The 72,089-nt window shown below is 38.0% G+C and overlaps 1 protein-coding gene across 1 annotated transcript; it reads right to left on the bottom strand.

Moving 5' to 3' along the window:
* Positions 1-34,275: 34,275 nt before the first annotated feature.
* On the bottom strand, positions 34,276-70,042 carry TPC2 (two-pore calcium channel 2). Its single transcript, NM_001144976.1, is given in 24 exon segments — positions 34,276-34,357; positions 35,589-35,692; positions 36,730-36,811; positions 37,732-37,814; positions 38,889-38,955; positions 42,073-42,155; positions 43,141-43,212; positions 45,120-45,213; positions 45,752-45,798; positions 46,953-47,039; positions 48,258-48,356; positions 49,457-49,576; positions 50,634-50,723; positions 53,562-53,643; positions 55,079-55,179; positions 55,854-55,918; positions 57,999-58,064; positions 58,819-58,921; positions 60,817-60,882; positions 61,609-61,690; positions 62,358-62,581; positions 63,552-63,735; positions 68,356-68,482; positions 69,862-70,042. Coding segments are annotated over 24 exon segments (2,391 nt in total).
* Between the last annotated feature and the right edge of the window lie 2,047 nt (positions 70,043-72,089).

Genomic DNA, 72,089 nt, shown 5'->3' with positions numbered 1-72,089 from the left:
TAGTAACAATAATAATAGTAATAGTACTAATAATGGTAATAATGATAACAATAATAATAGTAATAATGATAATAATATAAGTAATGACAATAATAATGATAATGATAATGATAATGATAATGATGATGATAATAATAGTAACAATAATAGTATTAATAATAATAATTTGTTTAAATAACAAAAATAACAACAACAATAACAGCAACAACAGTGGGTTCTTGTATATTGCTAATGAAATGTACGTCTCTCACACCCAACACTCCTGGCGAACCAAATTTATAACCCGAGCTCTAGCATGGCTGCCTTTACCTTGCTCTAGCATTGTAAGGAATTACTTCCTGCCAAGTACCCATTCATTTTTCACCCGAGGATTGAGTGTGGCAAATGTATACATTAATGTAGTGCGGCAGGGATTTGAACCCTGTACCTTGTGGTCCACAGTCCAGAGACTTATCCACTAGGACCACAGCACCTCTTCATGGGCATAAAAACCGAGAAAGCTCTCAAACTGTTCGTCACCTCTCCTAGAACTTGACCTTTTATTGACCCTCGACCGACCTTCTTCAAACATTTAAGTTGTCTGTACAATTATTATTTCATTGCTAGGGTATCGATCTAATCAAACAGAAATATATCTCAAAGAGGAAATGGGATTTTGTCATCATTATCTGCAAGAGTAAGTAAATACGAAGAAGGGAGGTCAGTTTGCATATCGCAGGAAAATATGCCCTGGTGAGCAAATTTGTGTCCTTTAAAGGTAAAGACCAGTATTGGAAATGCCCCAATTTCAAAAAATGAAATGGAAGCTCTCATTACCAATCATGTGAAAGAATATGTTTTGACTAATACATGATGATAAAAAAATTGCCGGGAAACCGCCTACTAATTCATATATTTGGTAAATTTGTTTCTCTCATGGTCTGTGAGAAATATAGGGTAGTCCCATATACATCTTTCTGTGTATAGTGCTTGTAACTTTACAAAGAATGGGCCAAATTTCTTATCATTTTGATGATTCCAGAACCTTGCAGATGCTAGATGCTAGATGATCAACCTTTTCTGATCGATTCCACAACGTTTCTTTCACAATGCAATCGCATGACCATAACTAGTCTTTACCTTTAAAGATAAAATTTAGTTTATTAAAGCTATAGAAGGGCATTAACTCTGTGTTAAAGTATATGAGTTAATGCCCTTCTGGCTCCAAACAGATAATGTATGGGATCAGTCGGGAAAAAGGGGGGGGGGGGATATTTTATTGTGAGGATCATTTTAAACAAGCCATTTATGTGTTTTTCATGATTCTCCCACTTCAGATATCTCATTCATATATGTTTGTCTTTCAAACATTGTTTTTATCTTGACGTGTTAATAAATAAACAAAATTAAATAAAATATATATGGTGCTTATAAGATAACATACATGACAGGGCAAGACACTGACAAACAGTGGGGTCCAAAATGTAGGTCGGAACCTCCCCCCCCCCCCCCCCCCCCACACAAAAAAAATCAGGACCCCTAAATAAAGAGTTAGTGTGGAGCCTTGATGTATCATAATAATATTTCATTCAACAAGGAGCATTTTCTTTGTTCATACCTATATGAAAATTGTCTGGAGCAGAAAAGGCATTTACTTAACCTAGAGATAATGCCCTTTTAGCTCTCTCTCTCTCTCTCTCTCCCTTATCTACCTACCCTTTCTCCCTAACCCTCCCTCTCCCATCCATCTTTCTTTACCTTCCCCGACCTCTTCCAACTCCCCCTCCCTCTATCTCCCCCTCCCCCTTCTCTCTCTCTCTCTCTCTCTCTCTCTCTCTCTCTCTCCCATGTCCAGAAGGTCTTCCTACTTTCAATAGACCATTAGCAATGGTCGGTTCAAGGTGAAAAAGGAGAAAAGTCAAATTCCTGACCAAAATATTTATCCATATCTTATTCCAAAAAAATAGTTTTCAAAATTTTGTTCTTGCTTGCTCTCTGTCTGTAACCGACTTCAATCCACTGGGAAAAATATGCATTGAGTGATTTCAAGTTGGGCGTTAGTGTTAGTGTTAGGAGCAGTCTTAAATTTGCTGATGAAATTAAGAGCCTGATAATACCGATATCAATATCGATAGCTTAACACTAACACCTTACTGGAAATCAACATTTGCTTAATCCTTAGGGGCTAGCATTAGTGAATAGGACATTTGTACGTAAAACATTAACACCAGCCACAAAGGTCGGTTCAGCAGACGACAATTTTGCAAAATTGATAACACTAGCTACCGGAAGTTGACGATACACCAGCTGATTTCTATTTTTGTGTTTAGGGCTAGTGTTAGTGTTTATTAAACACTAACAGCCCTAAAAACCCAACTTGAAATCACTCATTTTCTACACTCTCCACCATAAACGGATGTATGTACAAGATTCTTGGTTTGAATCCAAACCATGCACTGATGTCCTTTGACCAGACCTTAATCTAAATCTGCCACTCTCCACCCAGGTGTAGTACATTAGCGGCTCGGCTATCACCAGAGTAAAGATGTCTCAATATCATGAGCTGTACAGGATGACAGATTTCAGCATAATATAAGAAGCCATATCTCCCATAATATCCGATTGTGCCTTTAACATATATTGGGGGACACTTATTTTGGGTCAGGGGCATCAATCGGCTTAGGAATGAAAATATTGGGGGGTCAGAAATGGGCTTGGTATCCTATGAGAAACTAAATATTGGTTGAAAGACAGGACCGCCTTCTATTAGCTCTAGACTGCATCTCAGACCTGAGTATTCAAATATTTCTGTCCGTCTGTCTGACTGATGGCCGTCCGTCCATCTGTCTGACGGAGTCTGACGGAAATCTAATAATGGAAAAAATCCAGGGTTGCCTTTTACTAGTCCTAGGGTACAGCTCAGACCTCCACATTCAAATCTCTTTTGACAAATTTGCTCTCAGCCAATCAGATGCCATGATTTCAGAAGCTTATAACAGTTACTGCCTGTGTAACTTGGTATTGATAAGATGTTTTATGAAACAGGGCCTGATGATCAAGACTACTCAGGCCAAAGTGGGCGGCCGAAGGGGACTGACCGCAACCACCTAAAAGTACAGGGGAAGATCAAGATCCAGGCCTTACAGGTTCCTGACAAGTCCTTTGCAGGTCCAGCAGTGCGGCAGATGAGAAGTCTGATAATCGCAAGGAATGCCGAAACAGGGAGACGTTCACACTTGCCCTAGCACTTTGAACGCTTTGGTGGTAACCGGGAGGTCCTGGGTTTGAAACCAAGACGATGCTAGTGCCCTTTGGTAGAGCATTAATCCTCTATATCAAGTCTATCGGAGAGGACTTAAAGCCGTTGGTCCCCTGGTTGCATTAATTACAAGCAGACTTAGAAGTCAGCAAACGAAGAAAGCTAGGACTTTGCCAAATAAGAGAATCTAATATTTATATCTAAAACCAGGCGCACACTACACAATCCGACTTAAAGGGATCGTTTAACAATGTTAAATCTGAGATACAAGGCCCTACGTGTTATCAGTGTCTGTGATATGGTGTAATATTGAAGCCCTAAAAAAAATTGCGCTTTAAAATGATCAAAAAGTGCCTCAAAAAAGTAAAAATCTTTGAGTGACAGGTTTTACCATACTCGTTTTCCCCAATAGACTGAAGTGTTATGAAAAGCGTATGAATTGAATTTGTAATTCCAATCATAAATATCTTGATAATCAGACAGGCGATCGGCTTGTAAAAATCATGGGGTTCCTAACTGACCTAAAGGTTTGTAATTATGATTGCAGCATGAGCTAAATCCAGAATTTTGTTTCAGAATCTGAGACAAAGTTACCAGATCCCTTTAAATCAGATTTTTGAAGAAATGGCAATTCTATTAGTTATGGAAATTATTCAAACAAAGCACTCCTTGCTGATTTAGGTTGTAAATAAACAGAAGAATACAAACATCCAGAATTTTAGTGCCTGTAAGCCTTCTAGTCACAATAAATGCTAAATTGACTTCAATTCGTAGACCATCGTGTTACTGGTCTAAGTTCACAACGATTCTGAGCCGATTTAGCTTTTCCTCCTTCAAGGAAACCTGAAATCCCATTTAAAACAAAATTATTAATCACAAGACTAATAACATCCTCATAATTCTTTATACAATATTCGGACTAGAAAATGGTACTATACTTGTCAGAAAGCTTTATGATTCTTGTAAAGTTAAACGGTGAATTCTGGTAATCTCAATACAGGTTTTGCCTTTAGTGAGTGTGAATGCACCCAAAGTTTGGATAATGGTGATGAAACGTGAAAAATGTACTAAAACCACAGTCTACAACATCACACAGTTCTCAAGGGAGACTAATGGAGGGGATGGTCATCTTGAGGAGAGCCACTGGAATTTAAGATTTGGTTTCCTGGCATATAGTTTAATAGGTAAGAGGTGTCATGTGGGGGTATGGGGAGGGGGGGGGGGGTGTTACCCCTTGAATGTGTATTTAATGTAGGACAAGAAACTTTCTCAAATTCTTTTCAATAGCCATTTGGCAGGCAATGGAACTCATGGGATTACCTTTAAGTTCAATGCAAATTCATTTTGCAGATTCGATGGCATAGTTGTCCGAAGTCATGAACTTTGAGGACACTCATTTCAATGTTTTTTTTTAAATCACTCAGTATGGCTATATTTGCCTCCCTCCACCCAGGTGATATAAATGGGTACCTGGCATCTTCTTCAACATGCTAGAGCCCCGATAAAGCATCCATGCTAAAACTGGGGTAATAATTGTGGAGCACCAAAAGTGACGATTCTGACAGACATGAGCACTATACGAGATCCCAATACTATCATTATTATTATCTATCTCCACCTCCATCGTAAAACCACACCCAACACAACCTTTTTCATTAAAATCTTCATTTTTCCTTTCAGCTCAATTTCTGTTCTTGTTTGCATCGCACAAGTAATCTATGCACTCCATCTTTGCAGCAAGAAACAAGACTTTTCCTTTGAGGGGCTCCCAGCTGATTCCATGGGTTTATTGGTCATATCCAGTGACCATTACAGAAGGTTTAGGATTAGGGTAAATAAGGACATCCACCCCTGACCCCAAACAAACTTGAACTTTTTTTTCTGACCACTCCATCATATTGTTTCATCAGTTGACTTGACTTATGAAATCTTTGTTTCATCTACACTAACTACATTTTTTCATACATCGGGTGTGCTCTTTTTTCAACCCCACTCCCTCCCCCATATCTCCCCCTTACCCCCTCCTCTCCTTATGTTGCTTGTTCTTTCCCTTGTCATCTCTCTACAGATCATTCTGTTCTACAGCTTTCTCTCTCCTCGATGTCTTCAAATTCTACCCCATCCTCTCCCTCTCTCTCTCTCTCTCTCTCTCTACCTCCCCTCTCTCCCTAACCTCCATCCATCTTTCCCAACCCCTTCCCCCCCCTCCCCTCCCTCTAGCTTGCCCTCCTAACTCTCTCTAGGCGCATTTATACTGTCAAATACCTCATTTTGAAAAGTCGCGATGTTTCGTGCACCCGGTTACACTTGTGCTGAAACATCACCGACGGAGCTGTTCAGCGATGTTTTGGCGTGTTTCGGTTGGTAATGCGCATGTGCAGTCTTCCCGACCTTTGACCCCGGCCTGCTATAAGATTTTTAGCGCGCGCAATTTCCAGCTAGCGCTATAGCTAGCTAAATAGCGATACATCCCATGCGCATGCATGCGATATGTTTTGTTTATCTCGCGTGTAGTATTTGAGGCAAGAGTGGATAAGTTACGAAGTACGGACTACGGCTGCTGATTCAGTTTTCCCAAATTCAATCGAAATCTAGTAGTAAAAACGATATGGGAAGGTTAAGAAAATCATCGTTGTTAATTGGAATTATGAGAATTCGCCGACGTCGTAGGGAAAGTGATCGTCGTGCTCGTTTTTTTAGGTACTTTATGAGGCGACAGCAAGAGCTCATGATCTCCCTGCCTCCCGGCCCCCCCCACTCAGGTTTCAAAATGACCGCATGCGTGTTGCCAAAATGTCCTTTTCGTAACAAAAGAAAAAGGTCGAGCCGTATTGACTTTACACACCGGACTTTTGCTGAAAAGGGGGGGTGCGGAAAAAGGCTCGTATACAAAAGAAAAAGGTCGAGCCGTATTGACTTTACACACCGGACTTTTGCTGAAAAGGGGGGGGGGGGGGGTCGGTTGGAACACGCATATGCGTACCCTAAATAACACTGAGTGGGGGGGCCGGGCCCTGCCTCCACATCGAAATCAAGAACTTCATCTCATCATCAGTCCAATGGGAATTGTTCACTTCCATATTAATTAATCTAACAAAACACTCAAATACTACTACTAGACAGATATGGCCAGACGGGAATAACGAAGATTGAATAAAGGATGAGTTAACGGAATTGGAACAAACGGAGCTGAATGAACGGATAACACGCGCGACGATGGAAATGCTATAAATATCACACGGGAAGAACGTGGTTTAAAAGAGCGCGGGTAACAATCCGGAAGTGCCGGAAGTCACGTGCCTAACATCGCGATGTTACAACTGCGAGCGGTTATACTTGCCAAACACGCCAAAACACGCCAAAACACGCCAAAAGATCACACTTCGTTTTGGAATGTTTGGGGCTTGGCATGTCTGCCGGTAAAGCGTAGTTGCCCGTGGTAACATCGCGGCCAGGCTCCGGTTTGGCATTTTTTGGCGTGTTTGGATGACAGTGTAACTGCCCCTTCTCTCTCTCTCTCTCTCTCTCTCTCTTTCTCCATGTCCAGAAGGTCTTCCTACTTTCAATGGGCCATTAGCAATGGATGGTTCATGGTCAGTGAAAAAGGAGAAAAGACAAATTCCTGACCTAAACATCATTTCTTTCTTTCATCTTTCTTTTAAATCTGTACAGTTAGAATAGAGGGAGAAAAGAATATTCGGGAAGTAGAAGTAGTTGTAGCAGCAGGGCATTTTTTGTCGGTATATTGCAATCCATTGTCATCTCTTTCTACTTATTTGTTTAATGAAGATTTTAATGAACTGATGATCCTTCCCAGAACAGCGCGTGGCAATAAGCCATTACATCTATCTGTTTTGTACACTGTCGCTCATATAGTTGGTATAGTATTTTTTACCCCAATTTATGGAATAATTTTGACAATGAATTATTCCTAATAGATCTAGATAATAGTATACATTCTCAGATTTTATTGAATAATAATTTGCCTGTGTTTGTTTTGCATGACTGCTAAAATGTAGGGGACCGACGCCCCACAGGATTAATGCCCCACAAAAGGGCACTAATATAACACATCGACACGGTTTTGATCCTGGGGCCTCACAATTACGAGGCCATTGCTTTGTCACTGAACCATGACTGTACGCAGCGGGGGCTAGGGTAGGGGGCAGTTTCCATAAATAAAATAAAACAAAGAAAATGCAATAAATTTTCAATGATTTATTTCATTTTACCCTGGTCCCCAACATAAACAAAATCCTCTGTGTGCCCATGGATTGAGCCATAATGCTTGGCCGTACAGAGGATTTGTCACACAAAACACACATTGGCAAATTATTATTCAATAAAATCTGAGAATGTAAACTATTATCTAGATCTAATAGGAATAAATTATTTTTTAAATAATTCCATAAATTGGGGTAAAACAAAAATATTCCAACTATATGAGCGACAGTGTATATAGTGAAAACCTGTTTAGAATTCATATCTCAGATTTTGATATGTTGGACAAACCTCTAACAATTCACAAATGATTTCAATTCACGATTATGAGAATTATGAGAAATTCTAAATACAGTAAAGTGGTTTAAAGATAAAGATGCTTAAGAATAATATTTTTAGCAGTGATTTTGAAAAGCACATAGAGAAACAACAAACAAATAGAGGAAATGATGCAAAAATATGATAATATGGCGTAATTGGTGAAGGTCGCCGCAATATGACAGAGAGCTAACTAATAGGAACTGGTACTTATTGGTCTTATTAATGACACAAATATTAATCTCTTACTTCCATCCCCTCCAATCCCTTCCAATCCCCACCTCCCCCTCTCCCCCTCTCTCACTCCATTTATCTTTCTCTCTCTCTCTCTCTCTCTCTCTCTCTCTCTCCATTTCTCTCTCTCTCTCTCTTTCTGTCTCTCTGTGTTTATCTGTCTCCCCATCTCTCCCTCCCTTTACCTTTCTCTGTCTCTCTGTGTCTCTCTGTGTCTCTCTGTGTCTCTCTGTGTCTCCCCATCTCTCCCTCCCTTTACCTTTCTCTATCTATCTGTGTCTCTCTGTGTCTCTCTCTGTCTCTCTGTGTCTCCGCCATCTCTCCCTCCCTTTACCTTTCTCTGTCTCTCTGTGTCTCTCTGTGTCTCTCTGTGTCTCCGCCATCTCTCCCTCCCTTTACCTTTCTCTGTCTCTCTGTGTCTCTCTGTGTCTCTCTGTGTCTCCCCATCTCTCCCTCCCTTTACCTTTCTCTATCTATCTGTGTCTCTCTGTGTCTCTCTGTGTCTCTCTGTGTCTCCCCCATCTCTCCCTCCCTTTACCTTTCTCTGTCTCTCTGTGTCTCTCTGTGTCTCTCTGTGTCTCCCCCATCTCTCCCTCCCTTTACCTTTCTCTGTCTCTCTGTGTCTCTCTGTGTCTCTCTGTGTCTCTCTGTGTCTCCCCCATCTCTCCCTCCCTTTACCTTTCTCTGTCTCTCTGTGTCTCTCTGTGTCTCCCCATCTCTCCCTCCCTTTACCTTTCTCTATCTATCTGTGTCTCTCTGTGTCTCTCTGTGTCTCTCTGTGTCTCTCTGTGTCTCTCTGTGTCTCCGCCATCTCTCCCTCCCTTTACCTTTCTCTGTCTCTCTGTGTCTCTCTGTGTCTCTCTGTGTCTCTCTGTGTCTCCCCCATCTCTCCCTCCCTTTACCTTTCTCTGTCTCTCTGTGTCTCTCTGTGTCTCTCTGTGTCTCTCTGTGTCTCCCTGTGTCTCCCCCATCTCTCCCTCCCTTTACCTTTCTCTATATATCTGTGTCTCCCTCTCTCTCCCTCCCTCTTTCTCTCTCTGTAAGAAATTGTTTCCCTAAAAAGTGACATTTTGAAAAATGAAACATCTGCACAAATTCATAACCTTGAGCATCACTTTGGTTTGAGAGTATGTAAATCTAATTGTAGGTTCATTTATCTAATTTACATCCAATGTACTAAGAAAATGGCTGAAATCCAGCCCCACCCCCTTCTTTCAGACTACCAAAAATCATTGTACAGCTATACAGTATTTATCTTTATAAACTTAAAAGACAAAACATTGTGTAGCATCATGCATGTTTAAACATAACAGTGAACAAAAACTCAATAAAGAAGCAGGGTCCCATTCCCATTTGGATGTCGTACCGTACAACCACCGTATGATTGGATAGGGTTTATGGTGAGCGTGCACAGATGGGTGGTCTGGAATGTGGGTTTTGTAAATGCTGGCAGAAACTCCATCAGTTTTAGCAGTATGAATGCTCATTCTCAAAACACAGGTTTGTTTTTATGGGTTATTCCAGTATTGTATATAGTGGTTTTAATTAAAAAAAAATTAAAAAAAAAGTTTTTTTCAAATCGGTATTTGTGCAATGTAAATGAACCTAATGATTCTTGAAATGACCTTTCTTTATGCAAGTTTTGGAGAAATTTCCTTGAATATGAACGGGGCAATTAATCTGGGATTTTGTCCTCCCCCTTTAGCTCTACTCAAGAGCAGAAATCCAAAGTTCTGATAAGTTTTATCATTATCGAGTCTGGCACACACTAGTGTTATCTGAAAACCACATTATTATCTCAGGAAGTATTTCATTCATAGCTTTAGGAAGTTTTGTTTTCAAATCAAGCAAACTTTTATAGCCCTTATTTCCTGGTTAGACTATAGACTAGTCTGGAAGCACAGACCCCAACTTGACGTACACTTTATCATAATTCCTAAACTCTTAGGCGGAGCCTAGCTCCGACTGTCTCGCTGTGTTGTCTGGAACAGATAAATTACAGAGCCTATGCAGTATGCTGTCAGCTTAGTCTCACTGTGCAGACACTGTTGGATCCCGTTCTCACTCACTTCGTTGGAGCGCTCTGGAGCGCTCTAACTAAGACCCGCTCCTCAGGAGCGGTTCTTAGGTGAGTGAGAACGCTCAAAGTGGTCCAGGAAGCGGACTTCTGGACCGCTCCAGAAGTCCACCTGCCGAGGTGGTCTTGAGGAGCGGGTCTTATTAAGAGCGCTCCAGAGCGCTCTAACGTGCAATGTGAACGGAAAGCGTACTTTGAACGGAAGTGAGCTAGTGACCTTCGGTGTGAAACATGTAGTACGGTACATACGGTTTGGATTCCGTGCGCGAAAAAATTGACCCGCCTACCTGAGCTGCCATAGCAACAAGACCACTTTGACTCGTGGAGCGGTTTGAGCCATAAAAACTGCTCGGAGTGTGAACGCTCGCAAACCGTTCCTCAAGACCCGTTCCTCTGGAGCGGTCTGGACCACTTTCAAAGTGAGTGAGAACGGGGTCTTACACACAGCTAATGACAAAGGTTTGTGCCTGCAAACTAGGATAGACTACAGCAGACCAAAGGACAAACGAGGTACTCCTACAGCCTTTTCACACACAGCTAAAATTCTATAAACATGATTAGTATAAACGTGTTTAAACTAATCACCTGAACATACGACATCATTCACACACAGAAATTTCGGTGCGATCGTTAATCGTTTCGTGATTAACTACTGCTCGTAAAATGCGCAGTAGTGCCACTACTGCGCATTGAAGGTCATGTCACATCAATCAAAGCACACGCTCCATCCAGTTTAAACACGTCTGAAACACGTTTAAACACTAATAACCTTTCACACACAAAATGTCAAGCTCACTAGATACTAGATACGAACTTCGTATCTGCAGCCTGCTTTTTGGGGCGTATGCATCGCCACTTCGTATCTATCCCAACATCATATAAACGATGTTCACACTGGGAAAATTTTCTATAAACATGTTTAAAACTATTAAGTTAAACACGTTTATACTAATCATCTCTGGATACGATGAATTTAGCTGTGTGTGAAAAGGCTGCATGTCTAACATCCAGACCTCTAAATTCTAATGACTACATTTCTGTCTTGTGGCTAGTCCAAAATCTGGGCGGTTTTATTTTATTTCAGGAAGGCGATCTGGCCCATATCCCTACCTGCGCGAAGCCAAAGATGACGTGATCAATGAATCCTGACATCAATGGGACCAGTACCAGTTTCAATGAGAAATGATGTTCAAAGGAAACAATGTTTTTTTAAAATATAAAACAGGTGGTCACAAAAGTATGTTGGTCTAGCTCTGGCACATATTGAACATTTACATTTATTTGTGAAACCTTCACCCTAAGAACTAGCAGGCTATTTAAAATATTGGGCGAATGAATTGAGATGGAATCAATATGTACAGAAAAACTATTTGAATTTGTTGCATCAGTAATAGCACATTATAAATGACTCGGTGGGTGTGGGGGGGGGGGGACTGGGGGAGGGGGCAGAGCAATTTACCAAATTTGAATCCCAAATTATAATAAAAAATTAGCTGCATGCAACCGGTCCGTTCTACTCATGCTCACTATTTGTGTGTGAGAAGATAAATAAATGTGAGGAATTTTCTACTTAAATATGTCATCTGAGAAGAAAAATTGAATCTGTGGTTTGAGCGGAATCGCGGAATGAGTCTCTCTACCGTTTTGCCACCAAGAGCTGGAAAATGACAATAGGCCTGTCTTCATCAGCTCGAGATTGCCAAATTATGACCAGCCATTTTAACTATCTCAATCGCAAATTATCCAGCTAATTTGCGTCTTCATCAGCCCGCAGTTACAATTAGCAGGATATTTGATCGAGATAATCATCCCAAGATATCTTGGGCTAGTTTGCAAAAAATCTCGCTATTTGGCAAAATATTTCGCTCTATGTCCGGTGCGTCTTTACTAGGCCGTAGACTCGCACTATATGCGCGAACGCTGAGCAAAATATCTTGAGCTATTTCTCGAGCTTCAAGTTACGAGGTCGAGTCTCGAGCTGATGAAGACGTGATTTGTAACTTCAGGATTATTTCCCAAATCAGAAATAGTGGGTTATTTGGCAACACTCGAGCTGATGAGGACATACCTTATGACAATGGCTCATTTACATATAGCTTCCACCCATGCACCCACCACCACAGGATTCTTTAGCTGACCATAAAGCAAATCAAGTCACCACCACAGCAAACATGAGATTCAAGATTTTTATCATTTAGGATAACAAACATCCTTCCTCAGGTTTTAGTAGATCGGAACCCCGTAGGTTTCTATACAAATAAATGAATATGAGTAATGATAGAAAACTGGCTAAAAATAAAGTTTGTAATCTGCATGATTTCGGAAAGAGGATATCCTTGTTTTAAGAGTAAAAATAAACAAAGATTCTCTCCTTATCTTGGTCAGGAGATACATTTTCAGTTTAAAGGGATTGATTTGACTTATCCATAATGTTAAAGTATCTAAACAATTTTATCAATATATAGCTTAGAATTCAAGTAAAACAGCCATGAAAGTTCCATACAATCGATCAATGTTTTGTATCAAGAAATGAATGGGCCGCTACCCTTTTTCAAACTGATTTTTCAAAAATCATTTTCAAAAGTGAAATGGTTCGTTTAAAATAGCTGTGCAAAAATTAAAAAAAATAACTTTATTTTCATTATTGCAAAGGTGAAACTTTGATTGGACAATTTTATCAAAATTCAATGCTTGAAAACATTTGAAGTAGTAATTATTATCAATTGCAAAACGCTTATAAAAACAGCCCCGGCATAGCACCTGAAGAGCTCTCCGAACGCTGCTGAGATGTGTAACGTCGCAGGTTGGACATAACTTTGAATGTTTTCAAGCATTGAAATTTGATAAAATTGTCCAATCAAAGTTTCATCTTGGCGATAATGAAAATAAAGTTAGTTTTTAAAATTTTGGCACAGCTACCTTAATAGATTTGATCAAATAATATCACAAACTTGTCTGCGCTGGTTCAAGCTACTATAGAAATGCCCCTATGTACTCTGAACTTGGACCCAAAGTTCAATGGCCTCGCTAATGGGACCCACCACACCCACAAGAATTTCACACAGGAAATCATCAAAGATAAAGGGGTATTAAGCCGACCAATAAGTGAGATAATTAGCTCTAAATCAGACAAACCTCTTCATCTAAGTGGTATTGAAACAGGAGGGATTTTATTCATGACATTCTTGGAAAAGGGGGTGAATGGTTATGCAGGCATTTACTGGTTGCTAAAAGCCATACATTTAACGGGCAATAGCGAGTATGACAAAAATGAAAGCAGGGGGGGGGGGGGGGGTTGCCGATGGTAGTGACATTTTATACACTTACTGAAAACCTGGACCACTCACAAACTTCAAGATTTAAAATTTGATTTACAGTTTATGTAATATTTAATCGATTCACACTAGCACATATTGAAACATATAAGATGGTAGTGACATTTTATACACTAATTACAACAAACCTTGACCACTCAAAAAATCCATGTTTTTTTTATTTGTTTACAGGTATATGTAATCATTAGTTGATTCACACTAGCACATGTTGAGAAAAAAATACATGTGCATCATTATTCAACATTTTATTCGAACAATATAAAGCAACATGATTAAAAGCACCTCTTAAGTGTTGAGAGCCCCAAATTCGCCAAAAATTTGATGGCAAAATTTCACTTAAATTGTATCATAATGTGCAAGAGTATGTCATTTAAGACACACTTCTGCTAAATTCCCCCCCCCAAAAAAAGTGTTTGAAGACAAATATTGATAAAAGAATACATAATTTGGGTTTTCTGTTGTATGCAGAAAACCTAAATTTTGTATTCTTTCATCAATGTTCGATTTCAAACACATTTGTTTTGAAAAATCCTTGCAAAACTGTGTCTTAAATGACATCCTCTTTCACATTATGATACAATTTAATAAGTGAAATTTTGCCATCAAATCTTGGGGGCTCCCGACACTTAGAGGAGAAGGCGGCAGTTTGATGCATTAAAAATCACAAGTACCATTATCATTTGGAAATATGAAAACAAACACCTTTTACTAGATCATGAAGACCCATGGTGCCATGCTTTCTGTATCATTTCTCTGAAATTGCTACTGATATGAGTGCACTGATAAATCATGTTATCAATTAGTTCTCAGAAAATAGTATTTATTCTTCTGGAAACTTGCCCTAAGCTGGTACGTTTAATTAATATCATAAAAGATACCTGTATATGCCTAATAGCCGTAGTGATAGCTGTTTTATCATCTACTGAGGGTCAAGCGGGTTATAAAATCATATAAATTGCGGTAAGTTAATAGGGAGATTTGAGTTCTGGTGAAGAAGAAGAATTACATATACATTTTTTGTAAGAAAACTTCTCAAGTGTTTGTACTGGTTATACAACTTTTGCTTATCTCAGATCAAGTAAAGGGTAAGAACAATGTAACAGAAGTTGCTGAAAAGTAGATAGGAGAGTGGGTTTGATAGCAAAAGGAGGAGAGAGAGAGAGGAAAAGAATAGAGGAGAAGAAGAGAGAAGAAGAGAGAGAGAGAGAGTGAAAGAGAGAGAGAGAGAGAGAAGGGGGAGGGAAAGGGGGGGGGGTGGTGTGCAAATTAGTCTGCATGTAAAAGCAGATGCACATAACCAGTGAAGTAGTGAAAAGATATCCAGGACACTTCCCAATCTACAGCAACAGAGGGAGACATTGCATAAATGTGATGGTTGAAACAACAAAGCTCAATTGATAATGCTAGAGGAAATGTTTTTAAAATCCTTTAGTAGATGAACATTTATTACTCAAATCTTTATGAGTGGTTCCATTATATGCATTTGGTCAACATTAAGTTACAACCCTTTTCTCTCCCTCACTTCTTTTAGGCTACCTGTTAATTTGTATCAAAATTTATAAATTGAAGAACTTAAGCTTCTCCATTTGCTATTAAAAAGAAGATGAAACACCTTTCAAACAAATTACTAAGGTATATATTGCATTATCTTTTTATTTTTCAAAGGGAAATACTTTTAATTCCTCAGTTGAGTTACCTCAAAAATATTTGTTGATTTTAGTCAAATTGTCCTCTATATAATATTGTGCTTAAAGCTGGACAGCATTACTTGTAGCTACTTGCGCCCTCTATATAGCAAACAATGCCTAAGCGGTACCCATTGATCCCCCATGATCCCCTTTTTCTTAGGTTAATTGAGAGCTGATTTGATCAGATAACCACCTGCCAGTGACCATGCAGGGAGGTCCAATCCCTCCTGGCCAAACTAGTGCAGACAGGCTTTAAAAAATCTATGGTGTCTCTTAGTGCTTTACAAATATATTATTGTTAGGTCATCAGAAAGGGCTTGCCTGCACACATTCTCCACTTCCTGGGGAGCGCTCAAGCCAGGTGACATTATACTGATGCTCACAATGCTGAGTTAACTGCAATTAATTTTGCATCCATTTACACACCTGGGTGGAGGGAAGCAATGTAGATAAAATGCCTCACTGAAAGATAAAGTTGAGTTCTGGTCATGTGATTGCATTGTGAAAGAAACAGTGTGGAATCGATCAGAAAAGGTTGATCATGTAGCATATAAGTTTTGGTGCGTACTACAAGGTTCTGGAATCATCAAAATGATAAGAATTTGGCCCAGTCTTGGTAAAAGTTACAAGCACTGTACACAGAAATATATGGGACTACACAAACATGTGGCATACAAATGTGGCCCTCATTGTTAAGCTGTTACATTTGAAGAGCCATGCTTTTCAGGGAACATTTTTTCTCTGATGTTCTTCCATACTTGCATAATAACCATGAAAACGCTCACAGATTATTTCACCTCTCCCCAGGGCTTAACATTCTCTTTAGGGACATAAACTGTACATGAAGGTGCAATGCCGGGGATTGAACCCACGACTTACACATCTCCTGCCAAGTGTTCAAACCACTGGACCCCAACTGGACTTTCGGGTAAAGTACCCACATTCATCTCAAATTATGTTTTCATTCTTTTCATCCTCGTTGACCTGTAATCTTATCAAAGGACATATTGATATACATGCATAAACATGTAAGATAAGGAGGTAACTTCCAAATCCATATCTATACCATCATATTCTAATAATGTACATGTAACAACTCATATCTACGTGATACGGATATGTATATATTTATCACATTTATGAATATACAGTTATGATGATTTTCAAATATGTGTATATTCTACTCTTAACATGTTTTAATCAATGATGTAAATAGTTCCTGATCAAGCCAGTGGCTGCAACAAGGTAATTATAAACCCTTTAATTCAATTTCATCATTATCTTGAGTTTTGGTAAAAGACCTTTACCGGTACATTTGTACCAATTTATGTATGTTTCTCTCAAGAATCATCCGCTCTCTATCTCCCCCAAACTCTCTCTCTCCCTCCCCATCACCTTTCTCTCTCTCTCTCTCCCCTCTCTCTCTATCTCTTTTTTCCCTCTCTCTTTCTCTCTCTCTCTCTCTCCCTTTCCAGTCCTTTTCCATTGTCTTCATAATTCTCACCTCACTCTTTAATTCACCCATCCTTTCTCTCGCGCCTTACCTTAAATCATGCAGAATGTTTTTCATTTATCAATGTCAACGTCACCGTCTTGATCACAAGTACTTGACTGTATAGGGTGTTGGTTCCTGCAATAACTACTGTAGGAACCTGTTATGAAAGAGAATATATGAGTAAGTTAATATATATATATATATATATATAAAGAGAGAACACCAATTATGTATTAATATTGATTTATTTAACCCCCTTCAAGCTCTCATCAAACAATATTGTACACCTTGAGTAGATATCAATGATCAGAGGGGTCGAAATGAATACATGTACATCCAGCTCAATCTAGTCAAAACCAGTATATACCAGCTCATTTCTTACACATATACATGTATTTGGCAGATATCATCAGAAGTGTCCAATGAATCCATTCAAACTAAACCTAATCTGTATCAATAAGATCAGAACCGGCATAACACACATCTAAAGTAGATATCATCAGAAAGGTCATATAAACCATGGACCTACTAGAGTAGGTCCATGTATAAACCCACATAATCTTGTCCAGTCCTGTAAAATCTGGTGAGAACTGGTTCCATTCCATATATCCACCATACAGATTTGCAGTAATTGCCACAGAATCAATCTAAGCGGACCATACTAATCAGGTCAGAACCAGCATATTCCACATCACCGGTGGATATCATTAGAAAAGTCATTTTAATTAACACAATCTTGTCTAATCCAGTTCAATCTGGTCAGAACCAGTTTAAATTACCAACTTCGTTATTCAATAAAAGGGTCCAATATTCTAACCTCATCCATACCAATCAAGTCAGAATCAGTACATTTGAGATTTGAAGTAAATTTAGCAGTCACTTGAGATCAAATGAATCTGGATCTTGTCTGATTCATCATATTCCGCTCTGAACCCGTTCAAACTACTATTTTACTTTCATCTTCAGTAGATAGTAGCTGAAGGGTCCAAATAAACAATTTAGACTGTTCCTCTTTACTCCAGTCTGAACAAACTCAAACAAGCTTGAGTAGATCTCGACAGCAAGATCAAATGATAAAATATTATTTAGCTAGTTCTACTTCAATCCAGACTGAACCAGTTACAAGTTTTTCTTCAGTAGATATCGACAGTAATATATGATCAAATAATTAAAATTTGAATGTCCCACTTTGATCCAGTCTAGCCAGCTCAAACAAGTTTGAGTAGATTTGGACAGCAATATCAAATAGAACAATTTTAGTTAGCCTGTTCTACTTTCATCCAGACTGAACCAGTTTCAAGTTTATCTTCAGTAGATGTCGACAGTAATATCTGATAAAACAATTACATTTTTAATGTCCCACTTTGATCCAGTCTAGCCAGCTCAAACAAGCTTGAGTAAATCTTGACAGCAAGATCAAATGATACACACTTATTTAGCTAGTTCTACTTTAATCCAGACTGAACCAGTTACAAGTTTATCTTCAGTAAATATCAACAGTAACATCCAATAAAACCATTTAATTTTGAATGTCCCACTTTGATCCAGTCTGAACCAGCTCAAATCAGTTTATTTTCATAAGATACCAGAAAAAATAGACAAAGAGTTTGATTTCATCTAGTCTGATCCAGTTTGGTCCACTCCAAGGTCACAGTAACCTCGCACGTCTCTCCTCTATCATATACCTGTAGCTTATCTGGCAAAATACTAATAACTGAGTACATGGTTCCAATCCCTGGGTCGAGAGAGACAGGTATAGAGGAGATGCATGGTATAAGGACACTTAGACTATGTGTACCTTCAATGAATTTTAACCAAGAAATTAAAGTTTATACTACCTAGGGACTGACTTATATTGGAACAGGCTAAATTTAACTATGACATTGCACCTTACAGCTGATATCTAATGAAGATGTGAAACCTGCCAGTTTGAACTGGCTTAGAGTGGACCGAACTGGATCAGAATAGATGAAATCAAACTCTTTGTATATTTTAGAACAAATAATAACAAAAGTAAGTCAGTTACAGTAAAAGTTATAATAACAACAGTAATAATAATACCACTAAACATGAAAACTATTACAATAATAATGATATTACCTTTAACTCAGCATTCATTTTAATATCCACCATTCACTTATTACATTTCTGGTTGGTAGACAGCACAGACCAGGGGGGCAAGGGACCAAAACATTTCCTCTCCTCTCAAAGAAGGGTTAGGAGTACAGCATTTAGGGTAGACTGTGGGTGAGGGGAACCAGTAACCCCCTTCCCCCACATAAACACACAATAAAATGGTGAGGTTAAAACACTAGAGATACAACTACATGTTAATCTTTCCCTTTGTAAAATTTGGTAGGCTTCTGTAAGAATCTAATTTTCAGGCATTACCTCTTTACTCCACCTTTCTTGAAGAAGAACAAAAATAATTTAACTCATCATATACAAGAATGTTTCTATAGTCAGCTTGAAACTGGTTCGACCCTAGACTCAATCCAAGGCACAGACCCTGTTTGACACAAACACAATTCCATACAACCTTGAATGTAGCCTAACTCCATCAGCCTCTGACTGTGTAGCAGCCACATGTACACGACTAATATTACATGGCCTACACAGCACAGTCAACCATGCAGTCTGTGTAGTCTTGCCGTTAATACACTGTTGTGCACTACGACCGACAACTAAGATTTTATGTCCGCAAACTAGTAAAAGCTCTGAATAAGCAACCTCTTGCATAGGATGATAATAATAACAATAATGTATAGGATTCATTATGCGCCAAATCCACTTGAAAATCAAATGCTGAAGGTACACTAGTGCAAAACATGAAAATACATGAACATATTTGTGCAATAATACAATTTAACACAAAAAGGAGAAAAATCAGATCAACTAAAAGCAAATTGGAAAAGATAATTTTAATGTTGCTTGTGAAAGATTCTACTGTAGGACTATCTCCATAATATACCAAATTGTAAAGTAGCATACTAAACACCACATGACGAGGAAAGTCATGAGTTTCCACAGATTCACTGGTACATGTAGACCCGCAGGCTTTTTAAGATCGTAATTTGATATCAAAAGGTCGTAAATAAGATCGCAATCACATGACACTGTTGAATAGAGTGTTCTTAGGTGCACTCCGGGTGTCTCGGTTTACATTCATATGGCCCATCTTACTGCACGCTAGGAATGAACTTTTTTTAACCACTCATCGTTAGGCACGTTTTCATCAGCTCGAGTTTGCCAAATAACCCGCTATTTTTAGACTCTTGATATTATCCCGAAGCTCGATATTGCTTCTTCACCAGACCGATACGCTCATCACAAACTAGCTCGGACGGGCACAAATTTCCCAAATAGCAGGATATTTTGGAAACAAGGGAGAGTTTCTTGACCAAATATCCCGCTGTGGGCTGATGAGGATGCAAATTAACTGGTATCAACTGGTTAACTTGCGATCAGGATAGTTGAAATAGCGGGTTATTTGGCAAACTCGAGCTGATGAGGACAGGCCTATTGAGATTTTTAAAAAACGTTGTATTACATCACCATTCATGCAATCATTAGATCAGTCAATCAATCACTTAACCAATCAAACAACAAACTATTCAATAACAACCCAACCAATCAAGACATACAATCAATCAATTAATAAATCATTCAATACAATTAACCAACCACACGATAGTTCAATCAAATAATCAACCAATCATTAAATCAATCAATGAATCAAAAAACACTGATTAATCAATAAACCAAGCAATGAACCAAGGTGTTGTGGATGAGTGGATAAGTCGCCGGACTGTGGATCACAAGGTCCGTGGTTCAAGTCCCGCCGCAGCACTAATGTCCTTTGGCAAGACATTGATCTACATTTGCCACTCTCCACCCAGGTGTTAAATGGGTACGCGGTAGGATGCGAAAGCTAATGTGGTTAGATTAGCAAGTGTGCGCACGTAAAAATGACGCCTGGCTGGAATGCTCCCCAGGGAGTGGAGAATGTGCATACATTGTGTGCGGGTAAGCCTGAATCCAATGACCGGGGTAATAATATACTTATCTGTAAAGCGCTTTGTAAGGGCCTCCGGTCCTGAAAAGCGCTATATAAGAAAGAGCTATTATTATTATTATTAACTAACTCACACAACAAACCAAATCAATTAGCAAACTAACCAACCAATAGATCAATCAACCAATCATATTTTATATGTTCCATGCATACAATTTCCGATGTTGATTTTCTCAAATTGTAATAATGATACCTAGAAATACACAATCGATACACTTATTAATTACATGTGGCATTTAAATCATTTTAAATGTGTGTATTTCACATGGCAGGCCTTTAATTGTAATAAATGCAATAAAACCTTTATTAAAAATTAAAGAGGATTTCTTTTATTGTTGGAAAGTCATCATTGCTCCTCATGATATAATCTGTGCATCAAAATTTATAATCAATTCCTGATGCACTCTATGTATGAGCAGTAAAAATAGGAAAAATTAACAAGAATGGTCAATACAGCTCTGGGAGTAGACTGGGGGCAAAGGGGACTTATGAACCCCCCCCCCCCCCCCCAAAAAAAAAAAAAAAAAATAAATAAATAAATAAAATAAATAAATAAAATAAATAAATAAATAACAACACACACACACCCTCTTTAAAAGAAAGGTGAGGGTTGCGGGGCAGGGGATGGAACAGGGGGTCAGTAGAGCATATACCCCCCTCCTTTATAGAGAAGGGTAAGGGGTAGAGCACCCAAAGGTAGACCTAGAGGAGGCAAAGAGAAACAATGCCCCCCCCCCTAACACAGATGGGTGAGGGGGACAGCACAGCCCTGGGGGCATGGGGGTGGGGGGGGGGGGGGGAGGGGTGGCTTATGCCCCCTCCCACAGTAAGGAGTAATACAGGGTACTGATGTCCCCTCCTATTTATGAAGAGAGGAGTAAAGCACTGGATGGTAATGGGAAGGGGGGATTGGGAACCAGTGACCCCCTTCATTTATAGAGAAGGATGAGGGGCAGCAGTCGCTGTGTGCAACAGTGTCTGCATCGTGAGACTAGGCTGACAGCGTTCCGCATAGCCTCTGTAATTTAGGTGCTCCGGACACACTCACGAGACTGACAGAGCTAGGCTCTGCTCAAGACTTTAGGAAATATGGTCAAGTGTCAAATCAAGGCTGTGCTTCCAGACTTACTAAAGCCTTTTCCCTCTGAAGAAAAAAAAAATTAGCATAATTAGCATTTATGCAAATGAGCATTATGAACTCAGGGGTGTGACCTAGCTAGTACACTGAAGTGTTGTGTGTTTCCGCTGACATGAGGGTACAATGTATAACGATATAAAAAACAGAAAGGGAATTGAAGTGAGATATTTGAAGTGAGCTCTTGTTCCAAATGATTTCGCCTACGCAACACTCATGAGTCTAGACAATCACTGCTTTAAGTGACTCAGTAGCATTGTGGAAGGTTGATAAACAAACTGCATAATTTGTGTATGAAATGTTACTTATTATATTCCTTTTTCAGTACTATGTACCCTCTCACATCCAAACAATTCTGAAAAAATTCTCAAACCAGAAAGATATTTATGGTTTTCTTGAAGGCGTCACTGTGCAACACCCTCTTACAGTAAATTCTCCTCACCATTTTTGAATTTTCCCAAACATTCTTCCACGAAAATAAGACACAAGACAGGTTTTTGAAAATCTTTCAATACTTAAATGTCTGGAATGGTATATACAGTTGTATGGTCATTTCATAGCTTTGTGAAGATTTACATTCACCTAAAATGTAATTAAATCGTAATGATATAGTTGGGAGAATTAAGGAATCGATCAGATCGGATTCAACTTCTTTCTTATCATTTTTTTTTAAGGTGAATATGAAATGGGATCACTCTAACCTTGCCTTTCCAGCATGCATTTCGAGTGGATGGATTACTCAAAGTGCTACAAACATTTGTCTTCTTCTGAAATTTAAGTGGCCAGAGAGGGGGTAATAGATGAAATACAGATAGTCTAGGCTTGGCATGTTCGCAAGAATACATGTATCTTCTCATTTTTAAATTTTTTGTTGTGTATTGGAATGAGCATACTTCCTCTTCGGGAATGACCTCAGTGTTATAGGTCGGTAGCAAAATTAGGGGGGGGGGGGGAGGCGGTGCAAGTAGCACATTCTCCCTCTTAAAAACTAAATGTAGCATCCTCCTTTAATAATAATAATAATAATAATAATGGTGGCTTCTTATATAGCACACATGTCCGTCATGTTGTGATGCTCCTGGTGCTGCCCCGATTATTACCCTGGCTTCAGCAAGGCGTCAACTGCGGCGCTCTAGCATTTCAAGGAATTAATTCCTGCCAGGTACCCATTTACATCACCTGGGTCGAGTGTGGCAAATGTAGATCAATGTCTTGCCAAAGGACATTAGTGCCGCGGCGGGACTCGAACCGCGGACCTTAAGATCGACAGTCTGTCGACGTATCCACTTGACCATGACGACACCTCTAAACACACAAAAGAGAACTGTGGCCTCTATTGTATTATCGTGCCATCCTCCCCCCTTTCAAATTTCAGACCAACAAGGCACCTGTAGTTAGTAATTTAAATTACCTTTAATTTACTTACAACCATGTACCTGATATGTTAGGTATATTCTGACCTAATGTATGTATCATGTACCAATAGGCGGTGTCACACAGAGGCCAAAAATCTGGATTTTAGTTATCCTCTTAATTGCTGTCTGTCATCAATTATCCCATCAAAAATCATCTAACAAATCAAGAAAATTCTCCCTTGAAAGGATTTTTCAATGGGTTTTTTAAGGGATTTTTCTGTGTGACACCGCCTATTGTACATGTATGTATCATGTACCAATGTATGTATTTTGTCCTCATGTCTTTCCATGTTTTTCATGTCTGATGATAATCCGACCCTGTGGATTTGTTGAATTTAAATTTAAAACATCAAATGACAGACTCTCTTTTTATATGCTTCTAAGAATTTGTTCAGAATGACTCCCCCCCCCCCCCTAACATTTTTTCAAATACTACTGGATCTGCCCTGTTTAAACTAAGAGGGCAATACCCTTTGAATGAAGTCAAGGTTGCACTTTACAAAGGTCACAATTTCAGTCTTCACATTCTTCACATTCTTTCATGTTACAAGTAGCTACGTTCTCATTTCCTTACATTTACAAATTCCTTTGCAAGGTTCCATAAAAGAGAGAGAGAGAGAGGGGGGAGGGGTGGGATTATGGAATCATGATGTTGCACTTCTTTGATATAACAAGTGATCCTGCTTAAAGGGAAAGTCCACCCTGATACTGAGTCGGGTTTAAAAGATAAAGACCAGTTATGGTCATGCGATTGCATTGTGAAAGAGACGTTGTGGAATCGATCAGAAAAGGTTGATCATCTGTACTGATGTGTACTGCAAAGTTCTGGAGTCATCAAAATCATAATAAATTTGGCCCGTCTTGGTAAAGTAACAAGCACTGAACACAGAAAGATGTATATGGGACTACACAAATGGTGTCTGGGCTACCAACCTTGATTTCCTAATCTTTCTATGCTCATTACTCAGCCAGTCTACATTTTCTACCAAAATTGTTTGGCAAATGACATATATTTGTAGTCTTGAACATTCACTGTAAGTTTTGTTTGATTCCGTGAGAATTTTTTAAACCATATATTTGTAGTCTTGAACATTCACTGTAAGTTTTGTTTGATTCCGTGAGAATTTTTCAATATTTTTTAAACCAGAACTCACCTTTATCTTTAATTTAAAGGGGAAGTCCACCCTGATATTGAGTTGGTTTTAATAGAAGTAGAATAATGAATGAAACAGGTGAGCGAAAGTTTGAGAAAAAACAAATTTAAAAATAATAAAGTTTGAGCAATTTCCAATTAAAAATAGAAAAATTATGAATTTTTGAAGGTGTGATCAATCAAACAAAAATTTGAATTTTTGACGTCATCAATAAGAAAGTGAAAGTTCATGAAATTTTCTGTACATGCAGAGCAATTTGGTCTACAACTGGTTTGTCAATATTCATTTGGTCTAATTCCCATATAATTCTAGTCTCCTAAATTAGACCAAATGGCTGTTATCCTAAATGGTCATTAGACCAAATGATTATATGTAGAAGAAATGATTATTAGACCAATTCACCCTTTTGACAAGTGTGAAAGCTCCTTTTACCCCAAGATTATCCTTTATGAAACGTTGCCTTTGTACAAGTATTGCATACAGCGCCTCTTGTGTAAAAAGGCTATAAGGATGAATGTCTAACTATTTGGGGTTCCTTTTCCAAGAATCTTCCACAGTGGCCTCATGTGATAAGGCAGATCTACTGGTAAACATAAAAAAGAATTAGAACATATAAATGAGGCCAAGGATATCAACTTTAAATGCCAATTTTCATTTCACTAGCAATTCAATTCTAGCCTTCATCCAAGGATTTCTGTTTTAAATGATGATGATGATGACAACAATTAAAGGCATCATTTAACAATGTTAAATCTGAGGTGCATGGCCATACGTGTTATCAGGGTCTGTGGCATGGAGTAAAATTGAAGCCCTAACAAAATTGTGCTTACTAAAAATGATCACGAAGTGCCTCAAAAAAGGAAAATCTTTGAGTGACCGGTAATACCATACTCATTTCCCCCAATAGACTGCAGTCATTAAAATGGCTGGGAAATTTTTTTTTTGAAATGACAAATCCCAATCATAAAAGTCCTGGGATTCCTGGCTGAACTAAAGGTTTAGAATTATGATTGCAGCATGAGCTATAATATCCAGGATTTCTTAAGAATCTGAGGCAAAGATACCCAATCCCTTTAAAGACAACAACAACGACAGTGTCGTTTGACCAGGGATGCCTCAAGATCAAAAGATAACGCAAAAACATCACTAAAAGGCAGAATGTCCAATTACTCATCCCTACTGGAACCCCCCCCCCCAAAAAAAAAACAACAACAACACAACAACAACAAACAAACAAAAACCCAGAAATAGATTTTTCCATTTTGCTATGCAACTACACTGTACCATCGATTTTGGTTTCAGCTAATATTACTTTCTTATGGTGTTAAATTCTTGGGCTTGCCAAAATCAAAATGAAATTGAGAAGACATAAGAACACTCACGAACTGACCTCATAAACTCGACGATAATATGAGGTTGCATGTAGGCTATCAGCAGCTCAACTATTACTTACAGACTGAACTAAATTGGCAACAATAAAAATAAAAATCTTTGAAAGCTGAGAAGGAAACTAGTGGAAAAGAACCTGTAGAAATATTTAAGGTCCTTGATTCCTGGAAGATATAAGAGGTTATATTTGACAGCTGAGAGGGAGTTCACTGTCTCTATTAAAGTGGCGTTAAAGATAAAGACCAGTTATGGTCATGCGATTGCATTGTGAAAGCAACGTTGTGGAATCGATCAGAAAAGGTTGATCATCTAGCATATAAGTATTGGTGTGTACTGCAAGGTTCTGGAATCATCAAAATGATAAGAAATTTGGCCCAGTCTTCGTAAAGTTACAAGCACTGCACACAGAAAGATGTATATGGGACTACGCACACGTGCGTTTATTTCTCACAGTCCAATAGATAACCTAATTTACCAAATATATCAATTAGTAGGAGGTTTCCCAGCAAAATTGTTATCATCATGTATTAGTCAAAACATATTCTTTCACATGATTGGTAATAAAGAGCTTCCATTTCATTTTTGAAATTGGGGCGTTTCCAATACTGGTCTTTACCATTAAGGGTAGTACAAGTATTTTTCTAAAACACGTAGCGGTTCAGCTGTTCCTTTCCTTTTTTTGTTTATCCTTTTGATCTAGAATGCAAAAATATTTAGTATTATTTTCATAAACATTTGAATCTTATAATTTGAGGAGGGAAATCTGATTTAGCTGGAACTTAAAAAATCTCAGAACTACAACGGATTAATATTAATAATAATATTTAATAATATTTTTGCTTATATGTAGCGCTTAATACGTTGGGAATGTCTGAGTTTCTAAGCATTTTACATTATACCCCAGTCTTCAGATTCTGGCTTGCCTGCACACAATGTATGCATTTTCTCCACTCCCTGGGGAGCATTCCAACAAGAGCTACTAGGCTCAAATTGCTAAGCATACCAAATTGGTTTCCGCATCCTACTGGGTACCCATTTAACACCTGGGTGGAGGGTGGCAAATGTAGATCAATGTCTTGTCACTTGACCACAATACCTCTAATGGATGCTACATGTAATGAGCATAATTGAACTAAATCTATCTGAAATGTATTTGTAACATTAGATTTTTAAATTGTGAAGTAACAGATTTACTTTAGAATTGGGGGATCATGCGGTCAAATAAGTTGATTATTCAGTGCCATTAAAAAAAAACCGTACCATCAAGTCCAAGTTCGTATTCAGGTCAATGACTATTATTCAGATGAGCTATCTATTACATTGGGCTCTTAAGCAATATTGTATTACCGTATGGTTACAGACTTCTAAATGTTATCAAGGGACGGTGATAGGTCAGGTCATTTCACTTTTCCAAGGTGAAAGTGTTATATGCATAATTAGTTGACAAAGTGCCAGAATATATCCTTTGACAGCAAGGTACCCAAATATCATTACATTACATTACTTTACATCTTTAATATGTTTATATCTACATTGCATTTTTTACTATGCTCGTTCACTTTACTCACTCAGAATATTTAGAAACTGGATGATTCTGGACAAGATGCCCGAATATCCTTATATTTGTGCATCAATCAAAATTCAAAATCTTTATCAGTCGTAACGCGTAGCAGAGTGTCTAGAGTGTAAGACTATGTAGACTGCATCGTCTTCTAAGGGAGCTGCTCCTGACAGAGCCAGAGACTGGCAAATTTAGGCTATGCTCAAGGCTGCATAGTGTTTAAGTGTCAAATACATGTTTCTACCTACAGGTAGATAAGTCAGAATTCATGAAGAGGTTGCCAATATGTAACACACCACTCCCCTCCATTCTTCATGAAGAGGGGGGGGGGGGGGGGGGGGGTTCCACCAAAACATTCTATCAATGGCAAGGCAGAAAATACTCTTGTATTGAGGACAAAAAATGGATGGAGAAATTTGTCAAGGAAAAAATGACTTCAGAAATAAAAATTAACAAGCAAATTAAACAAATGAAGTACATGCATGATCAAAGGCTTTTGTTAGTGCATAAACTTTGAAATTTCAGTAAACAAAGCCAAAAGATTAAACAAATATATTTTAAAGGGATAGTTGAGTTCTGTTGCAGAGGGCGCTACACAAAATATTTTTTTTGTGAGATAATGAAAAACTGAGTGTCAAATTTGAAAGAACATAATATTTAAATGACAAAATCATCTTTGTTTGATCAAAATCGGTTCAGAGACGGCTGAAATGTAACGATTTCTAATACCCGTGTACCGCCACAAATATTAGATATTTTGAAAAATTTGAAAAAACCGTTGAAAAAACGAAATAATGCCTTTTATGTCGTATTTCATCCAATGCCGATGTTGGCTTTTTTGTTGGCATTTTCGTGTTGCTTATATTACGCACCACCAGCCGGCCCATGTATTGTTATTTTTAATTAGATAATTAATTAACAGTCACCGTGTTTTTTTTAAAGTGGAGCTGAATTGGTATGCTCGTATTGGCTAAATTTCACACATTTTGGGGTCTAAAATTACCTTCATGGCACTTTTGGGTTCTAAAAGGGCACTAGAAATGTCATAGATAAGAATAAGAGCAATAACCATGCATTTTGAAGGCATTTGCGGTCTGAAAACAGAACTCAACTATCCCTTTAATTCTGTCCAAGCTGTTTAACCAATAACAGTTTAGTTAATCCTCTTTTAGTGATATTTTATTTTCATCTTGAGATCCAGAAAGCTCTGAATTACTTGAGCAGAAAATGCAAAAATCAAGAGTTGAGTCTATTTCTGTTGCAGTACTTTATTTGCTGTCACGAATAAGAGCAATACAATGAAAAATAATGATTGAAGTCTGTAAATTGGCAGTGCAGAGTTAAATTGTTTAATCACTATTTTTGTGTACAAACTGGCAACTTCTAATTGATTTTTCTACTTCAAAAAATTTATTACAAAAAAAACTGTTGCCAATTTGAAGAGGAAAAGCTGAATCATTTTTTCTGAATCTTTTCCTAATTCCTTTTTTTTTTAAAGGGGGATCTTTTACTTATTTACTATTAATACAACATTATGAAGCACAATATGATTGAACCAGATGGATAAAGCAAAACTCAACAAGCAATTAGTTTATCTCAAATTAAACATAAATACACACAATGTCACAATATTAGTATGTATGGAAAATGTAGATTACGCTTTTAATCAATTTTCTTTGCAATAACTTGCAAGTACACTGAACATTTGAAATACAAAAATAATGAACTCCATTGCATTCAACTGAATTATTCAATGCAAAAAAAAAATTAACAGAATTATTTCAAATTTGACACAAGACCTGTAAATCTGGCATAGTACTATTGAATCACTTCATGTACATGTATTACATATAGATATTAAGTACAGCCTCAAAATTATGTATAAACAAACTGAAAAAATAGAATTCATAAATATATAATATTGTTATTTTCTACAAGAGATAAAATGTAAATATGTAAACATAAATTTGGACAGTCTTGTAAGTAACTCATGATGATAATACAAGACATTGCACAGTCTTTTTCAAAAAACAATTACTGTAGTTTTCAATGTACATTGTAAATACAAAATTAAAGAAATTAGATCAAAACAAATAGTTATCTCCTAATTTGAAGAGTGGAATTACATGGAAACCAAGTTGTTGTTTTTTAATCGCATAATTTTTCTTCAAGTTGTCGCACACATGTAATGAAATAAGTACATCATAAATAACTATTTGGCAATATACATGTAGTACATGATTGTTCATTAGAATGGCAGTTTAATTTAAATCATACATTTAACAACTTACTAAATTATTCATACCCCTTGTGAACCTGATATTTTTTGTGAGTTTTGTAACTCAAGAATGAAAGGTGGACTGGTTGAATTAAGGCCTTTGTTAAATAACTTTACATTCCAAAAGCATAAATTTAGACAAATTTTCACATACTTGGTAAGGGTATGATTTATTTAGTTGTTAAATATATACCACAAATTATGTGTTCCTAGTAAAGAGATTTCATAATTGAGCTATTTAATACTGAGTTCTCTCCTTCCCCTCCCTAAATAGAGGACCCATCGAGTTCCACTAGTTCTGATAAGCAATGTGACTAAATTATCTGGGGCTGTATTCACAACTCCTTGCGAGTCAAAGTGCTTGAGCAATACCAGACTTAGCCTTTTCCTATAAAGTAACATTCTACATTCTACTGGATTTTTTTCCTCAATTTTAATTGGGTTAGGAACATCAAGCTTTAATGAGTTATACTTGTTTATATTCCACATACTAAGAATCTTGCTCTACGATTGGTCAAAAGTAAATCACGTGATGAAAGATAGTGCGCCCATCATTGATTGGAGAAGAAAAAAAAGTTTGTTGCACTGTGTACATAATAGTATTATCTACACAGTGCAATGCACTTTAATTGTATACGTTGCATATTGCTTTCCTCTTTAAGTGTTAGTATGCAAACTATGGTCACACCACCATACTGCATACACTACGTTTCGTACACCGTTTGCTAGCTGTTAATTGATGACTTGTTGCTCTAAAATGACGGAAGAAGTGAAATGTTTCTGATGTGGAACATAAGCAAATAATCATCTTTTGGTTTCAGACGATGGCAAACTATCACTTCCTCGGCGATCTGAATGTATACGCTATCTTTCCTCAGCTTCGCTTTGGAAAGATAGCTACATCCAGATCACCTCGGAAGTGATAGTTTGTCCCATCACCTTCACCAATGGCAATTATTTGCTTAATATCATTTAAAAGCTGATAATCTTACCTTTTAAAATCAGATCTTAACTAAAACATCACAACCTGGAATATTCTGGTTGTTTGGTGGGGCCTAGTCACATATATAATAAAAATCTTTAAGACATATCTTGTGTTTTACTTACTGGTTGTTTAATTAATTCCCTTTTTTTTTGGTCTTTCTTCAAGTTTTTTTTCTTAAATCTTTTTCTATAACAAAAACCAATATCTCAGATATTTGCAATATGAAATTAAATCAAACATTTGTATCAATAATATAACATATTACAGTATAGATAAATACATGTAGTTGATGCAAATAACATTATATAATATATCTACATATTGCTATAAAATTGGAATCTTTCATGATTCGTAAACAATAGCCATTTTAATGGCAAGTAACTTTCACTTCACAAATTGTAAAGATTCCAAGTTTGGTCAATTGTGATTCAATCACGCAGCATAAAACTGTCATGCACACAACAGTTTCTGGTTCTTCATAACTACATGCTCAAGTTGTGAAACCAATTTTTTTTAGACACAACTGGAATAAAATAATAATAATAATCCTTTCTTGTATAGCACATATCACATTATAATGTCCCAATGCGCTTCAAAAGAGCTTTGAAAAGCACAGTGTATTACCCTAGCTTTAGGTCAGGCAGCCATTATCAGCCCATAGTGCATGTCAAGGAATAATCCTGCCAGGTACCCATTTACCTCACCTGGGTCGAGTGTGGCAAATGTAGATTAACGTCTTGCCAAAGGACGTCAGAGCTATGGCAGGGATTTGAACTCTGTACCTTGTGGTTCACAGTCCGGTGAATTGTCCACGGGACCACAACACCTCTAAAATGGGTTAGTATCAAACTCGACCGTTATCGATGGCAGTTCATTTAATGAATATTTGCAAGAAAACTATGGCCGATTTAGTTAGTCCGGAAATTGAAAAAATTGCAAAATATTGAATGTCACATTACTCAATGAATTCAGCAGCATTAAAACAAAACCAGCAACGTTTCATGATATCAACTGTTTGGAGTCATAAGAGTATTAACTCTGTCCAAAGTATCCAAGTTGAAGCCCTTCTGAATTCAAACAGACGATACGTATTTACAAGCAAAAATGGTAAATTCAACAGTGAAATTTTTTATTTTACTATTGCTTTCCTTTTACTGTAGCTGCATAGCATCCCTTGCTTCGAAATTTCAATGCTTTCAAGATTTGATTCAGTAAATTGAAAATATTGAATTTATGTTGAAAAAGCAAATTTTAAAGCATGAAAAAACAAAAATTCAACACCAATAATTATTATTCAACAAATGAAAGCTGAAAAATATGAAATGAAAACAAAAATTCAATGAAAGTTTAAACAAAGCAACTTCCGAAATGAAAGTTTTTTCCAAGTAATCAAAATAACTCAACTATGAAATGGCTTACCATGAACGTCCAAACAAAAATAATAAGATCTTTCAAATCTGAAATTTTCTTCTAAATTTTTCTTAAATCAAAATAAACTCAATTATTGAACAGCTGACAGTGTGCATTCATATAAAAACAATTCTAAAGTGGAATTTCCTTCAGAGAAATGCAAATAAACTCAACTATGAAACAAGTTTGAATCCCACCTGAAGTTTTGTCCCGCCAGCCTTGCGCAAGGAATCTGAAATGCAGTATTCCCTGCTTGAGCCTTGCTTGTTGGAAGCCGTCATCTGTCTCATCGAGTTCTTCTGGACATTCAAAACCTTGATACTTGATGCAGATTGGATCAAGAAATTCAGCACATCTTGTTACCCCTCAGCTGTCTCCTTGCGAAGACAAAATGTCTTTTGCACCCGAGTCTGTGTATGGCACCTGGCTAGAATGCTCCACAGGGAGTGGAGAATGTGTATACATTGTGAGTGGACAAGCCTGAATCCTATGACAACGATAATAATATTTCTATAAAGTAATTAGAGACATCGTGGATGTATGAAGCGCTATATAAATGCAGAACAGTATTGCATTTATCTGTTGACAGAAGACAAATTCTGAGATGTGCATGGTGTTGGGTTCCATTCCATACTTCATAATTTCTTGCCAAAGGAATCTGAAATGCAGCATATCTCATCTGAGCTTGATGCAGGATCTCCCAGAGCGAATAAAACCCCCTTCTGAATCTGTCAACGGAAGACAAGATCTCCCTGAGATGATTGTCGACTGCATCCTTTTTCCTGATTTCCTTGAAAGGCTGTGGCAAGGTTGGCCGTTGCTTGGAAGAGAATTGGACTGTTAGGCATAAAGGCTGTGCTCAAAACTCTGAATCAAGTGACTTCATTTGTGCATTTGGTCATGGGTGTTTGAACCTAGGACCTGCTGCTGCTTCCTGACCCTGGTGAGGTGTTGCTGTGAGTCTGTGAGAGGGAGTCCTACCTAGCAGCACATCTATGCATATATCTCAGTAAAGCATTTCTGGTTCGATGCCGCTCCTTACCCAGGTGACGTATTGCATCAAGGACAGAACAAAGGTTGAGCCTTTGAATTGTAGTTTGTGAGAGGGAGTTCTACCTAGCAGCACATCTATGCGTATATCTCAGTAAAGCATTTCTTGTTCAATGCCACTCCTTACCCTGGGGTACGGGATTTGGGAAGAATCAATTAATCAGTGTAATGTTAAACTATATGATAAGAGTTTTCAAACATTATCAGCATCATCATGTGGACATGGAAGGTCCAAAGAAAGGCACCGATTGTTCGAATATTGCTCCTTATCCTAGGGCAAGGGATCGGGTAGAGTGGTTGAACTATCCATAACAAAGTGTCCAACTGTCGACAGCATATGTACGAGTACTTGGTACTTGGTTGTTGTTCCTCCAAAAGATTCCTAGTGGAATTTAAACTGGAGGTCGTCGTATAAAACAATTCTAATGTGGAATTTCCTTCAGAGAAATGGAATAAACTCAACTATGAAACAAGTTTGAATCCCACCTGAAGTTTTGTCCCGTCAGCCTTGCGCAAGGAATCTGAAATGCAGTATTCCCTGTCTCTTATATAAGTAAGATCAAGATAAAGGCAGTGATTGTTCTTTAATGCTCTTCACCCAGGGAGGGAGTATCTGGAAGGTTGGACTGAACCTGAGACGAGTTAAACCAATGACAGCATCATTTGGACCTACAGGCATGGCTTGCTTCTGAGCTTTCATTTATAATGACTCCCCATACCCGGGATAGGTTATTCATGTGTCAACTAGTCGACAAATTCACACCCACGTAAAGTCACTTGCATGTATGGCCTGTAGCACATGGACTACCTGTACCCCAGGGGGCCATGGAGCATTTGGTTCTTACGAAATGAAAGGGGCATTTGCTGAACAAACGCAAGCTATGATGCATTTTGTAACAAATTTCATGAATATTTCTCCAGGTCTTGTTACGCATCCAGGTCTTGTTAGGGTCTGGTACAAGTAGTTGTCAATCATCAGAACCTCCGGACAAGTAGTGGGACATGATCGAGGAGCATGGATTTTTTATTGTCTTTTCTAGATTCTAGCATCGTCTGACTGTCCAAAACGATTGGCGAGTCTTGTGGCTTCTTCCATCTGCAGTTCTTACATCTTTGGTTAATCGGTTTCCGTAAGGGCTAGAGATGACACTGTTTATGATTATCAAACGCAGAGTCAGGTGGCAAGGGAATTCACATGGTGGTGGCAAGGGATGGTCTTAGAAGCATAGGTTGTGTATGTGGGGATGCTTGTAAATCTCATCCAGGAGTTCGCTCTCTGTCGGCTCCTGAAGATCGTCCCTGAAAGAATGAATGAATGGTAAGATTAAAAATAAAAATAATAATAATAATCTTTTAAAGTCAACTCCAAATTTTATTAAGTTAAACAGAAAATGGAAATTCTTTTTGCCCAATTGATCGTGAGCCCGGCAGCCACTGAGCAGCGCCAGATCGACGTTGCTCTATCCCTTGTTGTTGAACGCCAAACAAGGTAGCAGCAACTCCCGTCTTTTAACGTCTTTTGGTATGACGCGGCTGGGGTTCGAACTCACGACCTCCCGGTTATGAGGCGGATGCTCTACTGACTGAGCCAACACACCGGTTAATAGTGTATGAGTAGGACCTAACACTGGTAGGGGTCCAAAAGCAAATCCTTGGTAATGGATGTAAGGCAAGGCTGATGCACTCTTTTAGAAGTTTAAAGCATAAATTATTTTGATCACTATCTATCCACATGTTTGATACATTTTCCTATATCTTATACAATATTGTAGCGTGATGTTACCATTGTTATATTACTTTTGCATTTTGATGTTTGTATTATAATGTAAATATCTTATTATTTTGTAAAACAGGCAATATCAGCCTTGAGCTGCATCCCATGTTTTTCTTTTCCAATAAACCAATTCAATCAATCAATCTACTAATCAATTTTGAAGTTTCAGCCTTTCTTTGACGGCATCTATACTAAACATTTCAGTCCATATATCATCATAAATTGACAATGATGGCGATAAATCATAGCTTTTCTCTACCATTTTCTCTATCCTCCCATAACAACACTGTGAAAAGAAAAATTTGACCCAAGAATGCATTTGTGTCCTTCCGACAATTCATCCAAAGAATTACAATAACTCTTGTAATTTTTTAACAATTATTTGTTTATCAAAGACACCTTTTAGGTGTCGAGCACGAGAATGTATACAGCGATAGTGCAGTGGTCTCATAATGATTTCTCACTGCCTCCCCACCTCATTCTCTTTCTCTCTCTCTCTCTTTTTCTTGCCCTTCTTTTTTTCTCTTTGTTCCTCCCCCTCCCCCTCTCTCTCTCTCTCTCTAGCCCTTCTCTTTCTCTTTCTCTAACCCATCTCCCTCACCCCCCCCTCTCCCTCTTCCGTATTTCCCTGAACATGGTCTGTATATTTCCCTCTTCCAAAGATCTCTCTCCCTCTCTCTCTCTCTTTTTTTTCTCTCTCTCCCCTCCTCTTTCTTTCTTCCTCCCTCCCTCTCTCTATTCATCTTTCTTTTTTACCTGAACATTGTATGGACAGACATAAGGTAAGCGGTCGGTCTATTTCCCTCTTCCAAAGATTGCCGCTGTCTCTTCTGACTTCGGTCCCAGGATGTGATGAAATTCTGTTTCACAGAAGGAAAACAATCATATATGAATCACAGATATTAAACAGTGATTATCCATCAATTACTGAATCACATGAATGCTATATAAGTATGATTTTATTCTTCAAATTGGCAACACAATACTTGAAGTTTATCGAATGCTATAGATCTTATGATTAAGGAGGGGCGATAGCTCAGTCGGTAGAGCAGTGGTCTCGTAATCCTGTGACCCGGGTTCGAAACCAAGTCGATACGCTAGTCCCCTTTGGTAAGGCGTTAATCCTCATTACCAGGTCCCTCGGAGAGGACCTAAAGCCGTCGGCTGTCTGGTTGTTTACTAACAAGCATTTATGCTTTCTTAAAATAACCATCACAACCACCTAAGACTCAAGCACTATTTTAAAAGGTTAGATCCATCAATACAAAATTTCACTCTGAACAATGCACTTTGTGATGCCAGCTTACCTCCCAGATAATAGTGATAGTGATAGTGGTGGTTATTTTTACCTGACAGCTAAGAAAGCAATAAATGCTTGTTAGTAAGCAACCAGAAGACGACGGCTTAAGGTCCTCTTCAAGGGACCTGGTAATGAGGATTAACGCCTTACCAAAGGACACTAACGCATCGACTTTGGTTTCGAACCCGGGTCACCGGATAACGAGACCACTGCTCTACAGACTGAGCTATCGCGCCTCCTCATAATAGCATCACTAATATTATATTGTTAAGATTATCAGTATCATTATCTTCATCATCAACCATCAATATAATTATCATGGTCATTATCATTATTATTATCATTATTATTATTATTATCAACATAATCATCATCATTATCAACACAATCATCATCATCATTATCACCACCATCACCATCATCATCATCATCCTCATCATCATCACCATCATCATCATCATTACCATTATCATTACTACCATCACCATCAACATCATCATCATAGTCACCATCACCATCGTCACCATCATCATCGTCACCATCTGATCATCATCACCATCACCATCATCATCATCATCATCATCATCAATATCTCACCTCCAGAATAATTGCAGTGAATACGTTGAGGCAAACCAAGACTGAGGTGAAGTACCAGGCAATGAAATAGATTTGGGACCATCTAAAACAAGACGAGAAAATCATCAATGATTGAAAATTTGCTCCAAATAAACTGAATGTTAGATAATACCAATACACAATAATGGTGGCTTCTTATACAGCACATACACTATGAACATGACGGACAAAGAAAGTGGACAAAATATACAGTTCCTCATTCTACCCTCAACAATTGCTGTGGTAGACAAAGGAACATCCCTTCAGTGCTATTATGTAAAATGTGTAGAACGGGTGTCACATGCATATTCATCTGTTCTACACATTTTTACATAATAGCAGTGAAGGGATGTTCCTTTGTCTACCATAGCAATTGTTGAGGGTGGTATGAGGAATTGTATATTATGTCCGCTTTCTTTGTCTGTCATATTCATAGTGATATATCCATCATGCTGTGATGCTTCTGACGCTCCAACATTATTAACCCAAACAAAGCTGGCGTCCAAAAATGAAACGCTCTGGCATATTGGGTACCCATTGCCTCCTGGGTGGAGAGTGGCGAATGTGGATTAATGTCTTCACCAAGGACGTTAGGGTTGGGCTGGGCTGGGATGGCTGCTTAATTCACACGACCGAGTCACAGCTCGCGTTCGTAATAGCAGTTATTGTTCATGCTCATTGTACTGGGCTGAGTGCTTTGCACGCGCTATTGATCGCACCATCAGATTATCTCAAAATAAACTTGGCACAGGGGGGATTTGTGGCTTGGCACAATGGGGATTAGCCCTGTGGCACTGGGCTGTATTCATTATGGCAGGATAAGAGTTAATGCTTGAACCGAGTAGCTGTTTTGGCATTCAGGAAGACATGCCAATTGGGCTGGGATTTGAACCCTCAATCCTAGAATTGTGAGTTAATTGAATGAACCACTATACCATTACACCTCTGCTAAGAAATAAGAAATGATATCATGTTAATACTCACTGAGAAGCTGTTTTTGAATATGCCTCCAGGAAGACATGCCAATTATTCACCACCATGATATCCCAGAGTACAACGATGGCAGACTGGAAACAAAGAGTGAGAGAAAAAATGAATTCTTCATAAAATGGACTTTTCAAATTTTCAAGTGAATATTTTCAACCAGATTTGCTATGACAAGCTCACAACCATGTATCTGCATAATACATTGAATCTATCCCTGATACTGATGGATATAGCTTTGGGCCCGTCTTATAAAGAGTTGCGATTGATCCAAATCAATCGCAAGTCCCTCAATCAAACGCAAATTTGCAGTCTCCTATCTCCCATGTACATTGTTGCGATTGATATCAATTGCAAATATGTTGTGACTAATATCAACTCTTTATAAGACAGGGGGCACTGGTAACAAGAGTGAGAGAAAAAATAATTTTTCATAAAATATCCTCTTCAAATTTTCAATTGTAGATGTTCATCCAGATTTACTATGGCAAGCTCACTGCCATGTATCTGCACAACATAATGCATCTATCCTTAATACTAATGTACATAGCCCTCTATGAAGCTTATTTTCAAGTAAAAGAACATTATACAAAGCATTACAAAATTTAATTTTTAATCTGAAGTACGAACAGAAATCAGCACTTAAATGCACTACGGTAAACAATTAATATCTTTTATAAATGTAATGCTTCTGGGAGAAATTTCAATTATTTAAACATATTTGTGGCTTACACCCAGTAAATAAGATCAATTACAGATCGATCGATCATATTTAATGGGTGTAAGCCACAAATATGTTTAAGTAAATTAATATCTTAACCTAAAGTACATTAACAACATAATATTACAAGGGAATGGTGGTTGTGTATTAAAACAGTCAATGATTCAAGAGTACCGGTACCGCTTAAAACAAGGTTGAGATGTTTTAACAGATTTGAAGTCGCTGAAGACCAGTAATATAATTATTTCACTTTTCTTATGATAAAATAGATACAGGCATATCCAAATGAATCAAGTCATGATTTCAGACAAATTTTGCAAAGAAAAGACGATATACTTTATTTAAATCATCAAAAAGGTCAAAAAAGAAATCAATACACAAGAAACAATGAAAGAATATGTGAGTTATTTTGGTACAGAAAAGAAAACATACTTACCGCAAAATCATCAAAATTATTTGCATAGTAATTCAGCTGCCGATAAGACCCACACATTGGTAATTGACTGCAAGATAAAAAGTAAATAATCATAATAATTAAGGCTGTGCACAACAGTGTAATGAGGTACCCGAGTCACTCCCAGGCTTACAAGCGAATACTCAAATATTCGGACGCCATGTTTTTTAATAATTTTTTTGATTTTTTTTTTGTTGCCACCACCATACCACTGGAGCAGTATCCCAGGTCCGTCGCCGAAAACGCATGAAATATAACTTTGAGTTGCAGTTGAAGGCGCCGATTTAATAATGATAATAACAGTAAACAATGATGTTTTAAAAACCAAAGATGGCAGAATAATCCATTTTCCTCCGATTCCAAACAGAAATCCAGACATTTGGTCCCAGTTTCTGAGTGGTGAGTTTGACAGTGCTTGAGTTGGGAAACATTTTTACCGATGGTACCATGCCAACGGCCGTCGCTCTCCCTGACACGGGTAAGCGTCGGCCTGGACATTGCCAGGTGACCGGGATTTTTTTTTTTTTTTTTAGTTGCGGCCGAATATTCAAGTACGAAAAATCGTACTCGAGTAGTTGTCAACAGTGCGGGTACTCGAGCATTCAACTACTCGTCGCAATTGAGTAGTGTGGCATACCTAGTATGCCGAAATTAGGCCGGGAATTCATGTAAAAAATGTTGCTTCGGCGTAGTCCCAGCGTAGGTTATGCGTAGGCTGGCGCATGATGGCATATGGTTACGTACCCGGTGGATAGGCACCGCCTTTCTATGGCGTATGCAATTGGCGTACCTATGCGTACGATTGCGTATAACAAACGTAGGGTTGCGTACGTTTGCGTAGGCCTGGCGTAAAGGGTACGTAGGTGTGCAGGTAGGATCTAGGACGCCTTTATACGCTTTTACTACTTCGTCAGACTGGCGTAGGGAAGCGTACTATTGCATAGGCATGGCGTACAGTAGCAAAGTGTTGCTTAAGGTTACATGTACGTATTGTTGCGTAGACTTGCCTTAAAAATGCCTCCTTTCTGGGTCTAATGTCTATGCAGATGTACGCACAAATTTTTTTTTTTCTTTTTTCTGTCCATCTTGCGTACCCCTTTGCGTCCCTCAGCGTATAGTAACAGAGGCCAGCGTATGGCAGCGAACGCTTGGTGTTGTGGGTACCCAACACTACGCAACTCTACCTATGTATGGCCTAGTGTGAAAGGGGCTTAAGATCAACTTTAAGTTGGACTTTAACTATGGCAGGTCGTTCATGCCACTGGTTGCTCTCACCATTTACTGGCATTGGTATGTCAAGAGATTTACAAATCATAGTCACAAATAAATATACAGAATTTACATTTTTTGACAACTCATTATTGAAGGAAAAAATATTATCTGAAGATCATAATGGTGAGAGAAAACAGAGGCATGAACGGCCTGCCATAGTTAAGTCCAACTTAAAGTCGATCTTAGTCTTTGTGAAACACCCCCCAAGACCTGTACGAAGCAACGTGTGCTTGTAAATGAGTTCCTTATAAAGGTAAACACAATATTAAATTAAATAGCAGGAGAAATAAAACTCACAAGGTTTATATGTACATTTAGAAAAATGAAAAAAAAAGACCATGATATGATAAATACTGCTCTTCGTACGGGCCTTGGAATAATTCTCTATATTGCAACTCCGGTATTTGGCCATAGAGGGCAGCATCTATAGGCCATGGGTTTATTTGGCAAGATCACTTCTGGTTCCCATACAAATACAATGAGTCAAGAACTGGGTAGTCCTATAGCAATTATAGTTTCAGAACAAATAAACTACAGTCTAACCTGTCCATAGCAACCGCCCAAGGGAAACACAAAAAGTGGTCTTTGTAGACAGGTTCCTTTAGTACATGTTTCAATGATTTTTTTTTTCTTCAAGGGAAACAACAAAATGTGGCCTTTGTAGACAGGTGGTCACTAAGGCAGGTTTGACTGTATACCTGTAGGTACCACAATATGATGGTGCCTACATCATTGGGGGAGTTCATGAAACCTGAACAATAGTTTAGTAAAATAAGGAATTAGTTGACACTGCTTGCAGGTCCAAGCTATTTTGTTCCATACATAACTAGCCTCATCATAGATTTAGTATATGTGATTATTGCATGAACTTAAAAGCCTTACTAGAGCTTGGATGAAAACAAATATGAAGTATTCAATATTCAAATTCACATTTATTCGGCAAAAGATAAAAACATCAAAATGAAATCATTACAAATGAAATCATTATAAATACCGGGATTGCTAAAATAAGTTAAAAACTTGTAAACAAGCAACCCCAAACATAAAAACATACAGATACTATACAATACAATAAGATGAAATACGATACAATACAATACAATACAATACAATAATAATAATGTTACATGCTAACAAAATATATGAATCAATTATGTATTTCAATAAATCAATAAGTGGCAAGTATTGTTCTTTTCAGTTTAAGTTTAAATGTGTTCTGGTTCTTAATACCCTTTAAATAACTTGACATGGAGTTCCATTTGTGAGGACCTTGATATCTAATTGATTTATTTTGCAAAAATGAGTTAGTGAATTTTGGTAGATGGAAGTCATTTTTTTTTCTTGTATTAAAGGAGTGGACATCCGAGTTCAAATGAAAACTCATAAAACGTTACTGGTAGCAAATTATTTTGGAGTTTGTACATAAATAATAAAGTCCGTTGAGAAAGAATATCTGGAAGTTTAAGTAAATTTAAGGATTTAAATAATGAAGAGGTGTGCGCCCTGAAGGAAGCATTGCAGCACAAGTGAAGTGACTTATTAGTCAAACCGATTTTTCTCAAACTTTTTTTGATTGGTTTGTCACTTTGTCTGATTTTTCTGCTTCTATTGAAAGTAATTTATTTTTTGGAGTGGACTTGCCCTTTAACATGAACATGAATACAGTCAAACCTTTCTTTTGAGATCACCTAAGGGAAACAGAAGATGTGGCCACTGTAGAGAGGTGGCCTTTCTGGACAGGTTCTGCAGCACTCATATCTTTCTTGAGGGAGACAAGATACATGACCACTATAGACCGGTGGCCTCTAGAGAGCGGTGGCCACTAAGACAGGTTTGACTGTACATGCGACATGGACATGGCCTTTAAACGTTCACAAACATGCAAAGAACTTACGTTATGTCAGTATTATTGGGCGGCTGGGGACTCTTCCCTCGAAAGACGACCATCCCCAAAATAGCAAATACATAGTAGATTACCTGCAACAGAAAGAGAGGAAATAGTAGTCAAATTTAATCAAGCCTGAGTTTCTCAATACCGCCATGCCTTGAATGGTAAATATACATATAATAGTTTTAGTAGAGGGTTCAAAAAGAATCTAATACAAAAATACATTTCTCGTAAAGGTTAAATCTCCCCTGTTTCACACACTCTCTCTCTCTCCCCCTCTCTCTCTTCTTCTTCTAATTTCTGTAGTGTGCAGCTTTGTTTTTGTCTTGTTTTGTCCTGTCATGTCCTGTTATGAATTGTTTTGTCCTGTCATGTCCTGTTATGAATTGTTTGGTCATGTCTTGTCTTATCTTATTATGTCTGTTTCCTGTCCTTTGTGTCCCGTTTTGTAACTCTGTTCTTTTTGTATATTTCGATTATTTAAATACTTTAAAAGGGTTTATGAAAATATGTTATTATAATATATCTATTTTACTGTGATTATTAAGACAACTTAAAATGATTAATGAAAATAATGTTCATATTATATTTATTATTGGGGACCTATACAAACAAGCTATGCTTTCCAGTAGGTTCCTGTTTCATTTCATAATTTGAACTTACTTTGTAAACTATGTTCTTTATTGTGCATCAATTGTTATATGAAATAAAATAAAATTGATCAATCAATCAATCAAAGACTTAACATTAATTGTGTGGCGATATATCTAATCATTAATTTACTCCCACAAAATACTCAACAGTTATTCATACCCTCCCTATACCACACAAATTTAAGATGGCAATCCTAACCACACGTTTACTTGTCTGGTAAGAAAAATACTTCATTATTTTGAAAACAAACCAGAATTGTTTAAACAACCAGCATTAACCCTAGCCATATACCTAACCCTAACCCTAAACCTAAACTGAACCCTAACCCTAAACCGGCGTCCACTGATAACCCAGTTTTTAAACAACATGTTGCCCCGAGAAAATGTCGTCCGAGCATTTGACGGATCACTGGTGACTTACAACAAGGATCCCGATGAAAGCACGTAGGTTCCTGATCAGATCCAGCATAGTACTGACCACAATGGCCATCGTCTGTCAAAACAATCAAACAAGGCAATACAAAACAGACACTTGTTAGCTTTTCTTCATCAAATTGGCAACTCTAGTAATCTAGTTTTTATGACACAACTTCATAGTAGTGTATGGAGGGAACTATACGGTAAAGAAAAAAAGTTGCCTATTTTCATAGGAAACCCATGTTACTTAACATTACATTGTGTTGCCAATTTAAAGATGTTAAAGCTTATATTTCTTTATAAAATATGTGCCTCTAATGACATACCGTATTACGACATAAATTACACTGTGTTTCATACAGAGAAATCTGTAGATAAAATCCTGTGTAAACCACACTGCGGTCTTCGTAGGCAGGTGGTCTGTGTGTACAGGTTCACATGTTTCAAAGAGAGACGCTATTCAAGATAACCAGGAAATGCGGTCTTTATAGACAGGTGGTCGCTAATGCGGTGGTCACATCCCGCCGTACTTGCAAGTGCGTGCTGTCTACGTGCAAAAACGTGGGCAAAATGTGGGTATCCGTACGTGATGAGTACCGCCTCCGTACGGGTTTGGGAGCACGCAGACACACCGTAGCACTTTTAGTGCATGAGGAACTTTCGCTGCGTTCGGGCTGCGTTCGGGCTGCGTTCGGGCTACCGATTCACCCCAGTGCGTGTGACGTGCGTGCCCGGTACTGCCAACGAGCGCACAACGCACTGACTCCGTGCGTCTTTTAAAGGCGCACATGATAAGTGCGTGGTCCGTGCTTACTCGCCACTTCCCCAGTTCAGCTATCCAATGAGAACGCAGAACTCACGTGGACCGTACCGAGTAAGCACTTACAACGCACGTTGTTCGCACTGATTTATGCAGTAGATAGACTTTTCGGTGGAATGGGCGGAATCTTGAGGCAGCAACAGCTGGGACTTCTGGAAACATCGGAATGTCGTCCTATATAAACACCGAGTTCATCGCACGTGCACGCACTTACAACATGCGAGTGAGCAAGGACACCGTACGTGAGCAGCACTTGTAAGTACGACCTCCGTAAGATAACGTGGCAACCGCACGGAGACCGTACGTTGTAATCACTTTGTAAGCACGTACAACGCACTTATCACGTGCGCAACGTACGATGCAGGCAATCGTTCACGGTCAGGCGTGGCGTGCGGGCCACGTACTTACACAGTGCGTGTGACGCGCGTTGCCGGTACTCCCTCCCTGCCTTTGCCACTCCCTCCCTACGTTTTCAGAAAAACGTTGCGGCCGTGGCCTCCCCAGAAACCGTACGGACTAAAAACACGCACGGTGGGATGTGACCAACGCTTAAAGCAGGAATCACTGAACACTGTACATACAAGGCAATACAGACCTGCCAACCTCTGGAGTTCAAAAACTGTATTCTTTAGTCCCAAAAGTTGTATTTTACTGACAAAAGTTGTATTCTTGAAAATAAACACGGATTGTTACGCGGATCAATGCCTCTTACAGTTTCTACATACAAGAAGAATTTTTTTTATTGATCATTGGTTGAATTAGCATGATTTCGTCATGACTGGTGTGTTCAATGAACCAATGAACATCCCCAAATTGCCGATGTGAGATGCTTGTAGGATACTTTACAGGACAGAATGGACATTTTGCCATTGAAAATGGCGGACGCACACACAAAATATTAATTTAATTTTTTTTTTTGAAAATCGTATTTTATTAAGGAAAATCGTACTGTCGTATTTGCTTCTAAAAATCGTACTAAATACGACTAAATCGTACTGGTTGGCAGGTCTGGCAATATGACTTACATTGAAAAACATGATTCAAAAGAAAGAAAAAAATTGAGGAAAACATGATGTGGTCATTATAGACAGGTTGTCTTTCTATACAGGTGATTGCCGAAGCAGGTTTTGCAACTTACATACTGTACAGAGAATTTGACTTACATTGAAGTGTGTAATTATCCTGAAGAGCCGGAAGGTTATGAGGATGTTAATGATCCTGACAAGATCGTACATAACAAAGCCCACACTGTCGTCTCTGTCAAATCAAAGAAAAAATAATCATAATAATAATAACATTATTAAATCAGGATTTACTAAAGCACTTAATTTAAAAAAAACACACTTAAATGCTCGTTAGGGCTCTAATATTGTCTCACAGCATATTTGTGTTTGTGTTTTTGTTTAAGACAAATTGGCAACTCACTCATGAGTCTGTGACGTCATTGCCTCATTATCCACTAATTGTTTTTTTTATATTGATATTAATATAAATTTCCCCCCTAAAAATCTGATTTCCTCATACCAGCATCCAAGTTATATTGAAAGTAATTTGTTTTTGTGTGGATGCACTTATTTAATAAGTAAATGTTTATTTGATAATAGAGTTACACCTATCATAAAGAAAAATAAATACATTTCAATAATGGCTAGAGAAGCAAAAGTCTGCACCAAACTGTTTAATCTGGGTTATAACATTAAGAAATTAAGGCACATTAAACATTAAAAGAAACTATCTTTTGCGGATGTTTTTATATCCTGCGTTAATGAGGCTTATAAGAAATGGGAAAACTTACGGATAAAGCCGTGATCCTTCCATGACGAGGTATAAAATTTGCGCTACCTGGGGGGGGGGGGGGTGAAATATGAAATACATCAAAAATACATTCATGTCATTTTCAAATTACAAAATTATCAAGACATAACACAACTAGATTCTAGGCCTCTCACTAGGTCTCTCAACTGGTCTCCAAATGACCCCATATCTGAATTATGATCAGGAATATTAGCTTGATTTGTGGACTAAACTTCCATGCCATATGTGTGTGTCATCCCACATACCCATTTCTGTGTCCCATACATGTGATTTTCAACAAGAATGGGTCAATTTCTTAGCCATTTGATCATTCCAAAAGCTGATATGTAATCATATGACCAGTGGGATGTTTCATAGAGCTGTGCGTAAAGTTACGCATGACTTTACGAATGACTTAAATATGAAGAGCTAAATGGGATTCTCAAATCCTTTTAATTGCATAAGCTAAATTTGAAATATGCAGATATAGATTCACCTTATCATTATTAACAAAATATTTTAATGCAAAGTGTTATTTTGGCTACAATTTAATTGAGATTATAGGAAATACAGTCACACTTTGTTAAAATGTCAGAAAAAACTTTGGGCATCCCATTTGGCTCTTCATATTCAAATCATCTGTAAAGTCATTTGTAACTTTACGCACAGCTTTATGAAACACACCCTGTACTCACATGACATGTGATCACAAGACTTTCACTTAAAGATAAAGACCAGTTATGGTCATGCGATTGCATTGTGAAAGAAATGTGGAATCGATCAGAAAAGGTTGATCATCTAGCCTATAAGTATTGGTGTGTACTGCAAGGTTCTGGAATCATCAAACTGATAAGAAATTTGGCCCAGTCTTGGTAAAGTTACAAGCACTGTACACAGAAAGATGTATATGGGACTACGCACATGTGCACGACACGTGCGTTTATCTCTCACACACCAATAGATAAACTAATTTACCAAATATATCAATTAGTGGGCGGTTTCCCGGTAAAAGTTTTATCATCATGTATTAGTCAAAACATATTCTTTCACATGATTGGTAACAAGAGCTTCCACTTCATTTTTTGAAATTGGGGTGTTTCCAATACTGGCTTTTACCTTTAACTTTATCATTAAACCATTTGACTTCCAACACTTTTACACATGACTGCAAACCATGCCACAATGAAACCGAAAAGACTTACTAGCAAGACTGCTGTGAACAGTGCATCGAGGAGGTTCGTAACCGAGTACTTGAAACACTTCCAGCCAAGAGCCCAGAATTTCAGTATCTAAAATGAAGAAGGAGATTCACAACTTTAGCGTGGATGTGTCCTGAACAGATATTTTGCTGACCTAACAATACAGATACAGATTCATACAAATCAATCTTTTTCTTTACGAGATTCACAGAGCAAAGCAGCTTTATGGCTCAATTATGAAATATCAAATTCCAGGCATAGGGTCTGCTGAATGATCATACTCGGTGTGGAGGTTTCGTAACACAGAGTAGAAGCACACGTACAGCCTCAACGAGAATGCGGATAGATCGTATAATGAACTCGCGCACACGCAACATTTGCACAGTACAGTGAAATCTGATACTCCTTACCAGAATAGAAGCACATAGCCTCAACGTGAATGCGGATAGATCGTATAATGAACTCACGCACACGCATCATTTGCACAGTACAGTGAAATCTGATACTCCTTACCAGAATAGAAGCACATAGCCTCAACGAGAATGTGGATAGATCGTATAATGAACTCACGCACACGCATCATTTGCACAGTACAGTGAAATCTGATACTCCTTACCAGAATAGAAGCACATAGCCTCAACGAGAATGTGGATAGGTCGTATACCGAACTCGCGCACATGCATCATTTGCACAGTACAGTAGAATCTGATACTCCGTACCAGAATAGTATACAAATATCCACTGTCTTAAGAGGTTCTGGTTAAAACTATGTGCAAGAGGTGACTCCAATAGTACTATTTGCTGAGGGGCGCAGCCCCGAAGCAAATGGTACTTTTGGGGTCACCAAGGCACATAGTTTAATCAGTACCTCGAATAGAAGGCATGGTATATTTGTTTTATATCCTGCATCAAAAATGTATTAAAAAAAAAAAAAAAAAAAAAAAAAAAAAAAAAACATTTTGGGGAAAAAAAATTTAGAACAAAAAAAATGTCAATTTTTATCTAAAAAGATTTAAAAAATTTTGTTTTCATTAAATTAAGATTTGAAAAAAAAAATTGATTCAATTCAAAAAAAAAATTCACAATTTTTTTTCAACTCCCAAATAGTAAACCAAAATAGTACTCTCATATAATACTTTCTGAAAATAGCTCAAATATTTCTGGTCATGTGACGAGCTCTCAACCAATCAAAAGCCAACACATTTTTGATGCAGGATATAAAAGCATATAGCCTCAACGTGAATGTAGATAGATCGTATACTGCACACGCATCATTTGTACAGTATAGTGACATGTGATACTCCTTACCTGTTCTACGCAGTAATAGATGATGAAGACAATGTTGAACTTGGTGAGCTCTGAATCGTCATGGTAAAGGCTTTTATCGTACTGTGTTGAAATCTCAATCTACAAAATGATAGAGAAAACATTGATCTATAAAAGGACACAGAAAACTTGCTTAATGACATAAATTTAAAGAAAGAAAGTGTAAGTTCTATAAAAGAACAGTAAATTGCCTTGCCTAAAGACATACAGTTAACTAAATTATTTGTACACTTCAATATCAAGTTTTGTAATTCTTGATGTAAGTGAAAAATTGATTTGTCCTGATTTAAGTTTCTTTAGGATGTGACATATTTAAAGATAATCTTGAGTTCTGGCAAAAAAAGAAAATGAATTCTCACAGAATCTAACGAAACTTACACTGAATGTTCAAGATTACAAATAAATGTCATGTGCCAAACAATTTTGGAAGAAAATTTATACTGGCTGAATAATGAGCATAGAAAGATAAGGAAATCAGGGTAGTACTAGCCCCGACACCATGTGTGTTGTCCCATATACACCTTTCTGTGTAAGTGATTGTTACTTTACCAAGACTCTGCCAAATGTATGATGATTTGGTGACTCCAGAACCTTGCATTACACACCATTACTTACATGCTATATGATCAACTTTTCTGATCCATTCCACACCTTTTCTTTCACAATGCAATCGCATTACCAGAACTCAAGTTTATCTTTAAGCTTACATCTAAAAGTATTCAACAAAGGCCCTAATTCAACGTGTCCACGTTTCATTCTAGAGTTACGAAAAACACAACAAATATCAATTTACAAGGGCTAGGAATACTTTATTTCTTACCTAATGCAGTGGGCAAGAATTCAATCCCAACCCAAGAACAATTAAGATTACTATTAATTGCTGGAAAGACGGACACGGCTCAAACATCACTTAATTTTGGTTCAAATTTGGACAATCTACTCCTAAAATTTACATTAATGTCACTTGTGAGTTATATACTGAAAAAAATGAGTGTTGCTTATGTGTACATCTGATCAATTAAAAGGGAATAGTTACAGTTAAAAAATGAATAAATAAATTTTCTTAAAAGCACAGCTTCCCGGTAGGTCCAGATTGACATATTCTGCGGTCCAGAGTTTGAGAAGCCCTGGTCTAGAGTAAATGCTAGATCCCCCTGTATGAAACCAAGAGTTCTACTTACACTAATAAAAACGATGTTCACAACTGCCACAGCCGTCCCACAGTACCCAAAGAAACGATGGACGATGCAGGACTGGAGTCTCTTTAGTCTTGGTCTAGTTATTAGTCTAGGACCTGGAATCTAATTTTACAAGAAGTATCAAAAATTAAAAATAGTAAAAATAGTAAGATTTGCAGAATGGGTTCTGAGCTCACCAGAAACGTCTGCTTTGCCATCTAGAACACATTTAAACATACAAATTATTAATTAAGGCAGTGAAAATACAATAAGATTCTATATGCTGGAGTATGGAGAACCCAAAAATCACTATATAACTGGAGTAATTACAAATGATTTCTAAACCGTTTTCACCACCCAAGAAATGTTGCTTTCAATACCCTTTCTCATTGATTTTTTTTATTACCCTGGAGTATCTTCAAAATGATTTCTGTCAATGTACATTAAACTTTAAAAAAAAACTGTTTCTCCAAGAACATTTGGCCTGATCTTTCATCAATATTTTAAGAAATTAAAAAGTACCTTTCATGTTAACTCATCGTTGTCATCAACTACATTTGCCTGTGCATGAATTTTAAGAAATTAAAAAGTACCTTCCATGTTAACTCAGCCTTGTCATCAACTACGTATGCCTGTATAAATAAACATCAGCTTTGGACTAATTTCGAGGGAAGTACTAATCGGTAAATTTCCTTGAGCTTAGGCTACTGGAGAAAGCCTCTTTTTATAACTTCAAAGAAATATCTGTTAACCAGACTCTTTTGAGATTATACTGGATGAAAATTTATTTATTTCCTCTTTTAGTACGCCTCGTCTTCGTCCGTTTGAAGGTCGAGACAATCAAAGATTCTCTGAAACTCAGATTAATGCCCTGCCACAGGACATATGTGCTGTGCTGGGGATCGCATCCATGACCGTTGCATTTCAATTCAATTGCTTAAACCACTCGACTACGACACCCCTACAGAAAAGGAGAGGGAAAGAAACGTGCTAACCAGATGCTTTTGGGAATGGTTTGGACTGGATGAAAATTCAGTTTATTTTTTTACTGTCACAAAAAATGGTCTTTGTAGACAGGTTCCTTTAGTACATGTTTCAATGAGAAACCATTTTCAAGGGAAACAAAAAATGTGGTCTTTGTAGACAGGTGGTCACTAAAGCAGGTTTCACTGTACTATACCTCATCTTCGTCTGTTTGATGGTCGAGGCAATCGAAAAGTCCCTGAAACTCTGATGATGTAATCACTCCACCTATATTGCCATCCAGCTCCTAAAAATAAACATACAAAAATGATTGCTCCCCCATTCCTCAATCTTTATTTCCTTCATAGTAGTACCTTGTAATGAATTTCTCAATGGCCTATGCTGATCCCTCGCATCCACCACCCTTCATCCTTCTTTCATAGTACCACGTCAATGAATGTTTTTATTTTTATATTGTTTAATTTATACTGATTTGTTTGTATATCTTCTGATTTTTTTTTTAAAGAGATGTGAAATTAAATTGAATGTCTCCCTTTAGTGAATTGCTGTTTGTCATAAATAATACTAATCATTAAATGATTATTAGAATTTGTGGATGTTAGACGAAATGGGCATTAGACAAACTGAGAATTAGACAAGCTGAGAATTAGACCAACTGAGCGATAGATCAAATGGGTAGTAGACTTATTGGAAATTAGATCAAATGGAAATTAGACCAGATGACCATTAGCCTAAATGGTCATTAGCCCAAATGATAAGTAAATGAAATTATTATTAGACCAAACGGCTATAAACCTCTCCTTTTACTAATGTTTGTGCATCATCTTTTGATCCAGAATGCTATGAATTACACATAATACATGCGCAGATAACACCCGACAAAAACACATAAATTTTAAAGTCTATTTCCAATGCAGTACATTGCGCTGTTCTCGAATAAGAGCGATTTAATTGTAACTAATCTCTAATGTCTCTAAATTAACAACACAGTGTAAAACATGAAATCGCTATTTTGAGGTAGAAATTGGCATTATATCAGTTAAATTTTTCAGCTGCCAATTAGCATTTTTTCTTCTTCAGATGATGAAGGAATGGCAATTACGATTAATTGTCACCATTTAGAGGAGGGAAAAAAGAGCAATTTAGAAAATAAGAAAACTATGTCATCCAAGAGGTTTATCTTTACACCGTGTTTGCCAAAACGTTTTGTTGTGTAAAGCCTATGTCCCCTCTCCTCTCTCTCCTCCCCTCCCCAGTTACAAGAACAATTAACAATACCCCAAAACCCTACCCACTTGATAAAATAACCTGCATATATCCCCTAATACCACTTAAGGCAACTAGCACCTCCCGTCCTTAACAATTAAATCCGCGAAATGTACCCATCTTAAAAAAATCACCCAGACACTTTAGCATTCCATAATTGATTAGGGGGAAATAACTAGTGGGCTTCCAGGAGAATCTTTGCATGGGTTAGGTATTCTGGAGCTTACAGGGGGATGTTCCACAAAGGCTAAGATCAACTTTAAGTTGGACTTAACTATGGCAGGCCATTCATGCCACGTTTCCTCTCACCATTCTTTCGATAATATTTTGTCCTTCAATAATAGACTATCAATAAATGTAAATTCTGTAGATTTGCCACCATGATTTGTAACGTCCCTAGAGAAACCAATGCAAGGAATGGTTAGAGAAACTAGTGGCACGAATGGCCTGCCATAGTTAAAGGTAAAGACCAGTATTGGAAACGCCCCAATTTCAAAAAATGGAATTGAAGCTCTCATTACCAATCATGTGAAAGAATATGTTTTGACTAATACATGATGATAAAAAATTTGCCGGGAAACCGCCTACTAATTCATATATTTGGTAAATTTGTTTCTCTCATGGTCTGTGAGAGATATAGGGTAGTCCCATATACATCTTTCTGTGTATAGTGCTTGTAACTTTACGAAGAATGGGCCAAATTTCTTATCATTTTGATGATTCCAGAACCTTGCAGATGCTAGATGCTAGATGATCAGCCCTTTCTGATCGATTCCACAACGTTTCTTTCACAATGCAATCGCATGACCATAACTGGTCTTTACCTTTAAGTCCAACTTATTAAAGTTGATCTTAGTCTTTGTGAAACACCCCCTGGATATATTGCTTAAGATGTAAGTTTTCAGAAATGAAATGAAAAATGAATCAATAAATGAATTTATTACTTGTAAAAATGGATAGGCAGATTCACATTGATGTTTATTTCATATTGTAATTTGTAGCCGTATTTGTAATTTTGTTTAAAGGTAATACAAAGTTTTGGGAAATTTTGAAAATTGGGTGGATAGTGATTCTTTACAATTTTGATATATTTGGATGCCCCTGTTGATGTGTTATAAGCACTAGAAAATTTAGCCCCTAAAACACTTCTGCTTTCGAGAAAAATTGAATATAAAAATTTACCGATGCTCCCGGTAAATTTTGATAAATTTCAAATAGCGCCTACGGCCGTACAATTGTAGCTGCGACCATGAAAATCTCAGAATATGTAGTTGTGATATATAATTTCCAAACGGTAATAGCTAATTGCTCGATTTTAGTAAAGAAACATTGTTTTTTATAGCTTAATTAATATCTTGACCTTGAGAGGGAGCTATACAATAAAAAGAGTTTATTATTTATAATTTCATAACTTTAGACTCGATTTCAACCGCGTCAACGATCACTGCATATTGTAGGATCGCATATGCTTCCAAATATGTACATTTAAACCAGATTCATGACCCCATACCAAAACTTTGTATTACCTTTAATATGTAACTGTTTATTATTGTATTTTGTTTGTTATAGCGCTTAGAGACTTCAGTGGTAAGCGCTTTATATGCACCGTTTTTATAATATTATTTTAAGAGGTTATTAACATTTGTATACCTGCATTCATATTTGTTTCTTCTTGATCAATTGGTTTTTCAAGAAATCCTTTGCGATATTCAACCTTTTCAACATTTCAAATATTCAAAAACGTTATTAATGCTCAATTTAAAAGCATATAATAGTCTTTTTAACAAGCTAGACAAATTGAACAACGATCTCATGAAATTCACTGGCGCAAAGAATGTCAGGCGCTCGACATACTTACTGTTAAAATGGTCCTTTTGGCTCTCTTTGGTATACTAGCTTGGAGAACCACGGACTTGACCACACTCACACTGACTGTGCATCTATTCAAATATGTGAGAGAGAGTGCAAGAAAATGGGAGAGGAGATGAGAGAGGGAGAGTGGGGAAGGAAGGATATATATATATATATAGAGAGAGAAATGGATCCAGAGCAAGAGAGAGAGAGAGGGGGGGGGGGGGGAATGGGGAAGGGTAACAGGGAGAAAGATGGTGAGAGAGATAGAGGGAGAAAGAGTAGAGGAGCGAGAAGACAGAGTGAATTGAGAGATAGAGAGGGGAAGGAAGGATATATATAGAGAGAGAAAGGGATCCAGAGCAAGAGAGAGAGAGAGGGGTGGAAGGGCAACAGAGAAAAAGAAGAAGGCGAGAGAGAGAAAGACAAAGTGATAGAGGAAGGGAAAAGAGAGAGAAAGAGAGAATTAGAAAGAACAGGGGAGGTAGAGGACAGAGAGATAGAGAGAGAAAGAGAGATCATTTAGATTTATCTATTTGAACATACATGTATGCCTTTTGAAAACTTAATAGTACCGTGATATTTATGAGTATGCATGGTTGAAATCTAACATAAAACTTTTGTGCTCATCCCCTTTCCACAGAATAAATCAATCTCAATAAAGCTTTTTGGGCAAAATCTTTTATATTTAAGCATTTGGTGTCACCTGTGCTTGGGAGACGAAAAGCAAACTAAATCACTGTAACGCTCGGGTCTCCCCTACCGGTATAACTGATTGGGGGTGTGCAGGTGGACCACTAAACCCGGGTTTCCCCCTACTCTTATACTATAGTACAATGAGTCATTAATGTGCAAAGGTGGTGACTCTCCTCTACACAGGGCCTCCATAAACATCCTATCTGAGGGAGGCGAAGTATTTTCCACTGTAACAGAGCCTGCGTCTATGAAACAGAGGAGGGGCGCGTTAACACACAAGGGTTTTAGTCATTCCCCTGCATTGGATTCGAACCGACAATTTTAGAATCGCCAGGCAGATTCTAAACCCACTAAGGGTGCGTTCAAGCGATTTTTTGAAGCTAGAATCACAAACATGAATCAAAACGCTGTTACAAAACTTGGTTACTGCGGAAGATCGTTCAAGCGATTTTCCATCATCACTGATTCTCGCTCATTTCAAGCCCAGTCACTGCTCATCACACTGCAGTTTGACCAAGGAAGTACTATAAAGGTCTTCTTCAGCGAGCGCTTTCTGAATTTGTTTAAGGTCGACTGTCGGCAAAACCGGAAGCAGACCTCGATAATGACGTCATAGAATCATGATTGAGATCTCCGTTTCCTACAAGCGAATCATGTTACAAAACGCATCTTTTTCAGCGTTTGCGTTTTGAAACCCGTTTATTTTTACGACCGACAAAGAATTGCTTGAAATCGCTTGAACGCAACCGTGTTTTAAACTAAATGTCTTTGAAAACCGCGTTTCTAGGGTGAAAAAGTGTCGCTTGAACGCACCCTGAGCCAACTCACCTTTCAATACTTCCGTTGACCGTTCTGATTTGGGCTCTCAACATCTCAAAGGCTGCCTGAAATCCCAGTCTTCTACGGAAGTGACTGGACTGCATTGACGTCTGGTAAAAGAAGAGAATACAATCACTACACTCTTCAATTTGGCAACACCAATAATTTTTTTTTCCCTGCAGCAATGAATATCATCAATTATAGCAAAACAGAAATTTGTTCGTACAGGATAATTATTATCTATTTGTTCGAATGATTTTGAACAAACTCTTATCCACTAGTCCACGGGACCTCTTCAATTGAGGACTGACTTTTCACCATTTTTTTCATTAAAGGTGGTTTCATTACTTGAAGTCACTTCAACCTCTCAGACTTTGTGTCATATTTCAGTAGGGATTTGGCATTATCTTTCAATTTACAATGCTTACTATGGCTTATTGCTGTTTGGTCTACACCCAGCCCGCCACTATTCACATGGTCTAATAATCATTTCGTCTACTTATCATTTGGTCTAATGACCAATTTGGCTAGTAGTCATTTGGTCTAGTTTTAGTAGAAGGAAAAGGGGGAGGAAATCTCGCAAGATACATAACAGAGTTGCCAATGTGTGTGTGATTGATGGCATCTTCAAAAATTCATAACTTTCTTATTTTTAATTGGTTTTTGCTCAAACTTTCATTGACCTGCTTCTCTCATTTTTCTACTATTAAAACCAACTAAATATCAGGGTGGACTTCCCCTTTAAGACCTTCAGGAAATTTAACACTTCTTGGGTTTTACTTACAATTAAATATCCTCTGAATTCATTATAGATGACAGCAGTAAGCATATTGAAGAAAAGGTAGAGACCTGTAAAATACAAAGTAAAAACAAACAAACAAAATGAAATACACTCAGCAGAAAAAGAAGAAGAGGTAAACACTCATTATTGTTCAACATTTTCATTTAAACTATCAATAGAATATAATAAAACATATCAAATACATGTAAAAGAAAAATTCATACTCTACACAAATTAATTAAAATTAGGTTTTGAATGTTCACGCTTGGATGGGCACATTTATTTAACCGTTAAAGGGTCTTATTCAGAACATTTCAAAAACAGAGAAAAGAACCATTCAAATGTCAATAAATATGTGCATTTTTAAGACATTCTTGTTCAAGAATGAAAACAAAGAATGAGAAACAAAGAGGATAGAGTTTGGGATGTCAACTGTTGTCTGAGGTAAAGCTGTGCATAACCGTGTAATGAGGCTTACAGGTGAATACTCAAATATTTGGACGCCATATTTTTTTAAATTTTTTTTTAAAAATTGTTTTGCCACCACCATCCTACGGTTGAAGTATCCTAGGTCCGTCTCCGAAAACTCACGCTATTTTACTTTGAGTTGCAGTTGAAGATGCCGATTCAATAATAATAAAAGTAGTAAACAATGCTGTTTTTAAAACCAAAGATGATGGACTACTTTTCTTCCAAGTCCAAACAGAAATCCGGACATTTGGTCCCAGTTTCTGAGTGGTGAGTTGACAGTGATTGAGCTGGAAACATTTTTACCCAAGAGTCGGCCTGGACAGTGCCAGGGAAAAAGAAAAAGAAATATTATTTTATTTTCTTGGTGCCCGATTATTCGAGTACGAGAAATCGTACTCGTACTCGAGTAGTTGTCAGCAGTGCGGCGAGTACTTGAGTATTCACGTACTCGTACTCGAGTTGTTGTCAGCAGTGCGGCGAGTACTTGAGTATTCACGTACTCGTACTCGAGTAGTTGTCAGCAGTGCGGCGAGTACTTGAGTATTCACGTACTCGTACTCGAGTTGTTGTCAGCAGTGCGGCGAGTACTTGAGTATTCACGTACTCGTACTCGAGTAGTTGTCAGCAGTGCGGCGAGTACTTGAGTATTCACGTACTCGTACTCGAGTTGTTGTCAGCAGTGCGGCGAGTACTTGAGTATTCACGTACTCGTACTCGAGTTGTTGTCAGCAGTGCGGCGAGTACTTGAGTATTCACGTACTCGTACTCGAGTTGTTGTCAGCAGTGCGGCGAGTACTTGAGTATTCACGTACTCGTCTAGTCTCAGGACTGCATGGTTTAGACAAACTAGACATGACGCCTCTCCTGTGCACCTAAGATCGTCGACGAGACATAGGATACCTCCAATGCTCATCAATATTAGAATGGCAAGATGTCCCATTTGCATAATTTTCTTTTAGAGACTCCTTTGTGTTTAAATGGCTATGCTCACTCGTGCACGTAAGGTACATGTATGATTGCATATCACGTTTAAGAGGATCAATTTATTTCCTTTTTTTTATATATGAAAGGTAATTTTTATATCCAATATTTATTTAGTGTTTTTTTTTTGTGTGTGTGTGTATTAAAAAACAAGTACAGAATGGTTTAACAAATGAAATAATTTCACACAAGAACATTTTGAGGTTTTGCTAATTCAAAGCTTTAAACTGACAGTCCTGTGCAGACATAGCTAATACAGTCAAATTACCATACATGCCAACATTTGAAAATCAGAAATCTGTACAAATTATGCTATTTTCAAAAAAAAGAGGAACAATCCTAACTCTCCTATTCAATACTATAGACAAATTTGTACAGGAAGAGGAACACCTGCATTAAAATGATAATTATCTTCTCCCAAAAAGAGGAATGTTCCTCTTTAATCTGAACAGTTGGCATGTATGAAATTACCACTACTCAACCTTGTAATGTAACATTATGAAAGGAGGTCTTCATATACCGATTTTTTTTTCTCTCTCTCTTTCTCTCTCTTTCTCTCTCTCTCTCTCTCTCTTTCTCTCTATTTCTCTTTCTCATTCTCTTTCTCTCTTTCTCTTTCTCTCTCTCTCTCTCTGTTTGTCTCTTTCTCTCTCCCCCTCTCGCTCTCTCTCCTCTGGAAGGGTTAAGGGGACTCACCAATTCCAAGAAAGATGATGAAGTAGAGAGCGTAGAATCTGTTGTTCTGATAGGCGGGCATAGTAACTAAAAGAAGAATAATAATATCATAATATAAAAAACGCTCAAGGAAAATCAGATACAAAATTAGAAATAAGTGAAGAATTAAGTTTGTGATCGATCAAACACAAACTGGCAACTCTGTGAAATATCTTGCAAGCATCTTTCTCATTTGCTATGTACATAAATTTGTATATTATCTGAATAAGAAAATACATTGTCATATACCGGTATGTGCCTGGACTGAAGTAGTGCACATATACATGTATGTTGTTACACAATCCCTTATATGAAAAATATCTTTTCCTTCATCACCCATTAAAATTATGAAATTATGAAATTCATGAAATGTACACCGCTCCCTCAAACATTTTATCATGATTGCTTGTATTTTCAATTTGCCATTCATGTAACCTGTAAGCCTGATTTAGAAGATAATTTTGTGTTTTGCCCATTTCTGATTTCAAATATCAAATAACAGGGCCCTGTCGCATAAAACTTACTATTGATGGTAACTTTGCCATCAATGGCAACTACCATGGTAACAGGGCTCAACAGCCAATCAAAATCCAGGTTTCCATGGTAGTTACCATTAATGCAAAAGTTACCATCAATGCTAAGTTTTGTGCATCGGGGCCCAGGTGTCCTTCAATAATTATCTAATATTTTTGGAATTCATATCAAGAAACAATTTACATGTTACCTAAAATTAGAATGGAATATTCCAAACCATGATTAAGAACTACACTACTCTATGGGAACTTTGGCATGTTCCACTTACCATCAGGGTTGTTTGCAGTCGTGAGGAGCACGAGGAGGCTCATGAATGATTCACCTATGCTGGCAAAATGCTGCATGCCCTCTTGGAATATCCTAGAATCCACCTGAACAGGAATGCATTTGAGAGAAGTATAATAATATTATATCATGCTTTGTCCATTGCATTTACTTTAAAGGTACAGTAATACAAAGTTTTGGGAAATTTTGAAAATTGGGTGTATAGTGATTCTTTACAATTTTGATATATTTAGATGCCCCTGTGTAAGTATTATAAGCACTAGAAAAATTAGCCCCTAAAAAAATTTCGCTTTCGAGAAAAATTGAACATAAAAATAGCGCCTACAGCCGTACAATGGTAGCTGTGACTATGAAAATGTAGTTGTGATATATAATTTCCAGACGGGAATAGCTCATCCGTCGATTTTAGTCAATAAACATTGTTTTATAGCTTAATTAATATCTTGACCTTGAGAGGGAGCTAAACAACTTAAAGAGTTTATTATTTACAGTTTCATAACTTAAGACTCGATTTCAACCGCGACGACGATCACTGAATATTGTAGGATCGCATATGCTTCCAATATGTTCATTTGAACCAAATTCATGACCCTATACCAAAACTTTGTAATACCTTTAAGAGTAAAATCAAAGAGGATAGTGGAACTCAAGTTGGAAGTCCTACTGTAGCTTGTGCATACATATTTATATCAAGTAGCGTACTTTCAATTCACTGTTGTTACTTATGCTATGGAGGAATACACAACTGTAATGATTAGCAGCCAACTGGAATTTGCTTAAAGAGCGATTCTGTGCAATGTGTCCGATAAAGCGGTGTTTTATTCTCTCTTTCCCTTACCTACATTCCTGTTTTTTCTTGCTCAGCTTCCTTCATTCTTTTTCTCATCTTACTCTGCTATCTCCTCTTACTCTTGTCAGAATGTATCCAACTGTCTGTTAATCTAGTTGATGTATTTGTTTGGTGCACATTTATGTATTCTTATGTTATTTATTGTAATCTCCTGCCAGTGGAGGCAAATTTCTGGGGTTTTTTAACGTGGACAATAAAATCTGAATCTGAATCTGAATACAACAAACTGTATGTCTTTTTTCCCATCCATTCTGTCCCAAAAATAAAGCTCCCTACATTAAAGCATATAAAACGTTTGTTAATAATGGTTTATATTGAGAGATTTTCATTATGAAATATGTGCAAGTCTTACGCCGTACGAACACGTTGCATGGCATCACCCACAAGATCGAAACCTCTAAACGTTAGGCTTCCTAGGGGAAGTTTCAATTGTAATTTATTTATTTATTTATTTATTTTATTTATTTTTTTTTTTTTGGGGGGGGGGGGGGGGGGGGGGAGGGGGCTTGCACCAAAAAAGATTGCGTACTCTTCCTTGTAATTGAAAACAATTCAGAAAAAAAATGTAGGGACAGTGGGATTAGAACCTGCCATCCACTGCTTGAAAATTCTCCCAGGAAGAACTCAAAGCTACATGTATCGTCCTAATGGCGGACTAATGAATATTAATACAGTCAAACCTGCTTTAGTGACCACCTGTCTACAACAAGCACTTTTTTGTTTCCCTTGAGAAAGGTTTCTGATTGAAACATGTACTAAAGGAACTTGTCTACAAAGACCACTTTTTGTACTTCCCTTGGGCGGTCGCTGTAGACAGGTTCGACTATAATTTGGAATGGGTCAGGAGAAGCGAGGTATTTGTTTTTAGTTCATCGTGACCCTTTTCCATGGACCAGTGATGGTCTGGTGATGAGGATCAAAACCCTAGTGCTTCCTTTTCTTTGGTTCACAGAGCAGATGTAAGATTAAATGATAAATCTTGGTAACACTCGAGTCTCATCACTTCCCACACCCCACCCCCTTCTCCCGGATAAAGAGAGAAAAAACAGGTAAAAGGAGGGGAGTAAAGAGAAAAAATGAATCCATGTCATGATTTAATCTTGCACATAACTGTATACATATGAAACTTACTATTGTTGTATCATTAACTATCAAACTCGTCTGATTTGAAGTCTTGTTGTGGAGGACAGAGGGTTTCTGCAAAAAAATGAGAATAAAGATATAATAAAGACAAGTATTACAGTAGGGTTGAGTATTCTTTTTTTGTAACCAGTAAGTTATCAAACTAATGTATGCAAGGCAGTTTCATTCAACCATGATGTGAAATAGTCAATTGTTTCGACGATGTCTCTTGGTGCTTTACAGATATATTATTATACCATCATTGGATTCAGTCTTGCGGGCATTCAATGTATGCACATTCTCCATTCCCTGGGGAGCAATCAAGCCCGGTGCCATTTTAAAGATGTTCACAGTGCTGAGTGAACTACAATATTTTTCAGATCCTATCTGGTACCCATTAACACCTGGGTGGAGAGTGGCAAATGAGGATTAATCTCTTGCCAGGCTGGGATTCAAACCCTTGACCCTTGGATAATAATAATATGGTTACTTATATAGCGCCGGTATCTGTCAGGCTCTGACGCTCATGGCGCTTTACACATATTACCCTTGTCGTAGCCGGGCTGCCAAAGTAACTAGCGCTCAAGCATATCAGGTACCCTTTTACACCTGGGTGGAGAGTGGCAAATGTAGATTAACGTCTTGCCAAAGGACATTAGTGCCGCGGCAGGACTTGAACCCTGTAACTTGTGATCTGCAGTCGGGAGACTTATCCACGAGACCACAACACCTCGACACCTTGTATTGAGAGTCAACTGAATAAACTACTATGCCATGACACCTCTTGAAGGTTTTACTTACCAGGTCTCCATCTGGTCTAGGAAACAGTAGCATGCCAAACATGGTGAAGAAATAGATGTGTATCAGAAGAAGTAGGATCACACTGTCACAAGAAAAAAGGAATAAAAAAATGCAATAAATTAGTAATGATTATTAATCTCCTTCCGGTCTAGGAAACAGATGTGTATTGGTAGAAGTAGGATAACACCGTCACGGAAAGATTCAACAACATAATGAAGACACATTTCTTTGAACTAAGGTGCGATTGTCCTTAGGCAAAGTATCGTTCTTGTACCCAACAGAGATAACAGTATCAATATAACAACTAAAGTGATAATCCGCACTTTTACAATAAATTGTTCTCACAGTGCTGATGTCTAAATTAAATTGGAAATTGTCATTGACAGGCAGACCCAAATAATTATGCTGATGAACCTCTATCGATGATTTTATTGTCATTTGGGATCGCTTGTAAAGTAATTTTCATAGGTCAAACCTCAAAGATAATACAGTCAAACCTGCTTCAGTGACCACCTGTCTAAAAGGACCACTTTTTTTGTTTCCCTTCAAAACGGTTTCTCATTGAAACATGTACAAAGGATCCTGTCTACAAAGACCACCTGTCGACAAAGACCACTTTTCGTGTTTCCCTTGGGCGGTCGCTGTAGACAGGTTTGACTGTATCTGCGAACCAATAGTTTTAGTCCTTCAACATGACTTCTATGCGTCAGGTATTAAAATAAATCCTGACCCAGTTTACTATAATGTACCTTGCTACTTTTGGCATGGTGTTTTTGATGCTCCTCACGGTTTTCTTCATCAACTGGGAGTTCTGGATGAGGAAGAATGGGCGGAGGAAGCGGCGAATTCTATACAGCTCATCGCAGACGAAGTTGATAGTGACCAGCCAATCGATGAGAGAGAAAGCCATAACGACGAGGTAGGCAACCAGCCACTTGCTCTTCCTCAGCTCTGAAAAACCTATCAGATAAATCTTTTTTTAAACAAGTGAAAAAGGAAGAGATGTGAACATTTTAACATTATTTATATGATTTTATTCATATTATTATGAACTTAAAGGGATAGTCGAGTTCTGTTTTCAGACCGCAAATGCCTTCAAAGTGCATGGTTATTGCTCTTATTCTTATCTTTGACATTTCTAGTGCTCTTTTAGGACCTAAAATTGCTTTGAAGGTAATTTTAGACCCCATAATGTGTGAAATTTAGCCATTACGATCATACCAATTCAGCTCCACTTTTAAAAAATACGGTGACTGTTAATTAATTGATCAAAAATATCAATATATGGGCCAGCTGGTTGTGTGTAATATAACCAACATGAAAAAGTAATACTACAAAAATATTTGTAGTGGTACACAAGTATTAGAAACCGTTATATTTGTGGATACTTCAGCTGTCTCTGAACCGATTTTGATCAAACAAAGATGATTTTGTCATTTAAATCGTATGTTCTTTCAAATTTGACACTCACTTTTTCATTATCTCACAAACAAATTATTTTGTGAAGCGCCCTCTGCAACAGAACTCAACTATCCCTTTAATGGTCTAAAAGAAACAAAAGTTGCACAATCATGAAATGTAGATTTCAAACAACGCCTTGCTATTATGCATAGATTTGCCGTCAGATAGCCTCTAATACAACCCCCCCCCCCCCCCAACCAGGTTAACATTATTATATCTAGTTATTATTATTATTTATTAGGCCAATCTTAAAAAGCACAATACAATTTGACAGATCCTGAATATGGTAACAAAACAAGAAGAAAAGGGAGGGAGCAACGCTTGGGCCAGGACTCACTAAAGAGAAATTCAACACTATAACCCAGAGGCATGTGAGTAATTCATTTCCACACTAATTTTTGCTGTAGAAGATCTCTTTTTTATAGTTTTTTTTTCTTCCAAACGCTTCATGTCTAAACGGGGCTGTAATATTTTCATCTCACCTTGGTGCACACATCATATAAGAAGATGAGGAGACAGGCGAACTCGATTCCCTCTGTCACACCGCAGGGTGCATGGATGCGGTCGCCACGGTAACGGGGGTCAGAGCTGCTGCCGGTGGTGAGGGAGGATGGGGGCTCGAAGAAAGCAAGGACCAGGATGGTGAAGATCGCTACATAGAGGGTCCTGAAAATGTAAAGGTGTGTGGGGAGGGGGAGGGGGAGGGGGAAGGGGGGGGGGGGGTAGAAAGATCAAAAATAAGTTAGCTTAATCTTGTTTCTGAGAATTTTTGTTTACCCTAATCATTTCAGTGTCACCGTACAAGTGATGTTTAACAAATAATTATAATGTTATTATTGATTATCATGATTTGTATAATACATTTTGACTTAAAGTTAAAGATAAAGTTGAGTTCTGGTCATGCGATTGCATTGTGAAAGAAACATTGTGGAATCGATCAGAAAAGGTTGATCATCTAGCATATAAGTATTGGTGTGTACTGCAAGGTTCTGCAGATGATGTGACCCCCCCCCCCCCCCAGCTCCTCCATAGAAAGCTTATAATCAGGGAACTGTGTTTTTGCTGTTACCTGTCTTAAATAATCTTTAATAGCTTAACAGTTTCCTGACATGGCCAAGCATGTTTATAAAATAATTTTACCCAAACACTGGGTACATGTAAAGATGGTCAAGCACCAAGTAGAGAAAAGGACTCCAAGCTAGCATTTGGAAGCTAGGGGCCCGGATTGAACATTTTAGAGTCATGAGGCCTAGACATGTACATGTTTATATATATATATACAAATTTCAAACTTTTACTCATACTCATTTCCCCCAATAGACTAGTGTTTATGATGTAATCAAGTTAGAATATGTTGATTGATATTATTACCAGTCTCTTTTTTATGTTACAGATTATATCATGCTTTGTGTGGTTTTGAATAAGATGAACTGAACTGAACTGTTATAAAAGCTGTTCAAAACCGTCCAGAAAACGATTTGTGAAATTTTGATTTCTAATCATAGATATCTTTTAATTAGACAGGCGATCGGCTGGTAAAAGTCATGGGATTCCTGACTGACCTAAAGATTCATTATATTATGATTGCAGCATGAGATAAATCCAGGATTTTGTTTAGAATCTGAGGCAGAGATACCCAATCCCTTATAATGTTTGGTCAAATAAATAATAATAATATTAAAGAAAAATTATGTTAAAAAATTATATTATAATTATGAAACTGGTATGAAAGCTAGGCAATAGCAAAAATTTCTGTCAATAGGCGCGTCTTCATCATCACGAGATTGACAAATAGCCCGCTATTTTTGATTTGGGAAATAATCCCGAAGTTACAAATCGCGTCTTCATCAGCTCGAGATTACGACCTCGAAAATTTATTTTGCAAACTATCCCAAGATATCTTGGGATGACGATTCCGACCAAATATCCCGCTAATCGCTACTTCAGTCTAATGAAGACACAAATTAGCTGGATAGTTTGCGATCGAGATAGTTCAAATAGCTGGATATTTGGCAATCTCGAGATAGTGAAAACAGGCCTAATGTTCCTTTGAGCCCAATGTGAGTCATGTTGATTGTGTCTTGCTGTCAACATAACCCTATTGTTATGATATTATTCAAACCGGCATTGATATCAAAATCAATGAACTACATCAGAATTCTTTAGTCATTCTTTAGTCTATATTTATACAGGGGATGTGGTTGGTTTGTTGCTGACTATGTGAAACCCATGCCACACATTCAAAATATGCAGTGAACTACATGTACATGTATGTAGAGTTTTAAAGGGAAAGCCCCACTGCACTACTTGTAGCTACTTGCTCTCTCTATATAGAAAACAATGCCTAAGCGGTACCCGTTGGTCCCCCATGATCCTCTTTTTTAAAATGTTAATTGAGAGCTGATTCGACGGGATAACTACCAGGCAGTGACCACGCTGGGAGATCGAATCCCTCCCGGCCAAACTAGTGCAGACAGGCTTTAAAGGAAAATCCATAAATAATAAATCCATAGTTGTGTGCAACATGTACAGTGTTTTGTACAGTATAAACACTTACATTACATTAGTGATAAGTTTAATGTGCCGTCTAATGACAAGAAACATTTTAATTTGAATTCTCTATCTAACGTGTGGCTGTAAGTTCTGTTCAAAGCTAAACTGAGAAAAGGGAAGGATCTCTGTATTTGATCAAATATAACCTTCTGTTATGTTGTTATATTAAATTGTATTAAATCTTTTTCTGCATTCATTGAATCAACTTAATACCATCAGCGTGGATTCACCCAGCACCCCCCCAAAAAAAAAAATTTAAATTAAAAAAAATAAATAATAAAAAAATAAATAAAAGAAATTAAAAAAATCCTGTCCTAAATTCTGTAGATTCCATACGACAAAGGTGCAGTTTAGTGCTACAGACATACATGTGTAAAGCTGACATACCGGTACTTGTTTGCCTTAAAAGTACAAGGTTATGTGCAAGTAACATTACACGGAAGGAAGTAACAATACATCCTTCCTGAATTTCCTTCTTTCAAGCATTTCGGTTCGTTCTTTGTTTTTTCAAGTAACAAATGCTTAGCTTTGTGAAGCCATATACCGGTAGATAATTTAGATACCGTAGCTAAAATAAATGTGCAAGGGAGTATTCAAAAGGCTAGCTGTTTGATCGATTTTGACAAGACATTGACCTACATTTGCCACTCTCCACCCAGGTGAAGTGAATAGGTAACTTGTGTTTGATACTCCAAGTAAGGTCTTGCAAAAGGACCAAGGCTCAAAATACACGGGGACGATGGGCGATTCGCCTCCGTGAGCTTCATAATCGCCTCCGTCAGATTGCTCACGGAGGCGAGTGCAAAATTAAAAATCGCCCCCGTTGGACTACACAATTTTAGATAATCTTCTCTGTTATAACTTTCACACAATATTGAGTTTCAACTTTCAAACCTAAAGGCCCGGTCACACAGAGGAGACGCATGGGGGGCGCACACCCGGCGCATTAAAAATCAGAAAAAGACGGGATTCCGACTTTTGTCAGGATTTGGGAGAAGCTAGCGAGCTGACACAGAATGCATAGCGTGTTGACGGGTGCTGCGGGTATGTGTGTCTGGCGTTGGTCTAGCGCGCCCCGCGCATGTCTGGCATCCTTTTGGCCTGTACATTCATGCGTCGAGCTCCGCACACACTTTGAGCATGCTCAAAAAACCCAGACACACACAGAGAATGACGACGAATGCATAGCGTTGGTCCAGCGTTGGTCCAGCGCGCTCGACGAACGAGTAACGAATGATGATGCACACCTAGCGAACGACAACGCACTGGCCAAAATTGCAAATTTCCAATGCGCTGGCCGTGCGTCCCCCATGCGTCCCCTCTGTGTGACCGGGCCTCTGAAATGGAACTATGGAATAAATTAGGTTACCCCGTGCAGGATTTCTCGCTCGAATTTTTGGTGTCTAGAGGCTGCCATATTGTAAACAAATGAACGCCGCAAGATTGCGCTGTATCTCCCATCTCAACATCTCTATGAGTATTACAGATAAAAACAACGGAAGCTCGCAATGCACTGCGGCTGTCAGCAGTGGCAACACTAGCTGCGCCGGTAGTATACTGGTGTGCGCGTTGCCGCCCAATATCTGCTGGAGCTAGATAGAGGCGATCGTGCAAGGACCAAAACATAGGGAGGTTTTTCGTTGTAAAAATCATGAATCTTCTGAAACCTGGTGATTCCAAAAGACCAGCAAATAATGAACCTCGACCAGTAAATCAACTTAAAACTAATTTAGTAAAAGGAAACCAGTTGGCGCGGAGGCGACTGTACGGGCTTGGACCAACAAATTTGTACAGAGGGAGGAGATCTGACCATTAGCTGCGTGTTATGATTACTTGTAAAGTTGTAAGAGGGAAATAATGCTGATAATGATGAAATAGCAAAAAAAATAGGAGTATCATGGTTACCACGTATTCAATGGAAATTTGTATTAAATTTGAGCCCTGAAAAGGCCAGACATGTAAGTGCAGCGGCAGGACTCGACCCGCAAACCATGTGATCCTTGTTCTGTGACGTATCTACTACTAGACCACAACACCCGTCTACATGTACCGGTAGTCCAGAATCTGGCCGGTTCTTCATATTATATTTCCTACAACTGATTCAAGCCGCCGAAGATGCCGTTATGAAGGAGCTCATAATTATGCTCACCAGCCCATTTTTCGTCCCAATTTAATGATCCTGCCATCTTCGGCTGGTAGCAAGTAGGGAGGGGTAGGTAGCATTGGTGTGGTGGAGATCAAAATTAAATAGGCGAGATTCTGACCTACTCTACATATGGCAAAGGTAGACTGTGGCATTTAACCGATTGTTCAACTACCGTATTTGCCGGCGCTAAGGCCGCAGCGCCGCATAGGCCGCACCCCCAACTTTGACATTTCAAAGAGGAAATAAAATCAAACGGACAAAACAAAATAATCATAATTTTCTTGTAAAACATTATTTTTTTTTACAAACTGATACCAAATTCATCAATATTCTTATAATTTACCGGAAGTTTTTTCATGGTTTTTGACTTGCGTTTTTTTTTTTTTTACTCTTTCGCTGCAAAGGTCGCATCCCGACTTTTTTGATATTTTCTCTTCCAAAAATACTGTGGCCTTTACGCCGGCAAATACGGTAGTCTATACTACAGCAAGCAAAGAGTTATGTGAAGCAAAAGTTAACTGTGGCATTCCAGCGATTGTTCCATCAGTTTACTAAAGGAAGCAAAGAGTTAAATTGAACGACCTTACCACTGGATTGGCCTGGAGTAGTAGACCCGGTAGTACCAGAGAGAGAAGGGGTCTATCTTGTGTTTGATACTCCTGAATTTGACAGCATCTTCGACAAAGACCACAGCTTGCAAAAGAGCCTTGGGATCTAAACACGTACAGAATAGACACAAAAATACATTTCAAGTTCAATTTAGGCCAAAAAAAAAAAAAAAACATGTTTAGCGTCCTGTTTTTTCGAAACATAGAAAGGAGGAGGCCCTTTTCTTTTTTCTTTTTCTTTCAAAATGGCCGCTCAAAATGGCTGCTCGGTACATTTTCCCTGACATTCGGGCAATTTTTCAAGATGGCATCCGACTATTTTTTTTTTTTTTTTTTAAATCAGAAATAGGTCTAGATCCATTTTAGCAATGTTTTTCATGTTTTTCTTCTTTTAAAAAAAAAAGAAAAGAAATAAATTTAAAAAAAAGAAAAAAAAAATAGGAGGCAGCCCCCAAAAAGGAAGCGGGCGGGGACGCTAAACATGTATATTCTTTACATGGCCTTAGCTGTCCAGTGGACACTAATTGCTGTATTGTTAAGTAAATAGCAAATTGGCAACTCGAGAAACAACTATTTACATGTACAATGCATGTATTTGCGCGTCCGCCAGAACCACCATCGTGAATATTTGTGATAGGTCAGCGTTGTTGTAATGTAGATCCCATGTTAGCTCATTTTCATCAGGAACACCTAGAAGGTTTAACTGTTAAGTGTTAGTTCATAATATATTGCTATCACTCGGACACCGATATCTATTAATTGTCACATGTTCTATGAAATGCTTGAACGATTTCAAAGTGCTTTTTACGAGTAGAAAGAAGAATCTATTAGTATTATGAACTCCAACTCCAACTCCAAAGGTATTTTGCAAGGTTCGTCTGGTGCGGGAATGGGCGATTACGAGCGCATTTTAGATTTTGTTTAAATCACTCTTCACACAGGCAGGGGTATGTGTGCCAATTAAAAATAAGGCTAGCCCGAGCCACCAAGCATGCCAAGGAACCGTCCATATTTATTTATTATTACAAACAAGTCAAAATGTGATTAAAATTTGGTGGCCACCTAGCTATGAATCCGGGCTAACTCGCCCCACGGGACATCTCGCCCCAGCATCAAAGACTGGGTCGAAATGTCCCGACACGATTCATCGATCGAGAGATACCAATGTGTATATTTTTGTGCTCATTGTACATTTTAGACGATATGGCTGATATTGTTCACATTCTTTCGTCCCGGCCGTTAATTAGCAGACTACTGGTATCTCTCGATCGATAAATCATGTCGGGATATCTCGCTGGGGCGAGATGTCCCGTGGGGCGAGTTAGCCCGACTCCCTAGCTATGCCCCAAATATTTATGGACAACCACAGTTTGCGGTGTGTGTACTCGAGCCCTGTCTATTTTCATACTGCAAAACTGTAAGCTATATGAGATATTAATGCAGATTTCGAGTTGAAGTAAAAAGTTGTAAAGTGAGGCAGCATACCGCAATGAGAATCGCTGTCAAAATTCATCAATGCATTGGCACTGGCACTCGACGACCCTGTCAGATATGTCGAACTGTCACTGCGTTCGCGGTCTCGGCCATAAATCGGGTAGACTTTGCGATGAATTGGTTGCTTCTGATCATCATTATCATCGCTCTCATACTCGTAGTAGTCTCCCATTTTGATGACGTTTTATTGTTTTTACTCGTTTGACAGAGATTAATGTTATAAAGAGCAAGTTGAATGCTGACAACTTGTCAGTCTACATGTAGTCCCGTTGCGTCATGTCAGCGATCGCTTATTCGCAAGGTCTTTGATTTAACAATGAGGAGCGCGATGCAGATGTGCTGTGCACTAGCACTGTGAACGTAAACGTAAACATGAGCAGACGAAATATCACGTGCTTAATAACTGAAGCTAGCATACGATTTCTTTGAAAAGAATTCTTTTCGATTTTCAGAATTTCAGAGGTCAGTGGGCGCTTCAAATGTAATAGGAGGCGCCCTTTTAAACGTCATTTTTAGGCAAGGGGCCGCGGGGCTATATAATTTATACCACATTTAGACTGATATTTCAAGCAAAATATTTTGAAGATAGTTAAATGTACACAGGCATATACATATACAAATCTCTATATATAGAGTCTAGGCCGCAAAGATCAGTATCAACATTATATTAGCAGAATCCATTTATTTGGGCAGACATACGTTGGCTCCCCGAAGGCCCTGGGTCCCCCTTCCTCTTCCTTCGTCCCCCCCCCCTCTCTCTCTCTCTCTACATTTTCACTCCCATTCTCTTTCTCTCTCCACCTTTCTCTCTTTTTTCTGCCCACGTTTTCACTCCTCTCAATTCATTGATTCCCCAGCTTCCTTATTTTTCAGCGCATCGTTCATTCACTAGGCCTAAAAGTATGTTTATGATGAGTCCAATATGAATTTTGTTTTTAATTTCCTAGCGACATAAATTCTTGCGTCGTACGTAGAAAAATCTGGGTGGCAACTGGTCGCGCCCCTCCCCTGGGAAAACAATCAGGTAAAATCACGTTAATTTTACCTTTATTTGAAGACGGGCCCCCTCCCCTGGTGCTCAAGGGGGAGGGGGGTGAATTTTTCAAAATTTTGTGGCAAAAAAAAATTAGTGCCCCCCCCCCCCCCACTGAGCAAAATATCGGCCGCTGCGATTTTCAATTTTCGGAGGTAAAAACAAATTAAAAAGAAGTGCTCCATGACCCCCCCCCCCCCCCCCCCGATTATTCACCGGGTGGCTGTTTCGCCGCAAAATATTTTCTCAAAAATTGGGCCCCCTCTTTGGCCCCCTCCCCCCCCCCCTCCCCGTCCCCGCCGAGGCACTTGTTTTCCAAAGGTTCACAATTCAAAGGTTTGTGATTGAAACAGTGGCATAGCGGCTATACAAAGACAGGTCCCAAAGTGTGGGGGATGATTTATGAAAATAAAATAAATTGTATTCATGCCCTCTTTCACACGCACACACACACACACGCAAACGCACACTCAAACACACACACATTCCTACAAATGTGTAATACAAAGAAAAACAATTGCCGAATTTTGAAAAATAGTCAAGATGGCCGGGGGGGGGGGGCATTTTAGGCGCCATTTTATACCCTGCATGAGTATATTGGTACGGAAAGTCATTTGTGCCACACCACGCGTCGTGACGTGTTCTTCTGATCTTTCACCCAAATTTATTTGTAATATAAAGCAATATCTAGTGATTTAATTATGATGAAATTTGATGTTTCAAAACTGACAATTTTTCTTGTTTCCTACACCAACATATACCAAATTCGTACATCATCGGCTTAGTAGTACAAAATCGGCGTATATTATGTTACATAACTTGAGGGTCATTGGTATCTTATTTTAGAGATCGCAGAGCCTAAATAAATTTCATTAACAAATGTTTAATAAGTACACTCTGTAATATTTTGTAGCGGGGACGGAGGAATTCAATGTGATCATTTGAAGTGTCATCAAGTGAAGTATAGAAATTCGGACCCGTGCATTTTCACCATATATATGACATATATATGCGTAGTTATACTTTGTCTAATTCTGATATTCTTTTATTAATGTAGAACGCTGCGAGAAAGAAAAAAAAAATTGTTTCTGTAAAATTCAGGTTTTCTTAATCTACCCAACACCAGCTTAACGGTTAAAAGCCCTCTTAGGTTCAAGTAAAGCATACCATAGCAATGTAGTTCGGT

The sequence above is a fragment of the Strongylocentrotus purpuratus genome, unplaced genomic scaffold, assembly GCF_000002235.5.
Source record: "Strongylocentrotus purpuratus isolate Spur 01 unplaced genomic scaffold, Spur_5.0 spur5_scaffold_17, whole genome shotgun sequence".
Classification (NCBI taxonomy): Eukaryota; Metazoa; Echinodermata; class Echinoidea; order Camarodonta; family Strongylocentrotidae; genus Strongylocentrotus; species Strongylocentrotus purpuratus.
The sequence above is the reverse complement of the archived record's forward strand: the minus strand, read 5'-3'. Positions and strand labels throughout refer to the sequence as shown.